The sequence below is a fragment of the Gadus morhua genome, chromosome 16 (assembly GCF_902167405.1).
Source record: "Gadus morhua chromosome 16, gadMor3.0, whole genome shotgun sequence".
Classification (NCBI taxonomy): Eukaryota; Metazoa; Chordata; class Actinopteri; order Gadiformes; family Gadidae; genus Gadus; species Gadus morhua.
The window spans coordinates 4,861,789-4,933,877 of record NC_044063.1 but is presented as its reverse complement, the minus strand read 5'-3'; the positions used below and the strand labels follow the sequence as shown (position 1 = coordinate 4,933,877).

At 47.4% G+C, this 72,089-nt stretch overlaps 2 protein-coding genes across 9 annotated transcripts in view; both read left to right on the top strand.

Annotated features, from left to right (window-relative positions):
- The first annotated feature begins 15,189 nt into the window (after positions 1-15,189).
- LOC115561067 (protocadherin-16) lies at positions 15,190-44,667 on the top strand. Its single transcript, XM_030380862.1, has 20 exons — positions 15,190-15,210; positions 15,539-15,727; positions 17,610-17,841; positions 18,262-18,498; positions 19,776-20,834; positions 22,866-23,053; positions 23,429-23,525; positions 24,634-24,791; positions 26,957-27,800; positions 31,463-31,702; positions 33,052-33,177; positions 33,386-33,595; positions 34,546-35,412; positions 35,789-35,902; positions 36,272-36,483; positions 36,904-37,055; positions 37,370-37,500; positions 37,990-38,276; positions 39,266-39,407; positions 39,961-44,667. Exons 1-20 carry the CDS (start codon positions 15,190-15,192, stop codon positions 42,555-42,557), a joined length of 8,103 nt encoding a protein of 2,700 aa, XP_030236722.1. The 3' UTR covers positions 42,558-44,667.
- A 22,841-nt stretch (positions 44,668-67,508) lies between these two features.
- LOC115561668 (arfaptin-2) overlaps positions 67,509-72,089 on the top strand; it is a 9,860-nt gene continuing 5,279 nt past the window's right edge. The window contains exons 1-6 of one of the 8 annotated variants that reach the window (XM_030381843.1): positions 67,509-67,960; positions 68,228-68,260; positions 68,928-69,036; positions 69,428-69,490; positions 70,907-70,993; positions 71,576-71,688. In XM_030381843.1, the coding sequence (XP_030237703.1) occupies positions 67,862-67,960; positions 68,228-68,260; positions 68,928-69,036; positions 69,428-69,490; positions 70,907-70,993; positions 71,576-71,688 (504 nt within the window). In that variant the 5' untranslated portion in view covers positions 67,509-67,861. Of the gene's footprint in view, positions 67,961-68,227; positions 68,261-68,927; positions 69,037-69,427; positions 69,497-70,906; positions 70,994-71,575; positions 71,689-72,089 lie in introns of all 8 variants that reach the window. The other 7 variants (XM_030381842.1, XM_030381846.1, XM_030381845.1 and 4 more) reach the window with 7 other exon arrangements.

The window sequence follows — 72,089 nt, the reverse complement described above, 5'->3', positions numbered from 1 at the left end:
GTGTGAGGGGAATTTAAGGTGTGCGTAAATATACTGTGACCATACAAGTCATCCTTAGTGAATCCAAGATGAGGTGGAGTTTGTGCGTCTGTGTGTGCGTGTCGCTCTGAGAGGCTCTCGTCTTTCAGATAGATGAGGCGTGTTTGATTTGGGGCCCGTCGGGTCTCTGTCTCGAGAGCTTGCATGCTGTAGTTGTGTTGAAGTTGTGTTTACGGTGGAAGTTCCCCTTTACTCCATTTTTTTTGTGTGTTTTAAACACAAACGGGCCGACATACACAGCGACTACCTTATGTATACTCCCGAAGGATTGTTTGAAATGAATCACGTGGAGGAGGGCACCGGACATGTATACAAAATAAAATATAATTATCCCGTCACCTAAATATTTTGCTGAGAGCTAAATAAACACTCTGCTTCGGAAATGAAAGCCACCTTTCTTTGTGAGCCTGTTTTCAGAGTCTCTTCATGAAAAACAAAGCTGACTTCAATTCAGATTCATCTGATCCCACTTCATATTCGCCTGATGTCAATTCAGATACATCTGATTTTGAATCTGATTCAATTAATCTCAATTCCGATTGGACAGATTTCACTGAAATTACATCCATCTAATTTCTAGTCAGAATCGGCTGATCGTAATCCAGAAGCGAATTATCTCAAATCACATTCAGCTGATCTCAAATTAGATTCAGCTAATCTCAAGCACATGCAGATATGAGCCACAGACCTGCTGGGGTTTTGAGGCCAGAAGAACCGTGCTGGAACCTTCATTTGTTCTCCTTGTTTATGAACATGTGACTGGCTGTGTTTACATGTGGGACGCCAGGAGATCTTCACAGCACACTCTTTCCTCTCTCTTTCCTTCAAGCTGTCTCTTTCGGTCTTTCTCTTGCTCACTGTCTCACTGTCTTGCTCTCCATCCAGCTGCCTCTATCACTAATTTTCTCTCTCTTTATCTCCCTCTCTCTCCATCTCTCTTTTCCTATGTACCCCATCCCTGGTCTATCGCTCTCCCTCCGTCCCCATCTGCCCTTAACCCCATCCAAGGAAGTGACATCAGAGACCTCTGATTAAGCTCCGCCCCGCCCAGAGATGTTCTGTACCCCCCGTCCTGCTGCGGCCTCGTCTGTTCCGTTGGGGGCTTTAATCATCGCACACCTCCTCATCCCGAGGAGTGTTTATAGAGACTGTAGCCATGTTGGCCCACGACCAGATGCACACACAACTCACTCCCTACACAAATATGGAACAACAGAGCGCTGCAGCAGTGGTATAAATAATTGTAATGTGATCTAACGTAATCAAATCGAGGGTTAATATGATCCTATCTAAAAAATGATGTAATATCAAACCAATCCAATGTGATCTAAGTTCATCTTGACTAATGTGATCTAATGAAATTCATTCGCCTTCAATCTCATTGAATCAAATCCAACCAAACCAATCTAATCAAATGCGTCGTAGTGACACAGCCGGCACGTCGTCAACACCGCAGTGCAGCGTCTGTTGGAAGAGCGTTGGACAGCGAGCGGTAATCAAAGCGTATGCTCATCTCCACCTGATCCACGACTGATGCGTATGTTTATGCCAAGAAGTCTTCCACTGCTTGCCATTGTTTAAGCTATGGGTTAAGCCTGATGACGTACATATATATACATACACATAAAACATGATCTAATGTAGTCTCCATGTACTGTATATGGTCGGCCACCGTCCTGACAGAATTTGGCGTTGAAGCAAAACACTGAAGCAGATCCTTGTGTTATTTGTTGATGTAGTCAAGCAGGTCAGCTGTGCAGAAGCCATGGAAGCCGAGGTGAAACGAAGCACGAACAAACATACAAATGACTATTTTCTGTTTTTCTTTCTGCTATCATCACAAATACCACTGTAAGCAGCAATGCTTGCGTTGCAAGATGGAGAAGCAGACGCCACTAAAATAAACAAACAAGTTTAATGAGCAACTTGCAATTAAACGCATCGCTTAGCTTTTTTTCCCGCTGTTGCTTTTCTGAGGCCTTGTTTTTGTCCGGTGAGGTTTGTAGTAAATTTCTCTGCGGCCGTATTTTGAGGTTCAGATACCAACAAACAAAAATAGCGAGTCATGAATCACTGACACAACAATAGTACCTTCCCCGCTCCTCTCAGACGTTTAATTATGGTTTTCTTCTAAGCCGAAAACACCCGGCAAACCTGGTGGTCCGCTCACACACGGTTCAACATTCTGGTCCTTATCTATTGGAAGCCACCTTGTCTGCAAGAGCTTTCAATTTCCTGCTGCCTAGACCTGGGAATTGTAGTTTGGTAAAGTTAGTGTGGTAAAGAGGAGGAGGCAGATAAAGAGCTGGCACCATGGATTCTGTTGGTCCCCACTGAAACCAGCCCCCACAAGGGCCTCCTTTGAGGTCGCTTTAAAGGAACTCGAAGAACGGTTAGTGTATTCGCCCCGATGCCGATCTGTGCTGCTAACTGGATGTTCAGTCTGCCGGCGCGGTCGTAATCTTTTTATCATCATGCTCGCGGAGGAAAGTCCTCCGCGGGGCGAATATGAACTTTACTTGAGGGGAAGTTGATTACGTGTATTACCTCCTTTTTCTCCATTGATGCATACAGAGAACAGGACATTATTAAAGGGGGAGAGATCCAAGTGTAGCACGACGTACTTGAACACCACTAAACTTTCTTCCTAGTTGTTGTTTCTTTTTCTCTCACATCTTGTTTACCACAGCTATCCAAAAGGAATTAGCTTATGACCAGCCCCCCCTGTGGCGCGCAGCTATGTTAGCTTAGACACAGACGATGACTCACACAGACACACAAAGACAATGAAACCCCTGGGTTCGCCGTAGCATTGTTGCGTGTGGCGTCGTGTGCCCCCTGTAGCTCTTTAGGTTCACTCAACCCCCCCCAACTCATCAAACAGCTTTTATGGGTCTCTCCGCGAGGCAGCTCTCCATCTGCAGTGTGTTTGTGCATGCCACGCTCAGCGGGCACTGGCAGCCAGCTCCACGCAGATGTGGCGCTAGCGGTGTGGTGCTAGGTAAGCCTGGTCTCGCGCCTCTGCACCCCACATGTGCTGGATGTGTGCGAGCATGTGTGTGTGTGTGTGTGTGGTTGGCACCGCAACATTACTTTCACTCCCACCCAAGCACGCACACCTAGAGCTCAGGTGGGATACGCACAGCAGCTGAGGTCAGTCTGGAGGACCAGATCGTGGGAGTAGGACGGTGGTTTGGGGGCCTGACTCCCAGATGAAAGGATCCCAATGTCTACAGTCTACCCGTCGGCTTCTTAGAGCAGGCTGCCCTCACCTCTACCTGCTCCTTCAAGACATGCATCTGAAGCCTAATAGAAGCCACTTTGGAATATATATTATCTATACACGATTATATATATATATTTATATATATATATATATATATATATATATATATATATATATATATCTATATATATATATATATATATAATCGTGTGCTAATTAACTGAATAGTAAGTAACTCAGGGGCCCCCAGGAGATGCACTGGGGTTATGTCTGGAGGTAGACTGAAAGCAGCAGAAGCTAGCTAGCTCTCTTGGCTCTTGGGCCCAGGGTCCAGGGTACGACCCCCTCCCCCCCCCCCCCCGGACCCGAGTGCATGTCGTTCCCTTGGTGGTCCAGATCTCTGACGGAGGCGGAGGTTGGTTAGTTTCAGAGGTCAGCCGTAATAAGTAGCGGTCTGAGATGATCGGGGAGCATCACGTCAGCCTTCTGGAAGAGGTTCTGCTCACATGGTTCTGTCTGAACAGGTTAGCCTGAGGACTGTGACGGAGCCAGAGACCTTACTGTCGTGATCGCGTGGTGGAGGATCTGGGATGGGACTGGGTGGTTCTGCTCATTACTGCTGCTGGTATTATTAGGATGTCTATTCATTCCGCAGTGGGGCTCCTTTCTTTTTAAAGCAAGGCTGTCAAGTCTTGGGGAAGATAAGTCGAAGTGAGATGAGATGAGACACGATTTGAGAGTTAAGCACGGGTGTTGAGCTGAGATGATTGAGATAAAATAAGAATAGTTCAGATAAGGTAACGTAAGATAAGATAATGGCTAACAAAATGCAGGGGATCATTGACTGGAACTCTGTGTTGACCATCAACCCTCTCATCAACCGCTATTCCTCTTCATGGCGATTGGATGATTAAAAGACACAAAAACATCTGAGGGAAATCCAGTAAAAGATTCCCACATGTCTAACCATCACGTCCTTCAGGAGATACACTTGAGGCCTGCTCATTTAAAGCACATGTCGTTCCCTGCAGGCTACATTACAGCTATAACAGTCTTCAAAACAAGGTCCTCTATGCCTCTTGAGTCCTACCTTCACATCTCATTGGCTGTTGTTTTATTATTTCATTCGAAATAACTGGTATCTAACCCACCCACCTCACAACTTATTTTCTCTTTTGTCATTTTTTAATTGGCTGCACCAGCAGGGGAACGGTGCACTACATGAACTGCTAGGTAGCCCGCTCCCTCCCATTTGACCTCTGAAAAAACCAACAGGGTAATGCCGTAAGCCCCGGTCTTTCAGATAAGCCCCCGGGGCTGCCTCTGTCGCGACAGAAGGCCGTGGAGGTTAAGCTCACACACACCAGTCCACTTTCGCTTTCTAAATTAATGTTTTGGACTTGTGTTTATTTTTCTTACACTGAAGTTAAACCTTGCTTCAAAGTGCTCCGTGTGATCCGAGGACAAGCCCTTTCTGGTGTGGTGAGGTGCTTCACACGTCTCACAACCCTTTCAGGAATGAAACCCTCCATCAGGGTCAGGGGGGGGGCTTCACTGGAATGCCAAACGCTTACCGCGGACCCCCTATCGGCGTCTACACTCCGGTGCCCTTTTTCTGAAAATTAATTTTTTGGGGGGAAAATATTTCATCATCCATAACGACATTTTGATCACTGCGACTCAGCCAGTGTCGTGTTACCTCTGGGGTTTTCAGTCATAGAGCGCCACTTCGTGAAGGTTATCCCTCACCGGAGCGCTGCTAAAAACGTCCCCATTTATATTATTTATTTTCAGAGTGCTGCCGCCACAGCACCACTTAGCCAAAGAGCAGTGCAGCATCGCACATTCAATCGGTTACCCTTGTCGGTGTGAAGATTTAGTTTCATTCATGTTCAACTCAAGTATTTTTTTCCCCCATTACTGTTAAACAATAACCGGTGCTTCACCGCCACACCAATAGCTGCTGCTGAACGTGGCGCTACATCATGAGGTACAGACCACAGAAGACCAATAGTAACAAGGCCACGCCATGCCTCCACACCACACAGATTAGCTACCCCCTCAAACACAAAGTGTCTCTCTTTTCATTGCACCTTGTCTGGGCCTTCAGTAGTTTGATACGTAACCACTTCCAGACGCCCCGTCCAGATGAAAGACAGACGCTCCTGTTGAACCCAAACTCCAGAGAACCTACGGCTAGTATCAACCGAACAATGTGTTGGATCAAAAACAGAAGGTCCCCACAAATGACCTAGGAATTGAACACACATATATAAAGCCTATATACTTAGGCATATATATTGTTTAATATGACGCATTTTTTATAAGTGGAGGTTTTGCAAGCCATAACAAAAATACAACAGCTGAATGTCGTACCACATCAGTGGCCATAATAGCATTATTGAGAAGCTGTCCTATAGACTAGCTTTCTATCTCCAGTTTGAACCAGCCAATAATTGTTTCAAAATCGTCCCTAACAATGAGGTCTGTCCGAAGTAATCAGATATCATATTGTAAAAGCATGTAGAGCCCTCTACGTCAACAATTTATGTTGCAAAACCTCTGCCTCAAATCAGCAAATCCTATGACTCACAGGAAGATAAAGGAGACATATTATACCACCAGCCGTTTCGAAAATCTGCCCCATATGACATCACTAGTGGGCGTGTCCACCTAGATCTGTGCTGGATAGATGAGCAACGTTTACTTCAGTCCACTGGGTAGGCTGGTAGACTGATCTATCCAACACATATCTAGGTGGACATGCCCACTAGTGATGTCAAATGGGGCAGATTTTCACACTTGGTGGTATAATATGTCTCCTTTAACTTTTCACCAGAAAATTAAAAAAGCAATATGGAAGACGGAAGTGTGTGCGTCTGCTTGTGCATGCATCTTTATGTCAACCTAGCCCTGCATCGATGTGTGTGTGTGTGTGTGTGTGTGTGTGTGTGTGTGTGTGTGTGTGTGTGTGTGTGTGTGTGTGTGTGTGTGTGTGTTTGTGTGCGTGTTCGTGTGTGTGTGTACATGTACTTTGACTCGTGGTGCAATGTTATCCCAGCCCATAATACTGCTCTCCCCGCTGTGTTCCCATGGCGATATGGGCCTGTATACGGCCTGGCTCATATCACCGTGTGATCGCTTACAGAGGCAGGAAGCTGCAAAGTTCCAGTTAATGAAACTCTGTTGATTTAGTGCAGTGTTTTATTGTATTTAATGACAGTGTGAAGCAACATCCAGACCGTGTTTCTTTCTCACATGGTGTTTTGTATGTCCAAGTTAAACAAGATATTAGGTTGGGACACAACGTGATTTGATCATTTAGAATCTGATTGGTGGAAGTAGAGCAGGGCTCAACTGCGCTATGATTGGTTAAAATGTAACACCAGCCGAACCAGACTTGGTTTATTCCGGAACACAAACTCAAAGGTGATTTGACTTGTGTTATTGTCGATATAAGTTATCAAAACTTCTAAACTATATTTGATGGCGTCCTTTGTTTGGTGGTGAGCGCATGGTATGGTAAAATGTCCTTCCGATGTCAAAATGTTGTGAAACAGTCCATTTAGATGTTGAAGTTTTGATGTGAGGTTTAATTCCCTTTTCTGCGTGTTTGAGAGGTTTGAGTCATCGACAGTACTGGCACACGGCCTCGCAACTCAGAGCAGCGGAGAATGCATAATTGTCCCAGAACGGGTCACAGAGCAAACGGTTCAGATGATTATCCTCAGATTTTCCTTGAATATCATCTATTATCGCTTCTCTTCCACGGAAGATTGTGGATCAGAGCTTTGGGTTACCATTCAAGTCCATTTACAGTTCAGATCTGGTCGCGTGCCCGGATGGGCGAGGACAATTATAAAATAAATCATTCTGATAAGAAAGTACGATGTGTTTTGGCCGGCGTGGCTGAACATTATACTCTTAAGCGAAGGTAAGGCGAGGTCGCGCTGGGGTCACGGCCAGGCAGCAGTGAACAGACACTCACTGATCCTGACATGTATACAGCACTTGGCAGCGATGCGTTCCCTACACCGGCCGTGTGTTTAATGGACATCTGGACACACCGTCGACTTCACAGAGCTGGAATGGATGGTTCTGGTGGTTCCAATAAGAGGTTCTACTGAAGCATGCGTTTCTTAGGTCGTTTGATTAGAAATGATGGTTATTCTTCTCCCAGTGGTATTACCTGTGTCTTCTTTAATCATCTGAGACTGTGGAAGCTGAACGTGGTGTTACCTGGTTTTGGTTTGAAAAGTAATGCAATATGTTGTTTTTTGAAGATTGAATTTGAAGATTATCTGGGTCAAATAAGGGGAAACTATTATTTCTCTATCGACTTGATGCCCCTTTGTTATAACCCTCCCTAAAAACAACGTCACCACCATCACTATCATCGCCATCACCACCTCAACCACCCTCACCTCCATCACTATCATCACCACACCACCTCAACCACCCTCACCTCCATCACTATCATCACCACACCACCTCAACCACCCTCACCACCATCACTATCATCACCACACCACCTCAACCACCATCACCACCATCACTATCATCGCCATCACCTCAACAACTATATTCACCTCCAATGTCACCTCCACCACCCTATCCTCTGTTTGCATTTACTCCATAACTTTACAGTATATCCTTAATGTATATATCCTTAACGGCGAAGTTTCTCCATCCTCTCTCCCCCTGCACATCCATTTTTAATTTATTTTAAGTTGAGTTATCAAAATGTATCTTCACACTTCTCGCACGAGCCTGGCAGACGGCACAGGGATCATCAACGTATTTTTGCATCTCCTTAGTAACGACCGCAATCTTCCACACATGCATGGCCTGACTCCAGACCGCTCTGATGCTGTGAGATGCTGGTTAGTGTTTTGATGTTCCTCCGTGCTGCGTGGGGTTGCTTCCTCCACCTCCGTCTTGGTAGTGCTGGTGGTGTTGGGCTCTGGTCAGGCTTTGTTGTGGTGTAGAGGGGTAGATCTTACATCCCAAAGCCTGAGAAGCTGCTGGCTCCGTCGTGAGAAGAGATGGGGGAGCCCTCTACTCAGTTCGCCGTTCTTCTCTCTCAGAAGACGTTCCAGGTCTTAAAGGGGGGGGGGGGGCTGTAGGGGGATTTGAGGGGCCTGCAAGCTCCAGGACCAAAAGGGAAAACTTTTCTTCAGTCTCATCTCACCAGTGTTGAGATTCCCTTTGCGTCTCCTGTTACTATTAAAACCTGTATTGTCCAATTTGCAACCATCTCTTTTGCTACCGAAATGTGTTTTTTCTCAGCTTATTCTCCTCAGATTGCTGTGGAGGGAAGCAATCCCAGGGGTTAATTGGCCTATGGGAGGACAGTTGTTATTCCTCAGACACGTCTTTTCGAGAAAAAAAAAATGCAGACAGGCGCCGCAGATAAAAGTACCAGGTTGAGGAGGTGGGCGTGGGCCGCAGTGGAAAGATGTTGAACAAGCAAGAGTCGAGTCGCATTAAATGGGATTAGAATCCCCGGGTCTCACGCCCGGCTCCCCCTCACACAGGGTAGACAGAGGCTGCCCGGTATCACATCCTGTTCTGCAGTCTCGGGTAGGTCTATCGGCCCATGTTGTTATTTCTCCCTGGGGGTCAACATAATCTCCTCTTTCTCTTTATCTCATTGCTTCGGTACTGAGTACACGCTGTTAGGACCTGTCTAACGTTGGAGGCGTTCACAAAAACCAACCAGTCTCCCACTCAATTCAACACTGATAAAAGAGGCAGTTCTGTGTTACGGCAAATCGGATATCAGATTGTTGATCTCAGGATTCTCTTGTCTGACATCTGTCTGGTTGCGTTGTCTGATTTCATTGTCTGGTTGCGTTGCTGGTTCCGTTGTCTGATTTCATTGTCTGGTTGTGTTGTCTGGTTGTGTTGTCTGGTCGCGTGGTCGGCTTGCGTGGTCGGCTTGCGTTGACGGCTTGCGCGGTCGGCTTGCGTTGTCTGGGGCTGCGTCACATTGTTGGTTGCCGGGTTGATGTTCTGCGCTGTCGACTACAAACAGAATTTCCTCCGTGATCTCAAACACATCTCTCACCCTTTTTTTTTCGTTTGCTCCACTTGGATCGCCAACGTCTGTGATGTGTAATTCATTATTTCCACAACGTTTCATTGAGTTTTTGTACAAGAGAGAGAGACATGTGCGTGTGTGCGCGTGTGTGTGTGTGTGCGTGTGTTTGTGTGAGAGAGCGCCTGTGTGAAAGTGTGTGTGTGTGTGTGTGTGTGTGTGTGTGTGTGTGTGTGTGTGAGAGGGAGAGCGGTTTGTGTGTGTGTTTGCATGTTAAAGTGAGAGATCCCCTGTGTGTATGTGTGTGTGCGAGAGAGAGCAAGTTTGAGTGTGTTAGCTACGCCTGTGCCTCTGTGTGTGTGAGTGTGCGCAGGCTTGTGCCTGTGTGTGTGAGTGTGCGTAGGCTTGTGTCTGTGTAAACATCCATGCCACGGTAGAAGCATGCGCGAGTGGACTGATGTGGTCGATGGTATCCGTTGCATGCTGGCCTATCCAGGCGCACTCAGCCGTTTGCTCCCTATTTAGATTGGCTCTTGATTGGCTGTTTAAACTCCAGATTTGTTTGACGGTACGTCCTACTATACCAGGAGCTTGATTCAAATGCACATTGACTGCTCTTGTTCTCCGCCTCCGCTTTCCCGGCTCCGATGGTTTCTGACCAACCAGATCCAATTTTTGCCTCCTGCTGCGTCCAACTTAGTGGCCAGACTGGAAGCAAAGGGCGAATAGGGTCACTCCTTCATACATGCGTTGGCCTTGCCCTCAAAAATGTAGAAACAAGATGGAGGAAACCATAACGGTCAATCACGTCCAAGGGCTTAATCTGGCCTTTTGGGAAATTCTTTGTCTAAAAATAGAAAAGCCACCGGGAACCCAGCCCAGCTTTTTCTCCCTGCGGCTGGCATTTGCCCAGACCTCACAGAACCAGGACCTGAACCAGAGAACCGGTCCCTAGACCTCACAGGACCAGCACCTGAACCGGAGAACCAGGTCCCAGCCAGACCTCAAAGAACTGAACTGAACTCTGGCGCACCCGAAATCATCGAATTTAGAACACAACAATGCGCAATGAGTAAAAGGAAAAACATATCCTAACGTCCGGCACTCGTTCACTTTTCTTCCTTTATACCGTTAAGTGAATCTGAGATGGACAGACGTGTCCTGGTCTGGCAGGCTCCAGGGAATATGACCAGGGGGAACCACGAGGCAGTTATCTTTGGATTCTCCCAGCTTGTTTTTACTAAGGAGCTGGCTCCAGCATTCCCTTCTCCCATCGCCATCGATAAGAGAGCTCCCATCATGCCTCACTCACAAGTAGTGAGTGTAGAGAGAGCACTGCTGGCTGCTGCATGCCATCTCCCTTTGAACCCCAGTGCAACCGTACCGAGTGCCAGCATAGCAGCTAATAGAAATCGAGAATTATGAATAAATAAGAAAAGCAAGCTGCTCAACGTTCTGGGTCATCACAGGCAGTTTGGTTGAGATCTTCTCTCATTATTATTTGAACACGCTTGGCTGAGAACCGAAATATTTGGAAAAATAAATTGATTCGGAGTTACGGAATCAAACAAATGGGCCCATCTGTGTTGGCCAGCTCTACCCCATTGCTGAGTAATATGATTTTGACATATTACAGGCACAAGAAAGGTGACTTTGATATATTGCAGATATTTTAATTTGGGACCATGATTGCCCGTGCCGGGAGATGGGTTTTGTAGAATTGAGGGGGAAATAGAAACGAAAGATCAATCAAATTGTATTCATAATGGAGAGAATTGCCCTCCAACATGATTCCACAGGGTAGCTAGTCGTCTAGCCAGGGAAGTCTGGTCCCATTCAGAGAGATTTAAAGCCTCTTCTCCACCCTTCTTGCTCGCCTTTGATTTTTATCCTTCCCATTGGCTTCTATATACAGATATTAAACGTAGCGATGCCAGGGGTTTTAGTTTTTAGTTGCAAGGTGAACCAGTGGCTGAAGGTTTGAGGTTTGGCTAGTTTCCCCGGCCTCATTGAAAGCCCCATCAGTTTTGTGCGGGGTGGGTCTCCCCTCGTACGGTATGACATCGATACGGGCCCATTACGCACCAAATGGAAATGGAGCAGTAATGGCAACCCCTGGCGATTTTCAAAATAGAATGATTGTTTCAATGGCGATGCTATTTATAGCGGTAGGTCGATTTATGCAAATGTGATTATAGCGGCAGGTTTTCCTACGTTCGGCCGAATCAGTGTTGCACTTAACTTATACAACCTTATCCCTGCCATGCTCGACGTATAGTTCCAGAAATAAGCTGTGTGCTATATTCCTGGCGCTGGTTGGCAGGCTGCATAATTGTAGACAATTGTAGCATATCCACTCTGCTGAGCTCCATCGCGGCAGAGTGAACCACACTGGCCAGAACTACCCACTCGGCAGAAGGCTTTCGAAATACATTTAAATAATGAATGAATTAACATATTCGTCAATGGGAATATTGTGTTTGAAACTGGCCTGCATTATGTATGCGATTTTACCATTCTATATGCGGTACGATAAAGTGAGTGCGTACATTCTTAGCATGGGTGGGCCCGTTGGGAGTCGAACCTCTAACCCCAGCAGTGTTAATGACTAATTGAGCTGGACAGGGCCATGGGGCATTGAAGCAAGGTCTTACAGGAGGGGTGAACTTCAACTGAACCTTTTCACAAAACGCCTTTTTCTTCGAACCTCCCGGGGAGAATCATCAAGGTCCCCGGTTCGATCCCCAATTTAGGTAATTTCTTCAGCAAGTTATCCGTAACCCCTACCTGCTCCACAATGACACGTTCTGTCTCTAAAACAAAACAAGATAATCTGTTTAAATCGCTTTGTCTGCAAAGTAGTAAATAATAGTAAAGACATAGTAAATAATAGTCATCTATCAGAACAATGTGTTCCTTTTCTACTCAGTTGAACCGTTCTCCCCCTACCTCCCTCCCCCCCTCCCCCCTCCTCCCTCCCCCAACCCATCCCCCTTCACCACGAATGAAATAAAACTCTAGACTCTCTTAACTTTGGCCTCACTTTTCGTTTCTACCACACTTTTTTTCAAACAGCACCAAAGTTAGACAAATACTGGTTTGTCGAAAACCACCATAACCGATTTTTCTTCTAAGTATCGAACCTGACAAGAAATATGTTTATTTTTTCCTTTAACTTATTTTACTTCCTGTGTCCCCTGGAAGAAATATTATTTTCATGTCCTTTAAAAAAAAAAAAGAACCACGCTGCTTTTCATGTGGATGTCTGTACTTTTGACAAAAACAAAGATAAATTGCTGAAATATTCAACGGCTCTCGTGAAGGATTCCCGCCACCAGAGAGGAAATACCCCACTTATTGATCTGCGGGGAATTGAAAAACCGTTGAGCGCTTTCGGAGACACTCTTCTCTCTCTGCTGTTATTTTATAACAAGCAGCCGCAGGAGCTCACAAAACAACCCTCCCCCTCCGCTACCCCCACACCTGTGTAGACACTGCATCGCTCTCCCCTCTCCCCGACACCAGAGGACATACAGTCAGCACATTCCCACCACCAACTGTAGCTCAAACCAACAGCAGAAAAAAGACAAAGAAGAAAAAAAAGAGAAGAATGAAAACGTCATTGTAGAAAAAAAGCAGTATCCAGCAGATCCGTGCTTATTAATAACTTGTCCCCCTCGTGGCGAAGGGGGTAAAAATAAGTCTCAAACCCTAACGGGGGCATCGCGCCGTGGGGACGGCATGCGTTGCTCCCGGTTGTCCCCACGGTGCTTGTGTGGTTTATTATTTTTCTCGTCTCGACGCGTGTATCTGCCAGCTCCCTGCCTCCCTCCCCCATGACTCCCACATGCTACTTCTCTCCCAGCTTCTTTAAAAGGGTGGTGGGGAGAAACCTGCCCCCCCCCCCCCCCCCGCCCCACCAGCCGAACCTCTCCCCCTCCCGTCAAGCATCTGCTCTCCGCCCCGTGAGGACGTGAAGGGCCCCCAAGACGTGAGGGTCCAGAGTCGGCAGCCAAATCCACGTCACCTCCCAATGAATGATTTCCATATACACACACGCTCACAGCGATGCCCTCTTTAAAAATAGCCTGCCTTTGATAAGCCTGGTTTGGTGTGTTGTTCTTGGCCCGGCTCCTGATGACTTACTCTGCTGTTTATGCTGTAGGGGGGGGGGGGGGGGTCCTCCTGTGAGAACCTAGAGAGAGGAGCAGCTCTTCTTTCCAACCCCCCTCCCCCCCCCCCTCACAAAAAAAATAAAATATAGTTCCCCTGCAAAGGGACTCTGTGCGTACGTCGGACAGTGCTGCTAATCAACCGGTGATGCCTTTACCATGTGCAACCGCCTGGCGATACGTGAACTGCAGCCAACAACTGCAGCTAACAATTATCCCTGCGTGGTACCCAGGGGCCCGTTCTGATTGGCCTGTTTGCTCTGGTGGCGTCCTGGGACCTCCCCCGGTGATTGAGTCTTCCGCTGCCAGCGCTGGCTCGCCTCGGCATGGTGAGGCCTGACGCCGGAGGAGCCTGTGGTACGTGTGTGTGCAGCCCCTAATGGAGGCGGACCACCCGCGCCGAGACGGGGAGTCCGTGCGGCCAGGGTGTGCTGCCCCTGAGTCGTACCGCGTGGCGTTACCGCCAGCGTGTGATAGGACGATATAATACCAGTGGGGTGGTAGGAAGTCTTTGGTCGAAACTCTTCTGGTTCTTTTTTCCCACGACACACTGCTTTCCCATGAGATCCTTTCCGCTGAGATTTTGCCGCAAGGAAACCTTTGCCGGAGCGTAGCCATCTCTGTACTGCGAGCTTCACATGGCCACCCTCAACTGTATTTCAAGACTTAACCGTCCCGATAGGATACCGTAAGAATCATCCTTAATTTTGGAGCAATTTAGCACCTACGCCGAACCATTCGTGTTGCGTCAGGGGATGAGGGGAAATCTGGTTGTAGGGCTAGTTAGCGCCGCGGCTAGTTAGCGCCGTGATGAAACTCTTTCCTGATGAGGTTTTGAGTTCACCGCGAGTACACTGCTCGTCTGTGGAAGGCACGCATCCACATCCATAGCTGCTCCCTGTTTTCAACACGCTGTGAGCACCTTGTGTTTGGTCGTCACCCCCCCCCTGCCTCCCTCTCTCCCTTCCTCTCTCACCGTCTGCTTTTCCCGCTACCCAAGCCTAGCGGCTCTCACTGCCAAAGGGCCCGTTTGGCTCCTCGCTCCCCTTCATATAAACATCAACGAATGTTTCCAAAGATGCTTTTAGTGAGCACCTGGTGCCTTGTTCTGACCTAGAAGCCCTCTCCTCTCAGATGTCCCTTCTAACCCAGTTCAGATTTTATCTCCCCGTCTTGCAGAAAATCTCCCCCATAATTTCCCCTGGTCTCTAAAAGCTCTGCCCCCGGATTGTTTTTACTTCCTGCTTTTAGCCTAAATCATGCCCAAATGATCGGTTTGCATCATTCAATACCATTTCACCATGGCAACCAGGGATAAATATACACAAATTCAGATGGAGGATTTGGGGGAAATTGATCGCGTTGAATAAAGCGCTTGCTCGTGAAATTGTGGTTTCACGACTTTACCCTCCTCTCAATCTCTTGATGGCCACAAAGAAAGTGGAATAGGCAGCACAAATAAATGCTTTATAGGGAAGTGAATGCGGCAGTTTGTAGGATGATCGGAGGGATGTCTTATTTAAGCGTGGAACGTTTTAGACGGAGCAAGGAAATCTCTGAACTACACCGGTTGGAGTTCAAATTCATTGATTTCTGTTTTATTCATGAGTTTCTAAGGAGTAACGAGAAACTGCATTGAGGCCAGAGATGACGAAGGTTTTCAATGGGAGTTCAATAAGGTGGCATCTCATGAGACCTTGTATGTGTCAATCATGAACACCTTCTACGTCGATGTCTCACCATAGATAGTACAGTTGCTTCAGTATCGCGATACTTTAGACTACAGAGCAGTTACGCATAAGCCGAAGAGATCCAGAATTATGTTGGTATCTGGTTATCGGTCCAAATAGATAACTTAATGGATGGGCAATGTATACAATCAGTTGTATCAAACAATTTCAAACCATCAGATTAAATGATTGCACACATGAACATTTGCATTTATGTTAGCATATGCTTCTATACTTTGCTCATTGCTCAACGAGGAGATGATCATTCTGGATTACCGAGAATCTTGTGTACGTCCCGGTTTAACCAATCGCCTTTCTCTCCCTCCCGCAGGTGACGGCGTCGGACGCCGACGGAGGTTCCTTCGGCTCCATCAGCTACTCCCTGGGCTCCGGCCTCAACAGCTCACCCCCCTCACAGTTCTCCGTCAACAAGGAGACGGGGGAGATCTGCACCTCCCTGGCCCTGGACCGGGAGCACGGGCAGAGCAGCTACGACTTCACCGTCAACGCCGTGGACGGGGTAAGGCGCGGGGACATGGCCGCCATAAAGCATCCGCCTCATAACAATTGTCAGTTTTAAGAGTATAATAATAATAATAATAATACAATATATTCGATTTATATTGCGCCTTTCAAGACTGAAGGATGCTTTACAATTTGGACAGGAACATAGAACCTTACCTTATTGAACCTTATTGAATGGTTCAGCAGGATCCTACTCGGTCGTCAACTTCTCTCGAAGGCCACCCGGCTGGTTTAACCAGTTAACAATGGAGTTGTGATTTGATGTCCTGTAGCCAGTTGTGGGGGGCTGATCGGGTATTCTGCCCATGAATTCGCCCAGGTGCACTTTGAGTGTATCAAGGTTATCCTGGGTGTTGACATCTTTCGGTAGTGCGTTCGTAGTGCGTAGTTTTCTAGAAAACAAATAAATAAAAAACATGGAGACGAGCAGTCAAACAAGAAGGGGTTGTCACAGGCAGTAGTCAAGTTTGAAGAGATGTGTTTTTTGCGGAGAGTTTTGAAGGTTGCCAGAGATGAGGTCTCTTCATCAAGGTTTTTTTTATGCATTCAGTTTTGCAGTCTTGGTACAACCAAATTATTTTCGATCTTATTTCCATTGAAAATTCGTTATTCGTTCCTTGATCAAAGGTAAGATCAAATGATATTTACTGCGGTTCGGTTGAGCATCCCACCATTGGTTTCCCGAGGTGTTTTGCTATGCCGGTGATTCTTTGTGGCTCTGTGTCATTGATGCTGAATGTTCTGACAGAAGTGATCAATTATCCGTGACATAATTCAGGACATGAAAATTACCCATCCCCTCAGGCCATTCCTCTAGCGGAAAAGTGAGCATGATGATGATGATATATGACACCCTACTACTATTTCCACACCGCCATCATAAATAGACCGGGAAACAGAGTAGGAAGGACGTAAACCGTTAGAACTTGACTCCCTTGGTTCAAACTACAATGTCCGCAGCCTAACCTGTAGGCATCCCAGGGCAAGCTGCGCTAAACCCTTAAGGCCCCCACATTGTGGAAAAGCGTCTGCTAAATGATTAAATATATTAAAAAAGTCAATATAAGTGCAGTGGAGTCTCCGGGGGAGCCTTTAACCGCGGCGAAGTGGCGGCCAGCAGCGTGACAAGGCTTTGATTCGAGCCGCCAAATTAAAAAAGAGGGTTGAACGATTCCTGATGGCGAGTACTACTTCCTGTATAGAAGCATCCCGCGCCTTCCTGGCCAAATCATACAACACACTATAGAGAAAAAAGAGGGGATTACAGCGGCCATGTTAAAGTCATCAGATTTAGAAAAATGCCTCGCCGGTCAAGCCGTAATATTTAACAAGTTGGGCTTTCGCCTCCCCCTCGCTTTTGTAACACCTGGAGCAAATAAAACGCCTGCTCTGTATTTTCTCTTCAAGTTAAAGAGTCTGTGAAACCGACCATGCTGGAGGGGGTTTGTGTGTGTGTGTGTGTGTGTGTGAGTTTGTGTATGTGTGTGTGTGTGTGTGTGTGTGTGTGAGTTTGTGTATGTGTTTGTGTGTTTGTGTGTGTGTGTGTCTGAGTGTGGTTATGTGTGTGTGTGTGTGTGTGTGTGTGTGTGTGTGTCCATGACAGGCCTTCTCACCCCTTCTCATCCCCTGACATAGTGCCGTTACTTAAGGGAAACTATTAATCTGTATCCTTTCCCCTAAACCTGCTGGGACTGTATTTTTAGAGGCCCCCGTCATAGGCCCTGCGTTAACAGGGTCACCGCTGGTTTATATGTGCGCCCGTTAATGTCCTCAGAGCGGCGCTTTCAGGTGCGTTTCTGGCCTCTCGGGCTGTGATTTAGTGCGCCGGTTAAAAAACATAACAAAAGAGCTTTGTGTTTTGTATTTCCCCTCCCCAGGGGGGCTTGAGCTCGGTGGTGTACGTGAAAGTGGATCTGGTGGACATCAACGACAACCGGCCCACCTTCTACCCTTTGAGCTACGCCGTCAGCTTGAGTACCCAGAGTGCACCTGGGACCTCGGTGGTCAGGGTGATGGCCTACGACCCCGACACCGGAGAGAACGGTCGAGTGACGTACCGAACAGCACCGGGAGGGGCCTCGCCTTACTTCACCCTCAACAAGGACACCGGTTGGTTCAACCATATGTTTTTTCCTCCCGTTTTTTCTTTTTCAAAGCATCAAATCAATAGTCTAGGATCATTGCACCTTGATTACAACTACATACAATGTGGTAAGGATTGGTTGCAAAAGGCATTGGGTTGCAAAGACAATGGATGTCTCCAAACTCAAACCCAAACTCAAAGTCCCTCCTTGGGCATTGCACCAGTCAGCATGTATCTTTGTTATGTTGCATCAACTACAGCACTTATCTACTGACATTAATCATGGCCACTGGCATGCCTACTGACCCATTATTAACTAAATGATGATAACGCCCCTGGGTGATAAAGGCCTCTGTCATAAAGGCCTATTATGTCCAAGTTATTAAACAGTGTTTGACTATTACGTTTTAGATAAAGTCCATTAACCTCTGCTGTTGATATCGCAGGCGTGATCTCCCTGTCCCGATCGCTCCACGGCAAGGCCAACTCCGTCATCACCATGGCGATCTCGGCGCAAGATGGCGGCGGACTGGTGGCCCCCGTCAACGCGCGGGTTAACATCAGTGTGGTGGCAGGCGTGGTCGCGCCCCCTGTCTTCCAGCAGAGTCAGTACCACTTCACCGTGTCCGAAGACTCGATGCGCGGCGTGCTGGTGGGCGTCGTTCAGGCCAGCGTCAAAATAGGTGGGTGGACTTTGATTTACACACACACTGACCCACACACACACACATGGGTACGTGCACAAACACACGCACACGCCCACACACAAAGTTATGCAAAACATTACTGGTCGCACACTTATACTTACAGCAACTGTGTCGGAGTGATGAAGTGTTGCAGTGATTTAGCAGTCCATGGCGACTCACTGACCTGCTCACCCAGACGTTTGAAAATGCAGAATAGCCCACGCTGACTATAGTCAACTATCAGAAATTTGCCTCTTGTGCTGTTTAGCTCAGCTAATGGCAAAAAGCTAACGCCGACCGACTGCGGTTCATTTTTAGGATGCAAACCTACGGTTTCTGGGAGGACATAATTTATGAACCATCACAGAATCAGTTAATGTTTTGGTGAAGGATGTTCTCTTTGCTGCCATCACAGCTGGACAAACATTTTTTTCCTAGATCAAAATGATGTTCTTGAGTCACTGATCTGTACCATGTATATAGTTATGTATATACTATATAGTGAACTCTGAATGATTTACTCCAGACAGCTTTTGGATGCAAAAAACATAAATTCCATCAGTTGTGAGGAGAGTCAGTAGCTTCTAGGGGTGTGCCATATTAGCATGTTCATAGATCCTGGCATCCAAAAGAAGGGCAAGGATGAGGAGTTACATATAAGCCTTTAAGGAATACTTCACTAGTAATTTAATTGAACAGAGATTATATTTAAGGATTTCAACCAATTAACCAGACTTTATCATACTAACATAAAACCCTTTTCTCACTCATACTTACATAATACTAACTTACATTCATACCTTGCAATTGAAGCACACACATATTTACATACTTAATATGCAAACATGTGCACCCTTACAGTAGCGACTTGTGTGTTCAACAAACCATTTCATGTTAAGTTGAAGCGCAGCTCTAAACTTCTAACCCTTCATCATACTCAAAGTACAAAGCGACTTTGCCAACCTACTCATACAGCATCACCGTGATGCTGGGAGTGATCTGATTATGGATTCTATCAGTAACCCGATCACATATTCTACACCAAGAGCATGTCAGCCCGGCACCTCGCAGTTGGCTGCTACTTAGATCTGCAGAACCACATCAATCCTCCAGTCCGTGTTCAAGTGGTATACGGCAATCATTTACAGATTTATCTACTTGGAAAAACTCCAAATCAGCTTCAAAGGGGTGAAAAGGACGTTAAAATAGAGTTGGCATTTGCTTTAGTACCTAGCGGGCTGTCTCAAACCCCCCCTGTGGTTTCCGTCTCTCAGCAGGTTCCCCGAAAGACATCCTGTACACCATTAGTTCCGGGGACCCCACCGGTTACTTTTCCGTGGACCCCGACACGGGGGCTCTCCGGACCAGCCTGCCGCTGGACCACGAAGCCCAGCCCGTCCTGGACCTGGAGCTCCAGGCCTGCAGCGGCAACCCTCCCGCCTACGGCCAGACCCGCGTCCGGGTCACCGTGGCCGACGTCAATGACAACGCCCCTCTCTTCCTGCCCTCCTCCTCCGAGTCGGTCCTGCTCCCGGAGCAGACGGAGATGGGCGCGGTGGTGTACCGCGTCCAGGCCGACGACGCCGACTCCGGCGTCAACGGGCAGCTGACCTTTGACCTCGACCTGTCCGCCCCCGGCGGCGGCGGCGGCGGCGTCCAGAGGATGTTCAGCGTCGACCGCGGCAGCGGCGAGGTGCGGCTGGCGGGGAGCCTCTCGTACGAGAGCGCGCCCCGCTTCGACCTGCGGGTCACGGCCCGCGACGGCGGCGTGCCCCAGCGGAGCTCCGTGCTCACGCTGGTGGTGCACGTGCAGGCGGAGAACGCCCAGGGCCCCGTGTTCGACACCGTCAGCTACCGCGTGGAGCTGAAGGAGGGCACGCCGCTCAACACGCGCTTCCTGCAGGTGCGCGCCCTCGACCGGGAGACCCCCGCCCACGCCGGCCCGACCCCGGCCGGCGCCCCGGTCTACCACCTCCGGCCGGACGGCGACGCGGCAGGCTTCGGCGTGGCGCCGGACAGCGGCTGGCTGTTTGTGCGGAGCTCCCTGGACCGCGAGGCCAAGGACATGTACCTCCTGACGGTGCTCGCCAGCGCCGGGCACGGGCAGCTGAAGAAGACGGGCAGTGCCACCGTGCGCGTGGCGGTCACGGACGAGAACGACAACGCGCCGCGGCTGACGCAGGAGCGCGTGTTCCTGGCGGTGAAGGAGAACCTACCGGCGGGCACGGGCTTCGGGCGCGTGGCCGCCACCGACCAGGACAGCGGCCAAAACGCGCGGCTCACCTACCGCTTCCTGCAAGCCGACCGCCACTTCCAGATCAACCCCCAGACAGGTGAGCGCGTGGCGGGCCGGGCGGGCAGCTTGCTTGCGGGGGTCCCGTAGGGGAGGACAAGGTCGAAGGGGTTCAATTAAGCCGCTTAAGCTGATGATTGGCTAAGCCCAGGTGGGGATGTTCACTTATTTTTGTGTGACGGCGCAATTACCCGGAGGGTAGAGTAGAGAGCTCTTTATTATCCCCACAGCCGCAATAGCCTGCACGGATTGCAACAGGCAGCACAAAAATAAGCAAATATTTAGAAATAGATAAACACGCACAAAGTTATAACCGAGTAACGGAATAACTGAATAATGTCAAGGAAATTGAGAATGAGACCATGTGATATCGGCTCATTCGCTCATTCCGAAATATATTTCTGACATTTGCAGCGATTACGAGGAACACATCTGACCCTGAATTAACGTACTTAAAATGTACTGTAGGCACTCGACCAAACTGGGTGTTGACAAGGCAGCATAATTCAACTTGAGGTGCAACGACCTATCTCGCACTTCAAATTAAAAGTGTTTTTTTTGCTAGCATTCCATTAGCCTCTCCAAGCCATTATTTAGTGAGCACACTAAATCAAATTCACGAAGGAAAAAAATGTCCTAGAGGATTTAATGTGTTGGGATTGGGTGGATTGTTAAGTGCTCCGGCAGAGGCAGGTGAGGCCGGTTTTCGGAAAGCTCTCAGGTGTGACGTAGATATGACATGATAAGATGTGAGTGAGTCCACGTCAGTCCCTCTACCGTTAACCTGTCCAAGTCTCCTAGAGCCCATTCAAACGGATTCGCTTATAAGACGAAGAACAGAAGAACCTTGAGGTGCCACAGTGCTTATATTGTGCTGATGTCCGGGTTCAAGGAGAGCCGTTGCATAGAGCCGTTGCACTGCTCAATGTTGATAAATCCTACGCTGAGCTGCATCCCCATGCGACGAGGTCCCCTCATGTTGCCATAGTAACACGCGCAGCCACATGAGTGTCTGAGTTGTCTGTGACCTCTTTGTTCAGCCACAAACCGTTTGTTTCCGTTTCCCAGTCCTGGTCACAAAAGGCCCATTAGCTAATCAGTAATCAGGACATGCATTCAGGGTAGTGAATGATGCCCTCTTCCATTGTGAATGAGATGATGGAGGAGATGTGAGCCGGGCTGGGATTGGTTGGCTGTCACACAGACACAGGCACTGGTGCATAATCAGCTGTCAAAACCACCCAGTGTGTATTTGCATGCATGTGAATTTGTGTGTGTGTGTGTGTGTGTGTGTGTGTGTGTGTGTGTGCGTGTGCGTGTGTGTGTGGGTTTGTGTATGTGTGAGAATGATCAAAGCTTTCTGAGTCTTTAATCTCTCATTAATATTCAGGTGCTTTTGAGACTTCCTGTGGGGCCTCCTCATCCTCAGATCCTCTTCCTCATCGTGTCCCTACTCTTCTTCTTCTTACCCCAACATCTTCCTCTTCCGCTTCTTCAAACCAATTACCCTCCTACTTTTCATCTCCCCAATCACCACCACCACATCCTCCTCCTCCCCCTCCTCTCCTCCTCTTCCTCCTCCTCCTCCTCCCCCTCCTCTCATCCTCTTCCTCCTCCTTTTCCTCCTCCTCTTAAACCTCTTCCTCCTCCACCTCCTTCTCACCCTCCTCTTCCTCCTCCTCATCCCCCTTCCTCCCCCTCCTCTCCTCCTCTTCCTCCTCCTTTTCCTCCTCCTCTTCCTCATCCACCTCCTCTACCTCCTCCTCCTCCTCCTCCTCCTCCTCCTCCTCCTCACCCTCCTCACCCTCCTCACCCTCCTCCTCCTCTTCCTCACCCTCCTCCTCCTCCTCCTCCTCCTCCTCACCCTCCTCACCCTCCTCACCCTCCTCCTCCTCCTCCTCACCCTCCTCCTCCTCCTCCTCCTCACCCTCCTCCTCCTCCTCCTCACCCTCCTCCTCCTCCTCCTCCCCCTCCTCCTCTTCCTCACCCTCCTCCTCCTCCTCCTCCTCCTCCTCCTCCTCACCCTCCTCACACCCTCCTCTGACTCCCCTCTCCTCCCCCCCCCCTCCAGGGGAGATCAGCACCAGGGAGGCCCTGGACCGCGAGCACCAGTCCAGCCACCAGCTGCTGCTGTCGGTGCAGGACGGCGGATCCCCCCCCAGGAGCTCCACCGGCACGGCCTTCATCACCGTCCAGGACGACAACGACAACGCCCCCGCCTTCAGCCCCCACACGCCCGGGAAGATCCTCGCCATGCAGGTCAGGACGAACCCGACACCAAACCCCGTCGCTCGCGGCGGCGGCGGCGGCGGCGGTCACGACGCTGTGGCGGTAGCAGCCTACGGTCGTTTATGTCAGCGGTGGAGTGTAGAATCAAACTTTCCACCGTTTCTTAAACCGTCAGATTAAAGGGGAAACAAAGTTTGGTGTGATTATACGCCTGGAGCAGTGGCGACGCAGCAACGGGCAGTCGCCATAACAAAACACCACACGGGCTACTAAAGTTATCCAGATTACCCCTGTCAGGGTACCTGGTTTACAGTGGTTACCAAGGTGACGTAGGTTAACACCGCTTATCCCCCCCCCCGCCCGGTGTGGTGTGGTCACGGTGTTCTCTCCTCTCTCCCCCTGCAGGTCATGGAGGGACAGGCCCCGGGGTTCCTGATCGGAACGGTCCACGCCAAGGACCCCGACGAGGGGGAGAACGGCTCCGTCACCTACGCCCTCTCAGGTAGACGCAACTCTGTGGTGCGCTGCGCTACGCTGCAGGCAAACGCCGCACCCGACGCGTCACGCAACGCTACCCCCAACATCGGAGCTAGAGAGGAGTGTGGTCGTATGTGTGAGGGAGAGAGGTGTGTGTGGTTATATGGTGTGAGAGAGAGAGAGAGAGAGAGAGAGAGAGAGAGAGAGAGAGAGAGAGAGAGAGAGAGAGAGAGAGAGAGAGAGAGAGAGAGAGAGAGAGAGAGAGAGAGAGAGAGAGAGAGAGAGAGAGAGAGAGAGAGAGAGAGAGAGGTGGTTATATGGTGTGTGAGAGAGAGAGAGAGAGAGGTGTGTGGTTATATGGTGTGAGGGAGAGAGAGAGAGGTGTGTGGTTATATGGTTTTAGTGAGAGGAGTGTGGTCATATGGTGTGAGGGAGAGAGGAGTGTACATAAACACACGGCCTGTGTGTATCTTTTGTGCTGCGGTGGCTTTTCAAAAACGCTCCACATTAAAAATTTAAATCAAAGACCGTTTTCCCCTTGGGGGTTTCACTCACACTGAAACCAAGCAGCTGTTTCCATCCAAACGCACGTACACGTGAGGCTGAGCCCACCAAAACATGCAAAAACCGGAAGAGCTGCAAAAAGTTAAAAGGCCGATCTAGTTTAAAAAAACAACAACTGGACAGATTGCCGAGTAGCCATAACAATCAGAACCACGTTTAGTCATTAATTCAGCATTTCTGTAACGGCCACAGTAGATATCTGACAATTCATAGTGCTCCCTAAATACCACAACAGTATTACAGCAAAACAACGTTGTTTGAATTGAATCTACCGGTACTTGTGCCCATATAGTGCTCTTTTTAATACCCATAATGCACTTCACACAATACATAGTGGTCTTCATTGTCGTCTGATTCATTTTATAGAGGCAATCACTGGTTATTTATGCAAATGAGCTGGCCCAGGGAGAAGGCCAACACGTGTCAACTAGCCTATGCAACCAATAAACATCAAGACAGTGGATTTACGGATCATAGTTAGTGTACGATATAGGGGCTATACAGGGACTGAGGGAACAATTGAGTGATTTCTAGATGACCCCTTCACCTCTGACCTTTTGACCCCCCAGGGCCCAGGGCCGAGCGCTTCACCTTGGACCCCAGCACCGGCGACCTGCGCTCCTCCTCTCCTCTCAGCCAATCAGAGAGGGGGGAGTACAGCCTGGTGGTGACGGCGACCGATAGAGGCCTCCCCCCAAGGAGCTCCTCCTGCTCCCTCCAGATACAGGTGACCACCACAACCTCTCCCGCAGCACTCGGACCCTAAGGAGTTCTCCTGCACCTACTCGCTTCCACTGTCCTCCACAGCTCCCACAAATACATCTTTCATTACAAGCTATCTCCTCCTCCTCCTCCTCCTCCTCCTCCTCCTCTCCTCCTCCCCCTCCTCCGCCTCCCCTCCTCCTCCTTCTCCTCCTCCTCCTCCTCCTCCTCCCCCTCCCCTCCCCTCCTTCTCCTCCTCCTCCTCCCCCCCTCCCCCTCCTCCTCATCCTCCTCCCCCTCCTCCTCCTCCTCCTCCTTCTCGGCCCACCCCCAACACATGCGTCTCATCCCTCGACAAGCTCGTCCTTCATCAGCCCTTGCGTCTAGTCATCACGTGTCCCTCCCCCCCCTCCTCCCCCTCCCCCACCCCTCCTGGGACATGCGAGCGGAGGCACGGGGGCGAACCAAGCGCTCCCGGTCGGCTCCTGACGAGGTCCAGCTGTACGCTGGCTGATCAAGAGTCGGCCGCCAGGAGACTTCAATGCTTCCTAACACAGTAGCCCCCCCCCCCTACCCCCTTACCCCCCCCTTTTCCAATAAGATGTCGGGGTTGTGTGGCTCAAACACAGCATTGAAGTTAATATTTAATATAAGAGGGGGGGGAGGTTGGCCAGCTGCCAGCAAGGCAGAGCTCAGTCGTAAACAACGGACATAAATTCCACTCCATCGTAGCACGTTTTCCCTCAGTTTTCCCACTCCCTCGTTCTGGTCAGGTAGACGCTGACGATTGTAGATATTAATTAGTAAATTAATGAACTGCCTAAACGCCAACGTCAGCCAGATCAAAACTGTTCCAGTGTTCATCATTTTATCCTAATCCGTGTCCATACAGCGAAGGGCTGAGGCTAATATACTGTGGAACCCCGCGTCCCCCATCATGTGTGACGTGGGATGTCATTTAAAGTTCAGTTTTTCTTTTGACATGAATAATGACTTATTTTGAAATGTGGGCCAACTGTTTATGTTATATAATCTTGTAAGGATGAAGGAAGTAAGCTCAGATAATTATTAGTCTCTAAGGCTGCTGAAAATTAAGTCAACACTCATTCCCTCCCTCTGTCACTCACTCTCACAGGTGTTTAAACTCTCTCAGTCTCTCTTTCTCTCCCCCTCTCTCTCTCTCTCTCTCCCCCTCTCTCTCTCTCTCTCTCTCTCTCTCTCTCTCTCTCTCTCTCCCCCTCTCTCTCTTTCACTCTCTCTCTCCCTCTTTTACTTTACAGCGCTCTTAAGCTCCTCTCTCTCTGTGTCTCTCTTGTCTAACTTCAAGTCGGGCCTTTGATTTTGTCTCTGAGGCGACGGTTCTATTAGAAGAACGTGTCGCCCGTGTAACTCATAGACTTCCTGTCTGGTACACCAGAGCGGGAGAGTTGAAGCCGGGCGCGTTTGAAGTCGCATGTCGGGGTCATCAAGTGCATCGTGTGCAGCGTCGGATATTTAATGACCTCTCTGCTTCCCGTTCTGATTAATAGTACTTTTACCAAGTTGTTATCGCGTAACTTGAGTCTAACAAAAACTTTTTACGAATGACTTTTTGTTCTCCGGGGCCTGTGAGGGTTGTGCTCAGCCTGTTTCCGCTTTGCTGATTTCCATTGGATTGTTTTTTTATTTATTGCTTTGGAAATTCAAAACCGAATTCACCCCCGGGCGCTATGTGCCTGATGTCATCATATATCAGGTTCATGTAATCAACAGATATGCCATTTTGTTTGCGTCCGTTTTTTCTTCTTTGCGGAGAGTGATCGAGGCGGCCGCGAGTATCAATACGTTGTTGTTTGTTGATTCTCCATGGCGACCGGCCCTGTCCCTGCTCTTAGTTGTTGTGTGAAGACAACAAGACACAGCCCTCTGCGGATCACTGGCCCCCATTCAGATGCACATATTGATCACATCAGCTGCTGTTCCCCAATCGATTAAAGAATACTACGGTGTCCACGTAGTCCGTCTGATGCTTTGTTGCCTTTTATCTTTTATTCTCATCCTTGTCATTCATTGATTTATTAATTTCTTATTGAGATTCGTATTAAGTATTTTGTTCTTATTAAGTACATTCCAGTTAATTCTGTTTCATACTTCATTGTATTGCCTTGCTGCCCGCCCTGACGCACACACACGCCTCTTTATTCTCTCCAGGTGCTCAGTCTGACCCGACCCTCCTCCCCCACCGACTCCGTCTCCCTGACCTTCAACTCGGTGGAGGGGGCCACCCCGGGCTCGGTCCTGGGGTCCGTGCGGCTCCAGGGGGGCGACCCGCCCCGCCAGCTGACCTACACCGTGGTGGGGGGCTCCGACCCGGACGGGACCTTCGCCGTGGACCGCCACACGGGCGACGTCTACCTGGCGCGGCCGCTGGACTACGAGCGCGACGCGCGCTACACGCTGCAGATCGAGGTGGACGACCCCGACCCCGCGGGGGCCGGCGGCCGGACCCTGGTGCGGCTGGACGTCGACGTCGCCGACGGCAACGACCACTCGCCCGAGTTCCCCGAGGACCCGGTCACCGTGGTGGTCTCGGAGGGCGCGGCCGCCGGCTCCTCCCTCTTCACCTTCCAGGCGTCGGACGGCGACGGCGGCGGGCCCAACAGCGAGCTGAGCTACTCCGTCCTGCGGCAGTGGCCCGACGTCCCGGGGCTGCTCCTCCTCGACCCCGTCACGGGCGTGCTCTCCCTGGGCCGGGCGCTGGACCGCGAGGCCACCGCCTCCCTCATCCTGGTCGTCCAGGCGACCGACTCGGCGCCGGACGCGGGCCAGCGGCGGCGGGGCTCGGTGACGGCGAGGCTCTTCGTGACGGACGAGAACGACAACGCGCCGGCGTTCAGCTCGCCGGCGGCGGTCAGCGTGATGGAGGACCAGCCCGTGGGCTTCGTGGCGCTGTACGTGGTGGCGAGGGACACGGACCAGGGGGAGAACGGACGCGTCAGCTACAGCATCGAGTCGGGCAACGCCGGGGGCGCCTTCTCCCTCAACCCCAACACAGGTAACTACCGGTTACCGCTGCCGAGCTCGTTCACACCACCATCGTATGTCTGTGATGCATCAGTCGACCTCCCGACCCTCCCTCGGAGGGAGGGATCCCTGCTCTGGGGTCCTTCTCAGGGTTGCTTCCCTCTGGATTTGAGGAGTTTGAAGTACTTCACAAGGCTCAGGGTTAGGGGCTGTTGTAATGAAGCCGTTTGAGACTGGAACTGTGATTTAGGGCTGTGCTAATAAAAAGGACTTGACTAGTAGTGGGGAGGGAGGGGGCATGTGGAGAGCTATTAATGCAAGTGTACGTGGAGAGCTGTGAGTGCATGAAGGATATAAAGGATGCTAACCAATAGACCTTGTTCCACTTGATTAAAAACATAAGCCCCTGCTACGACACACACACACACACACACACACACACACACACACACACACACACACACACACACACACACACACACACACACACACCCCTAATGCACACACACACAGTGCTGTAACACTAGTCCTATTTTTGAGGTCGACTCTTGCTTCACCTTTCATGACTTATTTCTCACAGTTGAAGTCCAAACAGGCACAGGGGAATAAAAACCTGCATTTACACACACACACACACACACACACACACACACACACACACACACACACACACACACACACACACACACACACACACACACCCCTAACCCATCATAATGTGTTAGTGTGGGTCTATTCCCATGAAAGACCAAAGAACCTTTCAAGCTTCTGGTAACCATTAGTGGAAGGATCAGTTACGCATGTGTGTGTGTGTGTATACACACAAATGTGTAGGTGTGTGTAAGCGACCAATGTGTCTTGATCTGTATGAATGTGTGTATGTATATTCCCAAATGTACCTTGTGGTTCTATATGTACACGTGTGTGTGTGTGTGTGTGTGTGTGTGTGTGTGTGTGTGTGTGTGTGTGTGTGTGTGTGTGTGTGTGTGTGTGTGTGTGTGTGTGTGTGTGTGTGTGTGTGTGTGTGTGTGCGCGTGTGTATGGGTGTTTATATGGAAGCACGGGTCACTTAGGGTTGAACTCTGACCCTGTGGTCCTGGGAGCTTTTATTGTGGTGTCAAGACACGTGTCGACTCTGGATATACTCCCCCGCCCCCCCCCCCCCCACACACTCCTCACCCCTCTTTCCACCCTCCTGCTACCCCTCCACCTCCTGCCCTCCCCCCTCCTCCCCCCTCCTCTCCCCCCTTCATCCTAGCCCATCCTCCAACCTGCCCATGCCACCATAAACACTGCGTCCACCCCCCTTCCCATTCCCTCCCATCCTTCCCAAACTCACCCCCCTATCCTCAAGGGACAGGTCAGAGTCCCTCATGGGTGTCACTTGTCTCTCCCCCCTCCCCTCTTGGTGCACCTGCTCTGAGGAACTCACTATGGGCTCACGGATATTTCACTATCTCCTCATTAGCTTAGCATCAAAGCATGTTCACCAAAAAATAGAAGGGTAAGCAGCTACCCTTAGCATCTAACATAAGCTGCCACCGTTAGCAGCTAGAAGCATCTGCCGTTAGCATATTTTGTCAGTGGCTAACGTTGGTGGCTACCAATAGTATTTAGCGTTAGTGGCTAGTGTTAGAAAATAAATAATAAGAGATAAATAGCAGCTAGCTTTAAATGGGAAGGTTTTGGGTGAAACGTTTGGATTCTAGTCTTCGGCTTGTTGGTGACATCACTCTGCTTCTATTATCTTCTAATCCGTAATTATGCGGCCGTGCTCTGCGTTAAATGGAGAAAGAGGTGTAATTACATTTTCCAATCAAAGTTCAAAGATCATATCACATCCCTGATGTGACGCCTTAATATCCTGTTTTACATGGAACTTAAAAGTACGTTACAGAAGCAATGAACACACTCTGAAAAAAGAGATATGAATAAATGCCGACTTTGAACTTACTGGGTAGTCCAAACTATGAACTTCCACTATTCAATGTCAGATTTTTTTTATGAATATTTAATTGTGGGGGCAGGGGGTGAATCATTTAAAAAAAACTAGGATGGCAAACTTCAAGTGTAGTCTTTAAAGTCGATAAAACATCAAGCGTCTGCCCGTACGACGGAGGTCGGGTGGGGAGCCCATCGTCACAGCTCTGAGCTCTGCTGCGTTCACCTCAGTTAAACCCTGGGATCCACAGCCAGGCACAAAGACCAAGGAATTGGAAACATCCAGAATAAGAGCCCCTCTCTCCCCTCTCTCCACAATAAGAGCGCCCTACCTTCCCCACCCCCCGGCCCCACCGCCACCCCCTTTTATCGCCATGTGTCTCTCTACTCCTCTCCACATGTTATCAGAGACCTGGGCTTTAAGGCCGGCTCACGGAGGAGTCCAACTTCAGGGGGAGAAATATTCCGTCCCGTAACATGAAACAGATTAAAGGCTTAGAGCAGAGTTATCTCAGAGATACAAGCGAAGACACGAGATCGGTGAAACGAAAACAAAATACAGCCACAGTGCCCCCCTCTCCCTCTCTTTCACTCTCGCTACCACCCTCTCACCACCTCTCTCACTTAATCACTACCTCTCTCCCTCCCTCTCTCTCTCTTTCCTCTACCGCTCCGTCTCTCTCTTGGATCCTCGTGAGTTGCAACTCATTCTAGGCCGGGCATGAAATTGAAATTGAATCAATGCAAGTTCTAAACCTCATAGGACAGCTTAATGAAAAATGGAGGGTGCCCCTAATTTCTCCCGGGCACGGGAGGCCCGGCGTTTGCGTGTCTCCAATGTGTGTTTACTGTTTTCCCTTCATGGCTGGGGCGCGCTCTCCAATGGAAAAACTCATAAAGTGCGGCCAGGCCGGTTTGTGCGCTTTTACTGCGGAGGTGGTAGCACAACGCAGGTACGTCGGGGCTTTTACTGCGGAGGTGGTAGCACAACGCAGGTACGTCGGGGCTTTTACTGCAGTGGCGGCGGCGGTGGTTCACGCAGGTGGGCGGGACCGGCTGGTTAGCGTTGATTCAGCCTTCACACGACACATTTTCACACTGAGGATTAAATGCACGCAGTGTCTGGGTCTGGTAAGTGCCTCGGATAAGTGCTTCCATCGTTTTCTCTGTATTTTCCAAAATCAATACTGAAAGACAATGCACAAAGACAATGCCTCCTCAGGGGGGGAGTAGATAGTGACATGGTGTTGACGGTTGACACCCAGCCTCTCAAAGGAACTGGGTTTGATGCCCAATTTATGCAACCTACCCTCAGAGATGCAAATCCCTAACCTGAATCCCTAGTCTGAAATCAATGTACAATTACAATTACAATTAGGGCATTTAGCAGACGCTTTTATCCAAAGCGACTTACATCGGTTAATGCACACATTGACACACCGACGGCAGAGTCAACCATGCAAGGCGACAGCCAGCTCGCCAGGAGCAGTTAGGGTTAAGTGTCTTGCTCAGGGACACATCAACAATCAGCTAGGAGATTCGACTAAACAACAAACTATTTTCTTTTTTTCGACCTTTAACAACCAGTTGAAGTAGAGTAGAGATTCCTTTACGAAAGGCCCCATACAACACGGTCACAACAAAATCCAAACAGGGGCAAGGAATCATAAACACATGACGTAAGCGCTTCCAATCCGCTGAATAAGTACACACTGAAGAGACTAAACAACCCAACGCTGGTGTCTCCTGCAGGCTCCTTGTCCATCTTCAAGCCTCTGGACCGCGAGGAGGAGGAAACCTTCAACCTCACGGTGGTCGCTAAGGATCACGGGACGCCTCAGCGCACGTCCAGCCAGCTGCTCTGCGTGCACGTGATCGACGTCAACGACGAGGTCCCCCAGTTCGAGGAGGTCCAGTATGAGGCTGAGATCCCTGAGAACCGCCCCCAGGGGTTCAGCGTCCTGGAGGTCTCCGCCGTAGACCTAGACCAAGGTGAGTCCGGTCCCAGGCCTGAGTCGTCCTGATGATCATCACTTAATTCACCCATACTTTACCTTTGACTGTTAATGACGGTTCAGAGTGTCGATTAATAAACCTCCGCCAGGAGAGGAGGGCAGGAGGAGAGGAGCGGGAGAGAGGATAGGAAGAGGGGATGAGGGGAGATGAGAGGAGGCGAGAGAGAGGAGGAGACTAGAGGGGGAGGAGTGGATGGGGAGAAATGAGAGGAGGAGAGAGAGAAGGAGGTGAAAGAGGAGATGAGAGAAGGATAGTAAGGGCTAACAGTTGGCTAATGCCATTGCTGTTTGACAACCCCATAGAAAGTATCGACATTCATTGTACCAGTAATAGAAAAACGGATTTGTGATAGAAATGTACTAAATCCCAAATTAGTGATTCAGATTCAGTCTCGCAGAATGCTAGCAGAATGGGATATTCCTTTCTGCAATAAAATATTGAGTTGTAAATATGTCCAAGATGTGTATCTATTTTAACGTTATGAGAAAAAATTCTCACGGATAGATTTTTTGGTTTGTTCGCTTTTGATGTTGCAAACAGCAGATGAGAGCATATAAGCAATGTGGTGGTCCGTATCTGCTGGTCTCTGCAACTTTATTGACCAAACTTTATTGATCTTCAAAGTCTGACTCGAGTCTGAGTCACACTCTCCACCCACCCCCCCCCCCCCCCCCCCCCCACCCCCAAACCCCACACCAAACCCCTCCTCCCTTACCACCCAAGAGAGCCCGAGCCCTTAGCGCTCTGTCGATACCACCTACGTCACATGTGCTGAAGGCCTGTACACATGGCTCGTGTTAGCGCTTTTAATTGAACAGTACAGAGGAATCGGTGGTGGTAGTGGTGGAGGACAGGGTGGTGAGGGGGGGGTGGGGGGACGACATTCTCCTGGCCTTAGTCAAGCCACGTATAAAGTCTCTCTCCAAGCATAATTAGCCAAACAAACAGGTGAGCTTGCCAAGTGGAGCTCTGTATTAGCACGCAAGCTGGAAGCCAGACACCTGATTGAGCCCAGCGACTGCTGACGCGGCTAAACAACACGCACAACAAAACCAGGAACAAAAAACTGTTTGGAGGAAAGGAAATGTAAATACTCTATTCACACACGCACAGTTCCAGAGCCCCAGTGGGTGTGTTATTTTATAACCCTGTTAATTATGTTAATTATTAAGACATATTTGCGCAAATATGTCTAAAGAAATGTTAATTTCTAGCATGCCCCAATTTTTTAAAGACAGTTATTTAAATGCCCATGCTCACACAGTTTTAATAGCCAGCGATCCAAACCCTCTTAATGAACCCTAACGTTGCGATCATCCTCACAGGGACCAATGGTCACGTGACCTATGGCAGGATTTCGGGAGAGGGCTTCAACATTGACCCGGTAACTGGTGTCATAACGACAGCCAAGGCGCTGGACAGAGAGACCCAGGAGTACTACACGCTGACAGGTATGACCCTCACACACCTCACTGCCTCTTCAAACACCTTAGGGGGGGCAGGGTGTTTGAGTCCAAGCCAAAGGGTACATAGTTTGAACACCTGTAAGCTACTTTGGATAAAAGCTGCGAAATGACCAAATGTTAAACATTACTTTGCTGCGCTACATCAGTGATGAAGATATTAAGCTTGCTATCTGCTGTCGTTCCCGTCTTACAGTGTACGCCAAAGACGGAGGCCTTCCGCCCAACGTTGCCAAGGCGACAGTCAAGATCCGAGTGACCGACGAAAACGACAACGCTCCGGTGTTCGGGCGGCTGTACTACAGCATCGAGGTTCCAGAAAATGCTGAGCCGTCTGATCTCTTCACACTAAGGGCAACGGACCAAGACACAGGGGAGAGAGGGGAGATCAACTACAAACTAACAGGTGAGAGAGGGGAGATGAACTACAAACTAACAGGTGAGAGAGGGGAGATCAACTAACAACTAACTGGTGAGAGAGGGGAGATAAACTACAAACTAACAGGTGAGAGAGGGGAAATAAACTACAAACTAACAGGTGAGAGAGGGGAGATAAACTACAAACTAACAGGTGAGAGAGGGGAGATAAACTACAAACTAACAGGTGAGAGAGGGGAGATAAACTACAAAACTAACAGGTGAGAGAGGGGAGATAAACTACAAACTAACAGGTGAGAGAGGGGAGATGAACTACAAACTAACAGGTGAGAGAGGGGAGATAAACTACAAAACTAACAGGTGAGAGAGGGGAGATAAACTACAAACTAACAGGTGAGAGAGGGGAGATGAACTACAAACTAACAGGTGAGAGAGGGGAGATAAACTACAAAACTAACAGGTGAGAGAGGGGAGATAAACTACAAACTAACAGGTGAGAGAGGGGAGATTAACTAAAAACTAACAGGGGAGAGAGGCGAGATGAACTAAAAACTAACAGGTGAGAGAGGGGAGATAAACTACAAACTAACAGGTGAGAGAGGGGAGATGAACTACAAACTAACAGGTGAGAGAGGGGAGATAAACTACAAACTAACAGGTGAGAGAGGGGAGATGAACTAAAAACTAACAGGTGAGAGAGGCGAGATAAACTACAAACTAACAGGGGAGAGAGGCGAGATAAACTACAAACTAACAGGTGAGGGATAGGAAGGTGATAAACGACAAAATAGCAGGAGAGGGAGGGGAGCAAATCAAAGTGGTTCTATCCTATTTATCATCCCCAATATAATACCACTGCAGTGAGCTTTGTTTGTCGACATATGAACAAGCTTAGTTTATTTATATGTATTTATTGATTATAAAACAATCGATAAATGTATTGACTAATGGATGATTTCTCTCCCACCTCTTTTGCAGTGGGCGACACATCGTCCGACTTCCGTCTGGACAGGCGCTCGGGGAAGCTGTCCACCTCCAGGCCCCTGGACCGGGAGAGGAAGGCCCGCTACAGCCTGACGGTGGTGGCCCAGGACCAGGGCCGCCCCTCCCTCAGCGGCACCGTCACCGTGGAGGTGAGCGTCCTGGACGTCAACGACCACGCCCCGCGCTTCCAGAGCGCCAGCTACACCGCCGACGTGTCGGAGGACGTCCAGGTGGGCTCCTTCGTACTGGAGGTGAAGGCCGGCGACCTGGACACGGGCGCCAACGGCCAGGTGGTGTACTTCCTGAGCGGCGGCTCCCAGGGCATGTTCATCGTCGACCAGAACACCGGACGAGTCATCACGGCGGCGCCGCTCGACCGCGAGAAGACGGGCGCGTACAACTTCGACGTGCACGCCGCCGACTCCTCGCCGTCCAACCCGCTCAACGCCAGCGCCCACGTCACCGTCTACATCCAGGACGTCAACGACAACGCCCCCTTCTTCGTCCAGGACCCCCTGGTGATCAACGTGTCGGCCACGGCCGGGACCAGCCACCGCGTGCTGGCCACCATGCGGGCGGAGGACAAGGACTTCGGGGCCAACGGCTCGGTGTTCTACCGCTTCGCCAGCCCCGTGCGCGGCTTCAGCATCAACTCCCTGACGGGGGACATCCAGGCCACGGAGAGGCTGCAGGCCCTCACCCAGAGCCAGCGGACCCTCATCGTGGAGGCCATGGACCAGGGCTCCCCGTCCCAGTCCTCCCTTGGGGTGGTCATCGTCTACATCCGCGAGCAGAGCTATCGGGGTATCCGCTTCCCGCGCAACGCGCGGGACGTCAGCGTGCAGGAGAACGCCGTCAAAGGTTTGTGGTCGTGTGACTTTGGCGGTGCACGTACGTCTCGTCGTGTAGCAGACCCTTTTGTTTTAAAGCGATGCACAAGTGAGGCTGGGGACAGTCAAAGCATGCAGTCATGATTGAGGTAGCTAATTGCTAGTATTGCACAGCCTGGTTTAAAAAAGACAACCGGACAGAGCGGTCATAGGAAATACGGAAACACAAGGTTACTAATTTTCTTTATTTATCTTTGTGGTTGTGTGTGGTTTTGCAAACAGTTATAGTAGTACTATACAATACACATGTTTTTGTGTAATGAGGGGGGGGTATTGGCTAAAGATGTGAGTTAGTGAGTATAGACGTTGAAATTGAATGTCTGTGTTTGTATATCTTACTACTTTAGGTACAGCTATAATACAAACACAGGCGCAGTACCCAGACGGCTCGCGTATGGGGATAACCTACAGCCTCTTCAGCGGTAACAAGATGCAGTTTTTTGGCATCAACCCCACCTCTGGTAAGCAGAAATACCTTACCATCAAAACACAGTCTAATCCCTACCTGCGCCTTAATGACCTGGCTCTGTACTCCCCTAATTTCTCCTTAATGACCTGTCTCTGTACTCTCTAGCCCCTACCTGCTCCTTAATGACCTGGCTCTGTATTCACTGCCTAACCCCTACCTGCTCATTAATGACCTGCTTCTGTAACCACTATCTTATCTCTATCTGCTCCTTACTGACCTGTCTCTGTATTCACCATAGGTTACCGTGTTTCAGCCAAAAACACAATAATAGTATTCCAGGATGGTGTAGTTGTTCTGAACTCGGGTCTCTTTGCATCAAAATAGTCTGCTAAAAGGTCTAAAAATTAATATTTTTCATCAGGCGAAATCTGGGTCCAGAACTCAGAGGTGCTGGACTTTGAGGAGACCCCGAGACTCCGCCTCGTGGTGAAGGCCGAGACGGCGTCGTCCAGCTCCTACATGGCGGTCAACCTGATCATACAGGACGTGAACGACAACCTGCCGCGCTTCCAGCTCCAGAACTACGTTGCTTACATCCGCGAGGCGCAGGGCTACGACTTCCCCATCATCCAGGTGAAGCCGGCAACGCAGTCTCCCGCAGGGGACAATTACCGCTTCTCTGTGGGACCCAGCCAACCGCGCAACGTTCAGTGAGCACAGAGAACTCTGAGCGCATTGAAATTGGAATTGGATAAAGGCGTCTGTTAAATGACTGAATAGAAAAGGAGAAGCCTGGATAACGCTTGGGCGCTGTCAGAAGTGTGAAATTGTGGAATAAAACTCCAGAAAGCTGGATAGCCTCAGCGTCTCTTGGACCCGCTCCATGTTTACTCTTATCCTCCTCTGTCTGAATGTGTTCAGCTTCAGTCACGCCAGGGTTGATTTAGTCCTGTTTAAAAAGTCCTCTCTCCGATGTCGCTCTCGGCCTCTGCTTCGTGTTCCGTTTTTCTTCCCCTGCGTGTTGTTTCTAACACGGAGCGGTGACTTCCTCAGGTGTTTGCGAACGACCTGGACCAGGGTCAGAACGGCCAGGTGAGCTATTCCCTCCGCTCGTCCTCCATGAGCAGCCTGTTTAAGATCGACCCGGCGACGGGAAGCGTCTCCACGGCGGCCATCATGGATCGAGAGATCTGGACGCACACAAAGTGAGACTCCTGTGGTTTGTGTCTGTCTGGGGTGTGTGGGGTGGCTGAGTGAATACGGGAGTGTCTGGCTCACATTTTTGTCCAGCCATACACTCCTGAAACATTCCTGTTTCAGTGTGAAAGGGTAGGATTGAGCTGTTTTGTGCTGGGAAATAATGTGTCAGTCTTGATGTCGTCTGACGTGAACAAAAAAAATCTGAGCGGGGAGGGGTGAAACGTGATCAAAGACGTTGCATCGCGGGGTGATTAAAAAAAAACGAAAAACAAAACAAAGGCTGCACAGACACTAACACCGACGACGTGTGTGGCTCCAGGCTGGTCGTCATGGCAACAGACAGGGGATCCCCGCGGCTGGCCGGCTCCGCCACCCTCACGGTCATCATCGTCGACCTCAACGACAACAGTCCCACCATACCGCTGCCCAGGGAGGTGCGAGTGGCCGAGGGTAGGTCACACAACACCACAGGCCCCAGAACCCTCTGAAGGTCCCCGCCTGGGTCTTTATCTTCTTGGCAGCAGAACAGCAAAAACAAAGTCTCCCATACATGGAAACACTTTATTTATTTGGGGCCGAAGGAAACAAAAATCGAATATGTTTTGGAAAAACCACTGTGTGGCCCTGTCGAGGGAAAATGACTGTTGATCGAGGTACGATATGCACTATTTGGATATCGCTTGCTCTAGTCAAACTTTTTAAAAACCAAAAACCGCCTCCCTCTCCCAACTCTCGCCATGCTGCTGCAGAGTCGGAGCAATTAACCCAACTCCTGTCGCCTTAAAGATAGCGTCTACATGACAGAATGGGTTTCAGAGCGCACTTCAAACAAAACTCATTTGAATGCGTACCTTTTATGTTCCAACCGAGATACCAGAAAAAATCGAATCTTCTTCTTTCGGGCCACTCACCTGCCTCTTCCTCCCCCGCTGTTCACAGACACACTGGTTGGCACGGTGATCACCCAGGTTACGGGGAACGACGTGGACTCAGGGCCGGCCCTGTCCTACACGCTGCTGCTGGCGGCCGACTGCCAGGGCGCCTTCGGGATCCGCCGCTACAGTGGGGGCGTGTCACTCACCGCCCCCCTGGACTACGAGGAGAGGAGCTGGTTCACCCTGACGGTCCGCACCTCAGACTCCAGGCACCAGAGTGAGGCCAACCTCACCGTGCTGGTGGAAGACGTCAACGACAACGCACCCTTGTTCACCCAGGACCTGTACCAGGTAAAAAACAGTGTTGTGTATTTGGTCTATTGCTAGCATTTCGTTGCTTAATGCAGGCAGAGGGAATTCAAGATTTCGTGACCCAATTGAATTATTGATATTAAGCTCACAGACGCTTTTATCATGAGGCTGAGAACAATCAAAGAATACACACACAGTGGGAGTAGCAACAGGGGGCCTCAATGGTAGCACAACTATTAAACAAATGTGAGCGCCTCCGTCTACTGCTTGTATGACTTGATAGCTTGAAAGGCACATTTACACATCAACACATACATTTGCAAATCGCCACAAGCATTTGCAGATATCTGCCACAGCAGAAGTGTAGCAAAAGTCATATGTTAAAAGACTTAAGACCAAAGACTTACGAGACCAATTAAGAGGCCCACTTAAGATTAACTGATAACCTGTCTGTATTTCCAGCGTTGGAGCAAAATACTTTTCAGTCATTAAATCTATGTAGGCATTTACTTATTTGTAAAAAAAAGTGTACACATCTATGTTGTACACACTTTCAAATCTGATTATGCACACACAGATTCTGAGTAAACATTTGCAGCTCCCTGTACACATTCACAAATTAAACCTCAGTACGCATTTAAAGATTATCTTACACATTTACAAATCTGATTACGCACACGATTGAGACACAGTTACACGACTCTCAACTCGCATTTGTAAATAGTTCTGCTACAATAATGGCCCTAAATAGCAGCAACATTAATGCAAGAGCTGCGCAACCTAGTTCCTAAAGAAACAGCTGAACAGAGTGCAGTGTTGCCACATGAATCAGAATAGCATATGGCTTACTTGGTATTCTTTAGGGTAGTGCATAATAGTTAGACTTTCTTAGCAGACGTAATTGCATTCTCTTTGCGGGGAGATCTTATCTAGTCCTGATATCAGGTCATAATGGTGAGGTGTTCAGGTGAAGGGGGTCTGCTAACAACAATGTTATTGATGTTTGTCACGTTTGTCCGTGCGTCAAGGTGACCGTGTCCGAACACCACCCTGCCGGCAGCAGCGTCGTCACGGTGACGGCCACCGATCGCGACTCTGCAGACAACGGCAAGGTCATCTATAGAGTGATGTCATCAACCAGGGACATTTTCTACATCGACTCAAATAATGGTAGGGACAGTACACTGTCAATATATAATGCTGTCTCTCACTGACTGAATTCCTCGACTTCTAAACCGTTTAAAGTGGTTTAGTATCCCCAGACTCATAGTCAAGTAGTTAAGCCCCAAGGCACTTCCAACTGGCCATTTAGTAGCGCTATCGGAGTTTATTCCAGACATTGTGAAACATAAAATAATTGAGTGCCATTAACGTTAATAAAATGCAGCTTGCGTCAGATGTTTGGCTAAAGTTGCCATCAGGAGATGATGGGAGGAGTACTTTAGCTCCTCTTTCCGTGTCTCCTGAGCAAAGATCTCAAATACTGTAATTTTCTAACACATAATTACCACCGCCTCACAGCTAAAAAAAGAATGACTGCATGATTCCAAGGCACAATTTACTATCATTTACCTAATGGCAGACCAAACCTAATCTATTATATGAATGATTCATTAAATCCATTAGAGATGGATTTAGGATAGTTTGTACTAGACTTGGAGAAGAGCCTTCAAGATCCAATTTAACCTCTTTTAAAAGCCTACTTTCAACTCTCTCCTGCCAGGCACCCTTTTCATCAGTCAGAAGGCCGAGTTTGACGTGGAGAACCCTTCCATCCTGGTGGTGATCGAGGCTCGCGATCTTGGAACGCCGTCACTCTCCTCGTTTGCCACCGTCCAGGTGCAGGTGTCGGACACAAACGACAACGCCCCCGTCTTCCACCAGTCTGAGTACCGAGCCAGCATACCGGAGGACGGGCCCCCGGGGTCAACCATCCTGACCCTTGAAGCCGTGGACGCCGACCTGTCACGGGACAACTGCGCCTTCGACTTTGCCATCGCCAGCGGCAACACGGGCAACGCCTTCCAGATCGAGAGCAGCGTGCGCTTCCTGGAGGGGCGGGGCTTCCAGACGGTCGGTAACCTGATCCTGGCCGAGGGGCTGGACTTTGAGGCGGTGGCGAGCTACAACCTGAGCGTGGTGGTGTCGGACCGCGGCGTCCCCCAGCGTAGCTCCAGCGTGCCCGTTCTCATCGGGGTCCTGGACGCCAACGACAACCCGCCCACCCTCAGCCGGTCCGAGTACAGCGTGGTGCTGAGCGAGGGGACTGCCGCAGGGGCGGAGATCCTCCACCTCTCGGCCACCGACCCGGACTCTGCACCCAACGGAGAGGTCCAGTACTCCATCAGCTCCGGGGATGAGACGGGCTTGTTCCAGGTTGACCGCTGGACCGGGGCGCTGAGGCTGCAGAAAACCCTGGACAGGGAGAGGCGATCTGTTCACGTGGTAGTCGTTCAAGCCAGTGACAGTCAGGGGCACTATGCCCTGGCGCCCGTCACTGTGGAGGTGAAGGACGTCAACGACAACCTCCCTTATTTCCCCCTCAAGCTTTTGAGCGCCAGCGTCCGGGAGAACCAGCCCCAGAACGCCTTGGTCACCGTGCTGCACGCCATCGACCAGGACAGGGGTGTGTTCGGGCAGCTGAGATACTACATGCTGGACGACCCTAAAGAACAAGCTTTCCTCATTAACCAGACCTCAGGCGAGGTGCGAACTCGCACCACCTTCGACTACGAAAAAGTGAACTCTTTCCAGTTTTTGGCAGTGGCCATGGACACGGGCAACTACTCTGCCACGGTGACGGTACAGGTGTACGTGACCGGAGAGGACGAATACGACCCGGCCTTCACCTCCTCCGAGTTCTCCTTCCTGGTGCCTGAGGGAGCGAGGAAGGGCCAGAGCATTGGCCAGGTGCAGGCCCTGGACGAGGACGAAGGCGTGGACGGCGTGGTGCTCTACTCCCTCGCCGACAGCTCCCAGCCGTACTTTGAGGTCAACAAGACGACTGGCGTCATCGCCCTGAAGATGGACAGCTACGGCCGTCACTCGGGACGCTCCAAGAGGGAGGTGCGCACGATGACCCTGGACGTGGTCGCCCACAGCCCTTTGGAGAGGTCTCGCGTCGCCACCACGCACGTCGTCATCGACGTCACCCACACGGCCTTCGGCCTCCCCTCCAACATGAACGTGCTGCTGATCAGCGTTATCGCAGTCTCCCTGGGCACCATCGTCATCCTGATCGTCGTCGCCGTGGCGCTGTTCTTCATCAAGCTGAGGCGACGGAAGAAGGAGCATCGCCCGTACTGCCTCCCCCCGCCAACCGCCACGGTGCTCCACAAGCTGGAGGAGAGCAAGCTGGCCGGCAATGAGATGATCTACCACCAGGCGCTGCCCGGCTACGGCCCTGTTCAGGACGGGACCGGCGGGGGTCCCTACGCCCGCGGCGGCTCCCTGGACCCCTCCCACTCCAGCGGTCGGGGTTCGGCGGAGGCGGAGGCGGCGGACGACGACGAGATCCGCATGATCAACGAGTACCCTCGCGTCTCCAGCATCTCCTCCTCCATGCAGGAGCGCATCTCGGCCCGGGGTCCCGACTCGGGGATCCAGCAGGACGCCGACCAGCTCTCGGACATCTCCGGTGAGCCCTCCATGGACGCCAGCCAGTGGTACAAGGCCAAGAAACTGGGCAGCCTGACCAGCACCCTGCTGGCCGGACAGGGGCCCGTTTACAGGGACGAGGGTGGCGGGTACCTGGGCGTGGGCCGGGGGCTGAACATCTCTCACCCCAAAGACTACGCTTTCCCGGACGACGGGAAGCCGCCGGTGGACGGCTCCCTGACGGCCATCGTAGCCAGTGATGAGGAGCTCAGGGGCAGCTACAACTGGGACTACCTCTTGAACTGGTGTCCCCAGTTCCAGCCCCTGGCCAACGTGTTCACAGAGATCGCTCGCCTCAAGGACGAGACGGCTCCGCCGAACCCCCGCCGGCCGTTCCCCCACAAGGCAAAGGCCGAGCCCAGGATCGATCCCCCGCCACTGATCACCTCCGTGGCCCATCCGGGGGCCAAGACTGTTCCCCCCAAGCCCGCCGTAGGGAGGTCCTTCCCCCACCTGGCCTCCCTGCGGAGGTCCCCCCTCAGCAGCGACGGCTCCATCTCCTCGGCCGCCATGTCCCCCAGCTTCTCCCCGTCCCTGTCGCCGCTGGCAGCCCGCTCGCCCGCCGTCACGCCCTTCAACGTCTCGCAGGGACCCTCGGCGTCCATGATCAGCGCCACGGAGCACCACCTCGAGCACAGCGAGGAGGCAGAGATCAGGATCTGAACCCACAGCCCGGGCCCCCTGCTGAAGGCCGGTCAGAGGGGAGTCCCTTGCTGTTCCAGGGACACTAGATAACAACCTACGGACTCTGTCTCTGAAAGGACAATTCGCTAATATGCTTTTTTCCTCGGACCAACGGACCAGGACGGACTAGGTCCTAACGGTCTAGAGGAAAGTAAGGAAGGAAACAAACCCGTGAACCATATGAAGGAACTGGGCAGAAAATGGACACAAAAGCCTAGTTTGGACCTGGTTTGTCAGATTGATCAGTGTTCATTTGCACATTCAAGTCGTGGTGATGGGGGGAGGGGGCGGAATTCATACATGATGTCACTATTTTGTAAAAAGCATTGTTTATATTTTTTATACTTAATGTATGGTTTTTTTGACAAGAAACGACATTGCTGTGTCAAAGGGTTGCTATAACCTCGGAATATAGTTATATATTTGTATATTTGTAGCTTGTACTGTACTGTATACTTGTTTGTACTGTAAGCTGGTTCTATCTTATGTGATTAATAACTTGTGTGTTTTTCTTTGATTGATTATTGATGCACTTCATTCATGTTTGTTGATTTGGGGATTTTGCTACAGACTTGTAAATATCTAGAACAGATAAAGGATCATCCTTGCTGCAACAAATGAACCACCGGTGGGAATACCAATATTTTCTTGCGTAACAATAATTCACCAAACAGCGTGAACCGTGACCATGAAATGTTTGGGGGTTCTCCCTCTCCTCCATGCCTCTGGTGTGGTTCCCTGGAGAACCTAATGGAACTAGACGCTGAATGATAACCCCTTCTTGCAGGGTAACCTGTCTTTAATCTCTTCACAATAAGCCTTTTAACCTTCTCGTGCCACTCCATATCCCTACTCAATGTAATTCCCACCAGGAGCTGAAAGCTAACTTAGATTCATGTGTTGAACCTACTTATGTAAAAAAAAAACATGTTTACTGCAGCCATCGTGTTCAAACTTTTCTTTTTAACTTTTCCATTGCAGCTATTACTTTTGTTCATAACTGTTTTAACGACTTTGCGTCTACATAATGAAATTCCCATGCCCAGAGCTCAACCAACACAGAAATGAATCTCTTTCTAAATCAATTTGGTCTCCGGAGACAATCTCATATTGGGAAAAAGTGACTGCTGCTTTGAGAAAGTGACTTCGTTCCAGTTTAAATTGATGTCAGAATCAATGGATTTTAAAATTCCCGAGGGATCTGCTAATTGCTCAGGTTATTCAATAACTAGCCAGCAGTAAGTGTCTCTTCTCTCAGTTGAATGTACAACTCATCCTCACATTTCAAGAGTTTCGACAGTTGTTTTCTGTGAATGTTTTTTCAACAGTATAGTATGGGTGTAAGGGCTATGAACCCATGTCCCTCTTGGTTCACAATAACAGTAGGCTCTGTTTCAGTGCAAGCACAATATATAATACTTCAGAGACTGATGTCGCAAGCCCTCAAGGAAAACATTATACAAATATCGGCTGATGTTTGAACACAATCCGGGAGGGATTTTTGATTTAATCTTCATACGAATTATGGTTTAAGTTATAAGTAGACAATACAGAGCCGTGACACAGAGAGCCAACTAGAAACAGACTTCACAGCCTTTGCATTCTCATCATCCTGTTTGGCTATTACAACTTCCCAGAGTCCTGCCTTAGCCTAGATGTAGAAAAACTTCAATTTATTTTCATTGTTTGTTCCTCTGCAGTTCTAAAGCTTTGAACATGTTTTAATTGTTAGAATACAATATATAACTGCTAACTGCTACTCAAGGTACTTACTAATTATTATATCGAACCAAGTTACCTTGTGTCTCTGAAACCGAGACACAAGGTTTATGATTCACTCTGTTGACATAACATTGACCAAAAAAGGATGAAAACCACCTATTTCCTGGGATAAAAGTACATCTATGTTCGTAATTTTTTCTCCTGAACTGTTCCGCCCATATTGCACGTGAAAGAGAACATTTTCTGCTCCTCCACTACAGTGTCACAGTGAAGGTGGCGTCACTGAAATCATGTCTGCTTCATTCTTAAGATGTATCTGGTGAGAAGTGCCTGAATAAAATGCATTAAAACATAACAAGGGTTTTCACCACGTCTCTCTTGATTCCTCCTGTCATCCAGCAGAACGTCTGAATAAAAATGTCTTTATGCTAAAAAAAAACGTCTCATAACTGCATATTGGGTGATTGGTGAATCTGTGTCTAATCTTAAAATTCGCGGCATTCACTATTCATATTCCCTTCAGCAAGCATTCAAGTGAATCTGTCGCTCTTTCATTTACAGCTTCTTAAGTAGCTCAGTCCGTCAACGTACATCTCAGCATTACCATTAGACCCGTCGCTTGTGAATCATATGGGAAATGAATAGAAAAGGCAAACACATAGACTCAGACACACACACACACACACACACTCAGATACACACACACACACACACACACACACACACACACACACACACACATACACACACACACACACACACACACACACACACACACACACACACACACACACACACACACACACACACAGCCTACTAAGCTACAACCGTTTTCCCCCTTAAATCACGTCAGGGGTTGTTTCCAACCTGATCATCACGGCTTCGCCAAGTCACATGACCAACTTTGTGTTTGAAGAATTTGTTTTCGGCAGCCAAATAAACAGCCCTTTGAAAAATGCTTCGCTCCATATCCAAACCTTTGTTAGACCGGGGAGCTCAGATCTGCAGATGATACGAGTTTGATTTGCACAACAGATCTGTTGTGAACTCATCGCCGCCCCGTTGGCCTTGCTCGCTCACTGGATCCCTGCGGAGCGGTCTGGCTCAAGACAGAAGAAACATCTCGGCTACCGTTGGCCCCTCTCGTCTCATACTGAGCGTCTTCACACTCAGTCCACATCATCACTGAGCATGTCAGTGAGTTTATACCCGAAGAAGCCATGTGAAGTAATCTCTCACTCTGTACAAATGTATTTATATATATATATATATATATATATATATATATATATATATATATATATATATATATATATATATATATATATAATATTCCCTGCTGCCGTGATCAAACACAATCTTTTCCCAGCCATCGACGGCACCGAATGTTTCCCATTAAAATATAAAATAAAGGTTTGAGGAGGGCTCGACAAGATTATATAAAATGTGACTTACAGACTTGGACGAGAAAAGAAGATCGTCTAAAGTTTCTCTCCTTGGCTGTCGACGTTTGTTCCGATAATTGTTTTTAAACTACAGACATGTACTCTACTCTACTCTGGAGTCACATCTGAAACTGCTGTCAAGATATATATTCTATTGAATCAATGTGAATATGTTTTGTATGTATAATGCATTAAGATTATATAGCGTTCACTGCCATCATATATTTGATCTATTAATCAACTTTTTTTATTCTTTGAAGATAGATCTATACAATGACTATTGAGGGATTAGAAACCCCCAAATCTAAATCAGTTTGACTATTAACATTATTTGGAAAATCCTTTCCACATTTGCAGCACAGATCTTGGGAAAAACTGTCTAGCCCCTGTTTTATATCTACTGTGAAATCTACAATAGCATGATGAAATCCATGCAAGATTTCTGCCATGGCACTATTATCTGTTGTGAACACTCTTCTATGTTTGGGAATATCAATCATCCTCCCAATAATTATCACTAGATCTAACAATAACAACTCCCAAAAAACATGGGAGAACACAATTTCAACCCAAAGATTATTGAGATTACAATAAAAGTAATTACAGATAATATCAACATGATAATAGGCCTGTGGTCAAATAAAGATCATTTTTAAATGACAATATGACAAATTACAGATAATATTCCCAGTATCCCATGTTAAAATCCCAGCATGACTACGGACATGTGCAGCACAAATTGATTATGAAACACAGATAACTTCAACACACACACACACACCAAGTTTGTATACGTTCCCTAACCATACACCAAAACTATTATGAACTTGATTTAAATTATCTAAATATTTTACGTCACATATTAACCTTCATACATGTTAAATAATCTGTTAAGGAGTTAAACGTGTTACTCTGGATGTCCTGGGGTTAAACAGTCTTAAACAGTCCACAGGCCATCGTTGATACTCTCTGGTGAAGCTGAAACCAGACCAGGTCCATACTCTTCCAACCTAACCGCAGCCTCACACAGCTAGCAAAATCTCACTCACGCATGCACACACACACACACACACACACACACACACACACACACACACACACACACACACACACACACACACACACACACACACACACACACACACAGACACAGACACACACACACACACACACACACACACACACACACACACACACACATTCACACATGCTTATATGCACACGTACAGACGCATGGATGCTTGCATGCACACACACACACACACACACACACAGACACACACATTTGGACACAAAAACACAAACACATGCAAACACACACGCAAACACACACACACACACTCACTCACTCAAACACACACTAACCCACACATGCATGCACACACTCACACACCCCGAGGGCTTTCTGAGTAATTACACAAACACACACTCATATGCATGCACGCCTGCATTCTCACACACACACACACACACACACACACACACACACACACACACACACACACACACACACACACACACACACACACACACACACACACACACACACACACACACACACACACACACTCACGTAGATTGATATATAATTTTCCTCTTGGACTGGGATCCCAGACTTTAGGGAATTGGAAAGCCATGTGCTCTCTCTCTCTCTCCCTCTCTCACCTTCTTTTTTATTTTCTTTCTCTCCTTTCGTCTCCCTGTCTATCTCTTCCCCCCAATCCTCTCCCTTTCTCTCCCTCCCTTCCTTTCACTCTCTCCCTTCCTCTCTATGTACACTCTCTCTGTCTTCCTCTTCCTCTCTCTCTCTCCCCCCTCTCCCCCCTCTCCCCCCTTTCCCAGCACACTCATCAGTGCTGTCATGAGCCGGCTACTCTCAGAGAGCGCAGGTTAGGAGTGCAGCGGTGGAACCAAAACACGGGGGCCTCAGATCGAGGGCCAGTGTACACACACAAGACAACACGCCGCCAATGAGCCCGGGGCCCGGGGCCAAGTCATTACACAGAGCTTAAATTAAAGGCTGGGCTTAAACCCGAGGGAGGGAGACCTGTCATTTGGACTTGAGACTTCAACACAGCAGCAGAGCTCTAAGCAGATTGCCCGTTCAGCGTCGTCGGCCGTCTGGAGTTGCAGATTCCCTGACCTTGCCCCCCCCCCCATCTGAGATGGCGCTTTCCTCGTCTCGGGCTAGCTCTGTTATCCTCCCGAGGCAAACTCTGCTTTTATTCGACTTGTGTTCAGCTGAACACAGCGCTACGTTGACATTGAGTGTATTTATTCATTCCGTAGCTCACTTTCACAATTGAGATGTTTTGATTTTTAGGGGACAAGTTGTTTTCGACAAGGTTGTACTCCAGCGGAGTGCTCGGACAATGAATTTAAAGGCAAATGTTTTGCTATGTCAAGAAGATAAAATGTTTTGATCTGTTCGGGTGACTATACAAACCACAAATAAAGTGGTACAATGGTTTGGAAAGGTTTTTTGTTGCGCAGCACTGTGAGATTCACCCTGTCCTTGGCAGAGAGAGAGACACTGTTAGTCTGAAGCAAAAGATATTTGCACTTTTCAGATGGATACTTGGTCCATCCCCTCAAATAAGTTCTGGTTGAACTCATGACTCATAACAGAGATGGTGTTCAAAGGGATGATGATCATTTGAATAATAAGGAGGAGTGTTGTTATATTTATATGGTAGACTATACTGTATTGCGAGCGCTATACATGTCTACATGTATATTGTACATCCTGGTATTTAAAAATAGTACTTAGCATTGTGTAGCATCTTATCCTAGCTATCTTTGTTGTATACAGGAAATGGTTAACCTAGCAATTATAAGTGCTTGGCACTGGCTCTATGAACATCCTTACTGTACTGCCAGCGAAATATTGTTCTTGCTTCTAAAAAATGTACCTACTGTAAGTCGCTTTGGATAAAAGGTTCTGCTAAATGCGTCTGCTAAATGACCTAAATATAAATGTACAGGTATACAATATGTTTTTTTGCAGTTCAATAAATGTTACCAATTGCAAAGTGCATTCAACAGATATTTTGGGTTTTACCTAACTATTTATTCAACTCCATCGTCCACGATAGCTGTCACCACAGAGAACACAAGCAACACAATCAAATAATCCTCACAAATGACAAGAATATTAATAAAGAAGTGAGCCTCCTCCAGAAGGCCTTGCTGTCTCGACACTTGTCCAAGTCCTTCTAAGTATTTCTACCTGTCATTAGAGAAACTGCTCGGATGCAGCCAGAACCTCTTGGTTGCACACTGGAGTCAGCACCTGGCAGGCAGCCATGGAGGGTAATGAGTGAACCACAGACAGACCCGGGACCCCCCGTCTCTGTCTCTCACCCTAACGTTCAAAGGGCCCTCCGTGAAACGAGTTCTCTCTGACAGTAAGCCAACCAGGGTGTGAGAACACTCTGTATGCCTTTCCTTCTGTATGTCTGCTTGTCTTTCTGCTCAGGTTTTCTTTCTGTCTGTCTGTCTGAATACTTGCCTGCAGGTGGTTCCGTCTTTCTTCCTGGCTGCCTGTGTCAGAATATCTGGCTGTCTGCCTGTCTATTCCATCTTTACCCAATAACAAATGATTGAAGGCGACGCTTACCTTTTTGTCTAACTTACAACCGAAATGTTATTATTTATGAGTGTCTTTGTGACAGGAGAAGGAGAGGGGAGATGGAGAGAGTGCTGAGCTAACCCCTTGGCAGCCTCCTCTCTGCCAAGGATTACTCTCTATCCTCTGCCCTCCTCCTCCCGACCCAAGGACCACCGCACGAATCCCCTGGAAATGAGACCACCGAACCCAAGGCCAGCTCCTCTCTCCTTTCTCCTCTCCTCTCCAGCCCCGGATTAGCCATAAACCCACTCATACCTGCAGCGTGCACGGAAGTCTGTGCTGCTGGATTCCCCCAGGAGGTGAACCACTAGGCCCAACCGACCATCTCTCCTCATCCTCCTTCAGAACCCCCCCCCCCCCCCTCTCCCCCACCACTCTGGCTGGGTCTGGTTTTCCCCTGCACTGCGCAGGGTCCTGCCAGCATGCTTGCGTGACTAGAGGGAGTGAAAGAAAGCCACTGGCACGCGAGCCTTGCATCTATTTTTGGGAGAGTGCTTGGTCTTATTATTTTTTTTTACCGTCTTTGAAAAACAAAAAAAGGCCACAGGGCGATCCGGGCGGTAGTAGGGTGAAGGGGTCTGGTTCTCATTTAGCCTCCCCCCTCCCTCCTCCCCCCCTCCCTCCCTCCCTCCCTCCCCGCCTCCCTGCCCACGTCACGACCACAGCACCGCGGGAGAGAGGGGGAGAGAGCTCGGAGCGGGGCGGAGAGGAACAGAAACAGAAGGAGAGAGGGAGAAGATGTTTTTTTCTTTCTGTTAAAAACCACGGCCCCAAAACTTCGGACCCGTCATCTTTGCCCCCGTCACTTAGCAACCGGCGCGGCCTGTGTCGTGTTACACAGCCAGCTGCCCATATTCCTGCCTCCACTTTTGTTTTGATTCTCCAGACTTTAAAAACGAACTTTTCCTTGATTTTTCACGATGATGAAATGACTGGTGTTACCCTAACTCAACTGCTGTTCACTCCTTTCCGGCGTGATGAAACGCCGGAGGCTTCGCGCCAACACGCTAGGTCGCTGATTTGTTGTTCTTATTGTGTACGTTGGGAAATCAACAGTCTGGGAGAGGCCTCAAATTAGGGAGGATGAACTGACACTTGACAAATGTAAATTCCTCTTTAAATGTCTAAGCATGTGTTTTCTGTTGGGATCCAAGTGAGATTTAGGACATAGCGTTTGTATTGTAGGCTACGGTCGCGCTGTAGCGCTGCAGCGACGCAGTGTTTTGTTTACGCAACCAGAACATAACTTCTATTGTTTCATTTTTCGCTCAAGCTACCCGCTACAGGGAAGAGTTTCTGAAAAAAGACATTCCGAATAATACACAAGTGTCATAAGATATTATTTTCGGCGGTTACGGAAAAATGTCTGTTTATCCCTCTGGTGACAACGTCTTTCATTTTTTTTTTTTACATCTAATACGACACTGGCCAGAAAAACAAGAGGAGATAAAACAACAACAATGCATTAAAAAAAGTATTTCATTCTGAGAGATCCATTCAATCTGACAACTAATCTGCGCTGCGATGACGCCCACGGTAATTATGCCAAGTCAGGCAGGAGACGTGGCCCGGCGCCAGATGGATGGGCCAAAACATTAAGGCATGAATGAAAAAGGGGAGAGTGTTGCGGTAGAGGCGCGTAATGATTACCAGCCGCGCGCTGCTGCCGCGGTGACAGAGAGGGTTTTTTCCCCCTCGTGTGAGAACGCCGCCGCTCATTCTGTGATGGGGGGAAAACTTCCCGTCTTGTGGAAAACTGTGGAAAATCACTGGGCTCGAACTGTTTTCGAGCTGATATCTTATTCAGGGGAGAGAAACACACACTGATAGTCTCGTGTCGGTCTAACAGTAGGGTGTTATTAGGCAATGGATTTGTTAAATGCAAATGGAGATGTAGTGTGTGTGTGTGTGTGTGTGTGTGTGTGTGTGTGTGTGTGTGTGTGTGTGTGTGTGTGTGTGTGTGTGTGTGTGTGTGTGTGTGTGTGTGTGTGTGTGTGTGTGCGTGTGTGTGCGTGCACAAACCCTTTTGTGTGTGTGCGTGTGTCTGTGTGTGCGTGTGTGTGTGTGTGTGTGTGTGTGTGCGCGTGAGTGTGTGTGTGTGTGCATGCATGCGTGCTTTTGGGGAGATTGAATCAAGGTTTTGAAAAGGTGTTTTGTATTATCTCTTTGCAGCTGAAAATAGATTGTAGCCTATAGTTTATATTTGAGTGAAAAAGTTGAGCAACTAAAAACTAATATGCAAACCAGATATCCTGAAGCCAGAGACTCAATTCCTTCCTTTCGTTTTAACCCTTTCAGCCGTCCACAAAATCACATTTAAACCTCAGCCATCATGGCCGAAGGTTTACATCGAGTTCACTGGTGGTTAAACCAAGGTACTGCAACAACGCAAGAACAAGTGATGTGTGTGGGAAAATGTGTACCCACTGAACTGTTAATTACTATAATTAAGACAAGGTGGCCTGTAATAACAAGAGCTTGTATGATATCAGCACAAATAATTAGCTTTACTCTGCAGTTGCTCAATCACGTTTACGTAGGAGCTGATGCTAATTGTGCAGTAATTGGGATAGAGTTACACGGCCTGTTTCCTCGCGTGCAAAGGGAACCCTGTGATTTGGTGGAACGGATTCAAGACACAAAGTTGGATCCAATGTCGAAGGGGTGAATTCTGTCTTCGTTTCATGTAACAATAACAGGAAAACAGTGTTTCGCGTGTATATTTGGGGGTGCAGCCTTCCATATTCACCGCTATAGAAGTAGCAGCCTGGACTTTGGGAAGCTTGTCCTGTCTAGCTGGGACCGGGGGTGCTTCCTGAAACACACTGAATGGTGGCGAGGAGGGGGGATTGGTTGTTTTGGCCGCTGTTGAGTGCCATGCCAGGCCAGTCGAAGGTTGTGTAAATCTCGTTCAAACGGGGTTTGAACTCGGTCAAGGCTGCAACGTTGTCTCTCGGCTTTCACCGAACAACAAACTGCCCTCCCAAACAAAAATGGCGACGGGGAGGTGGATGTTGTCCGTGAAAGCTCCAAATGAGAAGTCTTTCTTTCTCACCTCAAGTCAACTATATGCTTTTGGACCTTGGGCATACATCTAAATCTCATTAAGCCTGGATGACATCTTGTGAGAAACTCGAAACGGAAGAGCAGCCAAAACTCAGAGGTGGAACATCCAGGCTCAGGAAGTCATAGTCCTTCCGTTATTCTGAGCCAACCTCCAGAATAGAACATCCTGACAGAGGTGTCTCGGCAGGGCCAAGCCCAGGCCTAGCCCGCCTCGCTAATGATGGTTCTGGTCCATTTAGGTGTGCCAGTGCACCAATATAGAGAAAGGTAGCACATATGAACCACCATCACACTCTGACACATGCAACTATTATTATTTCATTATTGCACTCATGTCCTTACAATGTTATATATGTAAGATATACTGTGTATATAGATATAGATATAAATAGATATATAAATATATATATATATATAAATAAATATCTATTTGAATATGTTTGTATATATTATATTGTGTACATATTACATTGTAAATATATAGTTTACTTGTATATTTGATATTTATTTTATTTAATGTGTTATTCTATCGGATTTTACCTACCTTTTTATGCAGATTTCTTACTTTATTTTATAACTTGAGCTTCTGTTACTGAATTTTAATGTCCCTTCAGGGATGAATTAAGTACCCATCTGTCTATCCATTATTAATTAAGCAATACAATCCATGAACCCTGCCAGGACACTTGGTTTTATATAAGAGGCTGCTCTGTGTTATTCTGATTAGAATGTGTTGACTGGTGGAAACAGTGCCTCCTGCAGAACGTGACAACAACCAACAGTGGGCTCTTAAGGAGCCACCAATCAAGATCAATGAGGCACAGCTTGTGAACACAAACTGTGGATTATTCCTCTGCATTAACCCTGTCGCTCAGCTCAATGCTCCCAAACACAAGACTCCATTGTTCAAGGCTTATTGAAAAAATTTGTAATTACTTATTGGTTTATTATTCATTATTATGTCTTTAATAATATCTTTTTTATAGGTCCACTATTTTACCACCAGGTGTGATGGTGTCTAGGGTTAGGGTTAGGGTTACATTAGCAATACTCTAGAATTGTGTTTAATCATGTTACAGTATACTAACTAATTGGAATGTTGTTTGATTGCAGGTGTTATGAGCCAACTGGTTTCCGATCCATCTGGTTCCCTACGCGTGCATGTGACATGCGTGATCGTGCATACCTAAATCCACCAAATGTACCGGTGCTCAATTCAACCCATTCGTCGCAATTCCAGAAACGTTCAATCGGTATTTTTTACATTATTCTTGTTATAAATAGGCATGCCTTGCAGAGTACCACATTAAAGTGACATACCTTAGTTTCCACTAAAATTACATTTCTCACTTTGATACCGCTGCAATGATATTTCTCAACGACAAGTGGAAAACGAGATAGCTAGCTAAGTAAAAAATATAGTATTATTTTTAAACCTGTCACAAAGTTACCATGGGCCACTACAACAGGGATAACATCTCAATGTCAATGAAACCCCTCCCCCCTCCTCAAAAGTCATGTAACCACCGGTGTTAAGTTGAATAGCCATATACAAGGCAATATACCCATTTGTGACATCACAAGCGTCCATCCAAACTTGATAGGAAAATTGAGGCCCTTTGACCCATTGACAGAAAAACTTTAATTAGATATTAAACAGAAACGTTATCAGACAGCATCTCGTTAACTTCAAGTCGTGCATGAATGCCCTTTCCTCCACTCCTCAAAAGAACATGATGGATGTATTAGCCATAAGGTCCCCGTGGGTTGTGTTACAGAGATTAATATCTCGTGATTTAATTCTGAAACTCCTCATTAACACCTCACATATTTAATTACAGCCACTGATTCAATTCACATTCATAACCCAAACATTATCAGCAGTCATGGAAGAATAATATGAATATGAAATACTAATTTATTATTATAAATGTAACAAAAATATGAGTTTGTAACCAGACATTCGTACTTGCAGGTCAGGTGTGTTGCCTTATAGGGACCTTTATTTCTAAAGTGATTTTCCTGCGTGGTGTTAATGGCGTAGAAAAGTGTGGACAGTGGGGTAAAGTGAGTGGTTTGGAAAGAAAAATCGGGAAGAAAAATGTGTATTTAATAAAAATTACGTGTTGCTGAGTAGACATTCTAACCGTAAGCTCGGGCTTTGTTGCCTTATAGGGCTTTATTTAGTGAGATTTGTGCGCTGCGTTTGTGTTCCGAATCTGAGCCTAGAAGCCCAGCAGGTGTCCTCCAGCACGGCACGATTCTCCCAAAGCTAGCCGCTTCAGTGATAGCATTTGCTGCACTATCCCTTATTTGCATACAACGCCCAGTTTGTGGGAAAAAGGTGCATTGCAAAAACAGACCTGCTGCCAAAAAAAGGACCCAATAATTTATGACGGGCCCCAGTGACATGTATATCAAACACGCACACATTCTGACGCTTTGAGGATTTCTTATGGCGCGCACACGATGAATTGCAAACACATGGCACGGGTTTTCCTGCCAGGAAGCTTTTTTTTTAAGGCTAGGTGACGGGCTAGGCTGCTAGCATGGCGCTAGCTGTATTGATTCAGAAATACTCACAGGAGAGATACGTGGGTTTCAATGAAGAGAGAAAAAATAGAATGATCAAAATCTGATTAGAGTTGGCATGGGATGAGACTTGGTAAAACGTGGGCACACGACGCACTTTAATCATCTTGTTGTGCTACGTTCCTCCACAGCCTAATAGTTCACACTGTCACAGGCAGGGCTTTCACAGTCCTCCGCAGTGCTCTTGTTCTCTTGCCAGCAAATTGAGCTGAAGTGGTTTCAGTGTTTAGCTAAATGGACCGTCTTTGATCAAGGAAGGGAGAAAAAAGTTGTTATCCAGCCCCCACCCCACATGTACACTGATGATTCTTAGCTGTGCTGAGCGCTCCATGAAGGAAAATCGTTGCTGTTGGAGTTTTTTCTCGGGAAAAAAATGAATAGATAACAGATAAAGGAAGACACTTCTATGTATTGTGCATAGAAAGTAGCTAGTGGGTCTTGTGTTTTCTTTAAGGTGTGTCCTTAACTAAACTTGACAAAGTGAGAGTAGAAGGCCATGGATCTGTGAGTAGGCGCCACAAAAGGCCTGCCCGCTCTCAAAGTTCCCCTTTCTGTTGCTGCTCCGTCAATTTTATACCTTTGTTGGAATTTTGAACTGTTTACCAGATGGGGCGAAGAATGTATTTCAGGCGGATCCGAATGTTCACACGGATTTGAGGTGCTGACACCCTGTCCGTCAAATAGAGACTACCGTGTTGTGCGGGTTCACAGGACGGCTGCGCTGTTTATAACATAACAGAACCGTTTGGTTTAACCTCCATCGGATATTTTGACAGCATTTGGCTATCCGAAACTTGGCTGTCCCCAATCCTTCCACGTTTGGGACTTTGGGAAACAAATGGGGAAATGTGAAATTTGATTTCAGGGCAAAGTTAACTCATAACAAACAAATACATATAGGTGTGTTTGGCAGCTGCCCTCTTGGTCAAAATTATTCCTCAGTGCAAAATCCAGTTTTCTCAATTTGTCATTAAAAATACATGATGGTTTCCTCAAACCAAACGCTGCTTGATGACTTTCTCTGCTTTCCTGGTTTATCGAGCCATGAATTTAAGAGAGTGGTTGAATCTCGCTGCACCTGCACACAACCGTTTTACTTCTACGGGGTCTAAATCTTTACAGTCTATAGTGTAAAAACATTATTTACTGCCACTGGGTCTAAATCTTTACAGTCTATAGTGTAAAAACATTATTTACTGCCACTGGGTCTAAATCTTTACAGTCTATGGTGTAAATGCACAATTTCTTAAAGATAACCATAATACTCATCTTAGGTAGCGACAAAGTTAATTGAAATAACTTCCTGATTGGCTAACCCAAACCCTTGGCTAACCCAGCTGATATGACTAACTGTACAGATGCTGACCAATCAGATCTCTTCGTGTTGGTTCTGACAAAACTGCTAGATTGTAATTTACTAAATAGTTGGACCTTGGACCACAGACTTAAGGAAGTATAGGCTTATAAGGACTTATGGACTATAAGGATTAATTGTAAAAATATAGCCGCATAGTAAATTACCTCTAAATCAACACTGCTTGCCTGAATTTCTGATTTCAGGTCAACGGTCAGATGCTTTCCATAAAGTACAAAAGTTCATGTTGGTTCACTCTGGTTGAAGCTAAATCTCTGCTTATCACTGGTAAGTGGAGAAGGTTGTTGATTGTGTCTGTGTGTGTGAGTGTAGAGTAAGGGTTGTTTGTGTGTTTTTGTTTGTGCGTGTGTGGAACGTGTATAGGTGTGTACTTGTGTGTGTGGAATGTCGAGAGTTTGATGTGTGTTTGTGTGTGTGTGTGTGTGTGTTGTGTGTGTGTGTGTGTGTGTGTGTGTGTGTGTGTGTGTGTGTGTGTGTGTGTGTGTGTGTGTGTGTGTGTGTGTGTGTGATTTTGTGTACCATGAAAAGTGTTGTCATGGTAATCACAAAGTGTCAGAGTGCACCATGGGTAATACCAGAGTAGGATCCTCTGGATCTCTCTCTCTCTCTCTCTCTCTCTCTCTCTCTCTCTCTCTCTCTCTCTCTCTCTCTCTCTCTCTCTCTCTCTCTCTCTCTCTCTCTCTCTCTCTCTCTCTCTCTCTCTCTCTCTCTCTCTCTCTCTCTCTCTTACCCTTCCCCTTTCTCTGCACGTCCTATCCAAACAAAGAAACTTTTATTTTGGCAGGAGTTGGGATGTGATATTTAATGAGAGTGGTGTCAAGCCACCTTTGGAATGATACAGACAGACTTTAACAAAAATTTGCTCTAAGTTGGGTTTGTGTTCTGCTTGAACGCCAGGCTCAGACAAGGACATGAATTTGGCGTTAGGCCATATGGTGGATTATACATCGCACATAGCGGAATACATAATTCTCTGCTTCAATTATTTATAGTGTTGGTGTTGAATTGTGAAAAAAGTGTGATGTGTGCATCTAGGGGCCTTCAGCTTGCGCTTTTATTTTGAAACACGATCTAAGGCACTCTAAATGCGCTATGTTAAAAACACAGCATTCAGTGTATTCGTTAAAAACATATCATCGATTTTTCCCTATAGGTTCATTCCTTTATTATTAGTTAAAATGATGTTCACTCAACTCAACTGTTTAGTTAATCAGTTGAAGCAGTGCATGTACATACAGCAAGTATAGGTCAGGGCATCCAGCTCAGGAATGCCCAAAGGTAGACTGCCTACATCAGGGTTCGATCCCACAACCTCTCGGCTGCTCTTCATCTTTCCCCCTCTGGTCTATATCTAGTCTCAAGTCAAACGTTTGCGTAAAGGTTCAAGTCTCTCGTTGGCTCCGTCTGAAACCATATCTCCCCTTGACCAGGGGTCTGGTTGTCATGGTGGAACCCACCCAGCTACCGAGGGCCGTGACACTTCATACGGAAAATATTCAGTCCCTCACCTCCATCTGCTTCCACTACACAGCCCATTCCCAATCCCTAAATAGATGTGTGTCTGCAGGGTGGGTGTAGTCCTCGCTGGACCCCACCGTCCAACAAGGCTCTCCAACACATGACACATAAAACTCACTACTGACTTGAGTTGTTTGTTTTCAGGGGATGATTTGCACGGGATAGAGGGGATCAGTTTTTTCCTCGTCTGGAAAGTATGACAGTAATGAATCGCTGAATGTGTGTGTGCGAGTTCCAGGAGGGTTTAAATGCAAAACACTCTGAGTGGTTGTAGCATCTAAAAAGGTGCTACCTACGGTAAATGCAGTCTATTAATAACATCAATGTATTTATACTGCACCAAGCGGCGAGAGCCATTAAAGGGAATCATTTGCAATTTGGAAAAATACATTAAAAAAAGTGAGTTTTTTCGTCTGAAATCAGTCCAGCAGGAAATGGAACTGCCGATTGGGAATTAATAGCTGAGCTCTGTTTAATCTCCAATGAGAAACTGCAAAAAATAATCAGTTTACAGGTATGGCTTCCATCCACTGGGCGAGACTGGTCCTTAAGGAGATCCACTGGGTTTCAATCATCATCTCTGTGGTTTGAGAACCTTGGGGAAGGTTTAATTAATATATATATTTACAGTATATATATATCAGGAAAGCACCTGGTTGGTCAAGGCATACTGGAGAAATGTCTCTTGTCATTTCACAGATACATGAACACCTTGGAAAATGCTTCTGGTGTGACTAGTTTCAGTCTTGAGGTCTACATACATTCTGGGGAAGAAAATGTATTATTTATGGAGAAAAACAACATTTAGGCTACGTTTACATGATGACGGTCTGAACAGAAGACGCTAAAGTGGCGACGCGTCTTCACTTTTTATTCCGTGTTTAGATTAGCGTTTTCGTTAGGAAACCTGCGTGCATACGGTGACGCAAAAGTGTGGGGATTCGATTGGGTATGCATGTCAGGCGGCTAGGTGGTGCTGTGATACACTATCACACAACACCACCATGTCTGAGGGCATGCGTAGAATCTTCCTTCATCTCTTACCTGCGCCGCGAAAACCAAAACATAATTATAGATACTTCTCGGTTCAGTAATACGATCTGTACATATCCTGTACATTTCGTGGAAAGACGCTGCCAGAGCAGCTTGACAGTCCGACGCATGGAAATAATCCAACATGTTTGTTCATTTCCCTGTACTGGGGCATGTATGTGACGTAAAGACGCACGCGACGTGAGCAGAGTTTTGCGTCTTGGCAGTGTAGACAGAAACGCTACGGCCCAGCGTATTCAAGTTTTCCACTCTGGACGGTGGTTTCAGATTTTTTGCGTTTTTAAGAACCAAAAACGCTGTCGACGTCAAAACGAAAGGCACTTCCGATAACATATTTTGTAGTTTTTACCCGCAAGTGTCCTCGTGTAAACGGGGCCTTAGATTAGATGCTGGTAGAAAAATGAAATCCATGCGGGCAATCCATGTTTGGCCTCCAGCTCTGCAACCAACTAGCTAATGAGGCTCTTTATTTGGACTTCTGCCTTGGAAAAATGTGTGAATCCCAATGGTTGACCCAAAACCCTGGGAAGGAATTTCTTTGTAATCTTTGAGGGGAGTCAGTTCAGAATGTCTTTTTTTTCGCTGGCTTTTCCCCGGAAAAAAAACAAATCGCAGGGATCACTCTGATCACCTCGGGCTACGAAGTAAGCGGCCCAGAAAATGTGAGTGAAAGTATTCCCTGGAATCCCCTCTTCTGCTGCTCCCCAAGTAGCCTAACACCTCATTATGAAGCACCCAATACTTCTACAGCTTTCAACCGACGCTCTGCGGTATATGAACTCGAAGGGGGGGAGGAGAAAAAATGCAATAATACTTGGAATGATCAGAGTAGGCGCATAGTTTTACGACAAGCTGTTGTGAAATTTATAGATATCGTATGACACGAGGAACATAAAGACGGCGAAAAGTGATGAATGATATATTTTTCGGAGTAAATTCTAAAATCTCACTATAAACTTCCAGACGCATTCACTTCCATCGATCTTCTAGTGTTAAATGGACTCAGTCTGTCTTGTTACCTTTTTATAACTTACATGCTTACCTCAAAGCACCAATGGCGAGCGGTTCCAAAGGTAGCCTCTCTTTATAAGAGTTCACTCTGTGCATCTGGAAAGAGTGCAGATCTGGAGTCTGCTGCCTGAGAGATTGTTTTTGATTAGCGGTGTGATGTCCAACTGGCACGCTGAGAAAGGAGACTAATGTGTTAACCCTGCTAGCAGCCTCTAGCTGCTAATGGTGCAGTTTAACATCTAAGAACAGCGAAACAGGGCCAAAATATCACGGGGGCCTCCAAGACTCACGCACCACACACGAAAACATTTCACTGCTGACGCAAAAACTCCAAGACCTGAAGGCCTGTGGGCTCAGATAGTTGTTGCGTGTAAAGCTGCTGAAAGTTAAAAGTCCTTCTGTTACTCTCTCATCATGGCTTGGTCTCTCTGTTTGTCCCTCCTTCTGTACCCCTACATCTCTCACCTGTCTCAACTCCTATAGGGGACTCCTGGTGGTATGATGCAGAAAGAATGGTCACCATTCTAAGTCAGTGGGAGATTTGGGATTCAATACTCTTCATCCCATTATTTTCTCTGTTTCGTTGTGTATTTCATTCAAAAGTTATTAAGGGTGAATATCAATGAGTTTTGGCCATTGACTTCTGCAAAGCGGCCATCCTGCCCAAGAATTTGCCAAATACGGATAATTTGGGCTGCTGGCTGCCAAAAAACTTGGCACTCATAACACAAAATCGACATCTTTGTGACGAGCGTCTGTAAATCAATGGGTGAATCTAAGCCTTACAACTAAATTAAGGCATGAGATATAAGACTATACTGATACAGGCCCTCAAGGATCACATGATCTCAAATGTTGTGAGCTGCTGTACACTGCTGAGAGTGAGACACACACAGAAACACAAACAATGACGATGGTTTCTGACTATACAGGTCCACCACTGATTGAGTATTTGTCTGTTGGTTTATAATCATAATGGTTTGTAAGACAGGTAGGTCAAATACTTGATAGAAATATGTGAAGTCCCTGTTATTGACATTAGCAGTAGAGATGCAAAAAACCCTGAATTGTTATTCTAATTTCTTGAGATCCTTTTTCCAGCAGTGTTTTCCTGTCTTTATCTCAGGCTATTTATCTTTCCAGAGTCACTTCATCGATATAAGTGTAAAGCATTATCTACCTGCAGTCCAATTGTGTGAAACCCACAGCAACAACAACGCTGTAATTCACCTTAAATGCTTGTTTAGATACAACCTCCAAAATAAGAGCTTACGGAAAAAAACAACAATATCTTGTTTTTCAAAAGAAAGCCACAAAAAAGAAAATATGTTTATTGTAAACTTCCTGCCCAAGCTCACCTAAAAAAAGCTCACCCGTCAAGATAGCCTCAGGAAATCTAAACCTAAAACCTGCCTTTATAGCAACTTTCGGCTTGAACTCAAGACTTCCGAGAAGAATAATAATAGTGTGAACGAAAAAAAAATACTTCTTCTTCTGGTGAATTCCATTAGAGACAACCATGTGATGTTTGCATGCTTGTTTGTTTCAGCAATGCGCAGTTCGTATTTTACAACATGTAATAAAGGGAGAAGGCTAAAGAGAGAAAGAGGGCAATAAAGGGACAGAGAATGATAGAGAGACTGAGAGTAAGGGAGAGACAGAGAGAGCGAGAGAGAGCGAGAGAGAGAGAGGAAGGAAGGGCCAGGGAAGAGTCCAACAAAGATGAAGGCAAACAGGAGGAGAAAGATAGCGAGAGATCAAGAGAGAGAGGGAGAAACGCAGAGAGAGAGAGAGAGAGAGTACTTTTTATTTTAAATGATATAGTTGTTGGCATCTCTTGTTGCTGAGAGCGGCTTGGGCTAAAGAGTCTTGACAAAGTGCGCTGAGCTGCATGCGATGATCAAGCCGGGGAAGGCGAGGCGAATCCAAGAGGTACGCTCGTGCTCTCATCCCTCTTATCACGGTCGCCCCCCTTGTCTCCGCTCAGTACATGGCTCCCATGCATGCATGCGGCTCCTCTCCACGGAGCCTGGGCTACCGTACATCAGACTCCACTCCTCTGCTGGGGCGCCGCAGCTAATAACGCTGTGGATCCCCCGTCCTTTGTTGTCAAACTGTTTTGTGAAATAGAAGCCGTCTTCAAATGGCCCCGCCGGTGTTACGAAACATCTTTGAAGCGTGCGTTTGATTTAGACGCCAGCTGAGCATTAAAGCGAGGTCGTTCCCCGCATTAAAAATCAAAAAGCGCATTAAAAACACAAAACATAACCCCGATGTTATATCCTGCGTGCAGTTTCGGAAGTTAATTTCTGTGTTTGGATCTGTAACATGGACCAGTCTTCAGGACTGGTTTTTGGGTTTGTCAGGGGGTGTACCCTGATGATGAGGTTCCAGAGCGATGTCCTCAGCTTACCTAGGAGCATCCTTGAGCTATGTGCGTAGCTCCTCAGTCCCCGTCTACCCCGGAGGGCCTTACTCTATGGGTCGGGACTCAAATGGTGTTGTGTAACAGCCTGACAATGCACAGGCAACTGTTCAAGGAGCTGAAATTCTCTTTAACGTACCGGAAAAAGTGCCGAAAACCCCTACCTGGTCTTTCTATACATTCACTTTGAGCCCCTCCTGCTCCTTAATGAGCAGTGTCTGTATTGTCCAACCCCTAGCTGCTCCTTAAGGACTTGTCTCTGCATTCACTGTCTAACCCAAACCGCCTCTTTAATGACAGGTATCTGTATCACTGTCTAACCCCTACCCGCTCCTTATGGCGCTTTCCACTGACGGGTACGCCTCGGATCCAGCACGCCTCAGCCCCGTAGTGAGGGCGCGGTATAGCCCAGCTCAGTTACGGCTCGCGTTTCCACGGCCGACAGTACCCTTATCGTAGGGTAGGGTTTAAGCCGTATGGCGATAGCCGCGGGAGCTACGTAAGCATAGTGATTTCATAACAGCCTGACACAGTGTAGCCTGCTACTAAATCCAAGGAAAAAGAAGAAGCGCACAATGAACAAAGAGCAACAATGTAGGCTGTCCAACGACGGCAAACTTTTGCGCAACATTTTCTTCAATAAACGAAGCTTTTGCCGTTGTCCTGAAATACCTTGCGGGTAATAGGTTTGTTTGTTATTATCCCCCTATCGCAAGGAAGTGCGATTCTGTCGACCAATCAACGGACGGCTCGAAGTTGCTGGCACCCTTTCAGGCGTCTCAGTACCCCAACGGAGGAGTACTGCGAGACGAGTACGGCTCAATATGGCTCATTCCGGGTCACGTCCACTTTTGGCAGTGGAAACCTGATCCGTGCCGCATCTTTTCAAACTGAACCGATCCGCACCCCCTGGTGGAAATGTGCCATTAATGACCTGTTTGTGGGGGGGGGGGGGAGATAGGTGGCACTGTTAGTTTGTTGGCTTTGTTGCTGCAGGTGAGAAAGTGAAGTGGGAGGGGCATGCAAGCAATAGTCCCAGCTGGGTTAGATAATGAATCACTCACCCGCTGCAATCTCGCTTACTCACCCCGCCGCCGTGATTTAGAGAGAATACCTCCCGCAGGTGGTGTTCTACTTAGCGAGGGAGACAGAGAAAGAGAGACAGGGGGAAAGGGGGTAATGAGAGAGATGATTAAAAGAGAGCATAGGGAGGGGAAGGAAGAGAGAGTGAGGGATAAAGAGAAATAACGAGAGGGAGAGAGACAGAGGACAGATAGGGGGGGCGCAATTGAGACAGTAGAGAGAGAGAGAGAGAGAGAGAGAGAGAGAAAGCGAGAGAAATGGAGCGGGTAAGAGTGAGTGGCAGCACTTGGTCATATGGTTTATCTAAAATGAAAGATCAAATCCTGAGATGTACTCGTGCAGCGTGTTTCTGTATCTAACCATTTAAATCAAGAGAACTGTAGGGTACGATCAATTATCATGATTCATGTCGTCTCAAAAATCCTTCTGCAGGTGAACGTCTAAAGCCTGATGCCAGACTAGCTCAAAGCATGGTGAACAGGGCGTTTCATTTTCTTTCTCTTCCACTTTGACCACCATGTTGCCGGGGCCGGGATCTGTAGCGAACGTCTTGCCAGGCTCGGTATTCCTTCTTGGCAAACAGACACGTCCTGAGACAAATGCTCTTTAAAGGTTTGAATGAACTTCAGAAATACATTTGTTCAAATTGTGCTATTATTTAGAAATACATTTGTTGAAAATCGTGTTTCTGTAGTGTGTATATAGGCCATGATGGCCTGCACACGTGTGCATGTTGTGTGTGCGTGCGTGTGTGCACACACATGTGCATGTTGTGTGTGTGTGTGTGTGTGTGTGTGTGTGTGTGTGCGTGTGAGTGAGTGTGTGTGTATACAGTGTTCTGGAGGTGAACTCTGTCGTAAAGTACTTCACCAAATAAAATCAAGGACCGTATTTAGTCACCAGGATATCCCCAAGAAAACCAACCCAGTGGTCTGGCAAATGGGGGTGGATGTTGCTGTGTTTCCCTCACGCCACCAACTGACTGGCTTCAGCCTAAATGCAGTGTTTAGAAAAAGTACAATAATTTAAATAGAACGGAAGCAAGTATACAGAGTCGTTGACCAAGACCTGTGACAACTATGGAATGATAACATGATGGCCAGCCGGATCTAAAAACTCAAAATAACCATATCATATCACGGAGGAATGTTTCCACCTTACAGCTACTGGATATCTTTCTCAGGTAAATGGCAAAAATATATCTTTATGTAGGCCCTGTATCTTAAATGCAGCTCATAAACTAAGTCGACTTGGAAACATAGTATGGGTGTGGTCTGAATCCCTGGCCCTCCCCACTGTGTTGCGTAGTTCAAAGGCCAGAATGCTGTCAATAGGCACGTCCCCGTAATGTGAGTGGCCTGGCCTGGCCATGTGAGAGTAGTACGGTAATTGCTTTCCCGCTTGGCTACGCAGACAACCGGGGAAATAAGACTCCACTCATTCAACTGGCAGGACAGAATAGATAGAAATTGAATGCGGAAATTGATGACTTGAGATTGGATTGGCTATGAATTTGGCAGGGATCATTTTCAGATGCTCGAGCACACTTTGATTAACCCAATAACATAATATGAAGTCAATCACGGATTTCCATCCATTTAAACTGTGATTAATGACCTATAGACACAAATAAACAACGACCAAGCTAAACGCGCACAACCAGTTTGTGTGCCCGACCACAGGTAGCGTGCAGGACAAACACAAAGATCAACAACGGCTTTAACACTCCAGTGAAAATGCCAATGACCCTGTGTGGGATTTACAGCCCTTGAAATTGCCCCCTCCATTTATTTGTGGCCTGCGACTGCTGCTCGTCTCTTCGACTAGGCAGTTGGACGTAATTGGAAACATGGCGACCGCGGACTGGTTGGTTTGTTTACGAGCTCCGGCTGCTCTCACGCCATGGCCGGGGTCAGCTCTACCTCTCTCTCTCTCTCTCTCTGGAAGGTAAAGACGAGGAAGTCTTTAGCTGTGGAAAGATTTTTCATGTAAGATAGCAAATGGCAGACATTGTCTTAAATAATAGACACATTCCCACACAAATGCATATATTAAAGGAGGCTGGGTTAACGCACGCTTTAAGTGCGTTTCGGTATTTAAATAATTATAAAATCGTTTATTCTTTGGTTAACTTTGGGTTGGATCAATAAATCGTAGCTCCAAGAATCCAACGGTGTGCTCCGTCTGAGATATCTTTGTTGGGGTTTCCAGCTCCAGTCCGGAGCTGTGTTTGTTATTGAAGAACAAACACAGCAGAGACTGTGTGCGCGGATAAACTCCCTCCCAACATCTGGAAGCGTGCTTAATGATCATTTAAAAACAAGATGAACGGTTCGGCGAAATGACAGGGGGGCGTGGCAGGCTTCCCTGCGGTTGGGGTCTCACGCTTCCCCTCACATGCACACGCGGGTGGCTCACTTCGTCGTTCGTGTGGTGACGCGCGCGCGCTCCCTGTTCAGGGAAGAAGGCGGGATGGGAAGAAAGAAATGGAGAGAGCGAGAGAGAGAGCAAGAGAAGAGAGCAAGAGAGAGAGCGAGAGAGAGAGAGAGAGAGAGAGAGAGAGAGAGAGAGAGAGAGAGAGAGAGAGAGAGAGAGAGAGAGAGAGAGAGAGAGAGAGAGAGAGAGAGAGAGAGAGAGAGAGAGAGAGAGAGAGAGAGAGAGAGAGAGAGAGAGAGAGAGAGAGAGAGAGAGAGAGAGAGAGAGAGAGAGAGAGAGAGAGAGAGAGAGAGAGAGAGAGAGAGAGAGAAAAAATCAGTTAGTCAGTCTTGTGCCCCGCTGTGATTCAAGAAAGAAATTCTCTCGCGTCCCGATGTGATTTATATACTGGTGAAATGGGGGGAGGGATTCGGGGGTTTGATATCAAAATAATATCCAAAGTTGTGTTTTCTCCAGCTTGCAGGGGAGCTGTGCTCGTGTTGATATTACATTAACGTTTCGGAACGAAGAAGGCTTTGTGTTTAAATCTCATAGGATCTTGCTTTTGCTTCGTATCTTCTTGGGGCCCGGCCCATTACTGCTGTGGAGAAATTTGTTTCATATTCAGAGCTGCTGTCCGACCAGCAAGTATAGCAGGGGGCCATTCCAATAGTATATTCATCCATCTTATTCCATCTCAAATATGTTATTGAATATAATACATGGTAAAAAGGGACGTCCATTCGTAATTACAATATGGGCACAGTTGGACCTAACCTCTCTGACGTTAGTATTCTGTCTTCACTTTGCTCTCACCCTCTTTCGTGTCTCGATCGTCTTTTATTCCCTCCCTCCCCATTAGTTTCCCCAACCCTCTCTCTCTCTCTCTCTCTCTCTCTCTCTCTCTCTCTCTCTCTCTCTCTCTCTCTCTCTCTCTCTCTCTCTCTCTCTCTCTCTCTCTCTCTCTCTTTCGTAGGCCTACTTGTTTTATTCTATTTTAAATCGTGTGAAGTCAATGTTAATGTTTTGTTTTGAATTGACCATTACATTTTGATATTTTTAACGTATGTATAAAGTTAAAGGTGGATAAACTGTATGGCAACTAAAAATATTTCGAGCTTAATCACAATCTAAAACATTCAGTCATCGAGCCAGTGCCTGATTAATTTAATTATTCAACGTGGATTTCAGATTGTTCATAATGCCCTTTCAAATCCTTCCAATGTAATAACCCTGATGAAAGTGTCACCGTAGGGGACCTCATTACATTCTGATCATGTCACACTAATTCAATTGTCGTTTTTCAGTTGGTTAACCTTTGATGACATCTTGTGGCGAACCAGGTTACTGCATCAATTGATAAACTAAAATGCGTTTCGTCAGCTTTGTTAACGTGGAAGAAGCGCAAGGGAAACATCAGCCTTCAAAGTAAAAGTCTCTACATTATAGGACCCCCACCAAACATTATTTAGCGGAGCCAATAGCAAGTATTAATCATAAATATGGACTTTGATATGTGTTTCATAGAATTTACATTCCATTTTATTTACTTTACATTCGTTGGCAAAAGTGTTTGCCGGCGAAATAGCTCTTACTTTGAAGGCGCACAGGAGGCGGTCAGAGCTTGGCTGGAGAGTGAGGGATTTCTAAAAGATTTATGCAGGAATGATTGCAAAAAAAATATAGAAAAGCATCATGCAAAGCCGTATGCATTTAGCCTCAAATGAACCACAAGCGACGGTGTGTGTTTCGTCCGACAGTATTAACCTTTTAACGATACTGCCACATCAGCAACGCTGCCATTAACCAACCAGATCATCGGTTACTCGTTTCAACACAAAACCCGGTAATATCCTACATTGAAAACCCGAATCAAAATAACCCTATTACATCTCATGAGGGCATTTCATCGTCTGTAGAGGATTCGTTATTTGAAAAGTGTTAGTGATGGCAGACAGCATCATGAGTAAAGCTGCCACGATGGAGATCCCTATTAACAGCAACGGGGATACGGGGAGTCTGGCAGGGGATGACAGCCTCGAGCAGGTAAGATCATTGACAGAATATCTGTTTAACGTTACAGGGTATAAATAAAATATGTGTTATTCTCCAGTTGAATGATATATCTTGAGTATTGAATCACTGGTTTGACATGGGACGTTTTGTCTGTTATCTAATCCTGCTCAGGCCTAATCCGCGTCATAACATCCGTGTTCAGAGGATAGTACCAAACATTCATATTCGTTTTTTTGGGAGATTTAATCACACATCATCACTGTGCTGCTATTTGTGTCGTGTCTCATTTCTACACAGGCTGCACAGATTCAATGGAGCTTAGATGAGAAGGTATGGGACTAGACAAGAATAAATGAATGACGCTAGACCTGCAAACATCATCATTATGGTTCTCTGTTTTTGACCTCATGCACATCAGATGGTTATGGAACGTTACCCCTAATAGTTCTGCATCATTATATTGACTCTGTAATGACCTCAAATGTCCCTCCTACATATCTATTCTCCTTTACATTGCAAGATTCGTTATTGATGTTTTGTTAGGCCTATTAAAAGTCTCAGGTAGTGTCTCATGTTTTAGTCTTTATTTAATGTCGCTTTTAACGAACAATGACCAAATGAAAACCGCTGTTAATATGACTACCTAAAAATATGGTCTTTAAGTTAGGTTACACAGGAACAGTATGTAAACACAAACAAACCGTGTGTTTGAAGATTATGGTTTGGGTTTATCAGAACTTGCAGTAGGTTATGGTCGGGCAACAAAGATAATGTGTTGGGTTTATCAGGTCAGTTGGTTCTAAAGATAATGTATTGGGTTTATCAGTGCATGATGTTGGTTATAATTTCAATGGTTTGGGTTTATCGGGTCATGTAGTTAAAAGGTTAATGGGTTGGGTTTATCAGGACTTGCAGCAGGTCAAGTGGTTATCAAGATAATCTGTTGGGTTTATCAGGTTATAGTGTGGTTATGAAGATTGTATGTTGGGTTCATCAGGACTTGCAGCAGGTCATGGTGTCCGGACCCAACCTGAACGAGACCAGTATTGTGTCCGGGGGCTATGGCGGCCCAGCTGGGGGGATCATCCCAACCAGCTCGATCAAAGGTAGCACGACTCTCCCCTGACCTCCTCATAACCTCCTCCCTAACCTCCTCATAACCTCCTCCCTAACCTCCTCATAACCTCCTCCCTATCCTCTTCCCAAGCCGGCGTGTATCTGAAGTTCACAACCTGGTTTTCATACACCTATGTCACAAATGTGTTTGTGTTACTCTCCAATAGAGAGATTGTATTATTTTGTGTATGTTCTCCAACTTATACATTGTCTAAAAATAATCTAGATCAATAGATAGATTGATAGGTAAAGTATGATTGATTGACATTTTAATGTTCTTATGTAAAATGATCCCGCTGTATTTCTACTACCATGCGACCTTGTTTGTCAGCCAGAGGTGATGGTTGAATGAACAGTGTGTACCGGCATATTCCTACGTAGGCCCAGCAGTTCGTTTCAACCCCGAATATTTGGCCCGAAGGAGAACTCCTGAGCAGAGAACAGGTGTCGGTGTGCAAAACCAGTCTTTCTGTTTATTTCAACGATTTGTCTGAACGCCTTGCTCTGTCGATCCGTATCGACTCTTACCCCTGTCCATCTGGGTTCGGCTTATTGCCTGGACAAAGGATGCCGATGACACTTGCAGCTCTGTAAAATGCTTCTTCAACATCAATAACAACCCGGCAGCATGCTTCTAAAAAAGAGCTCATGATATTCTGTAGGCTGTTCTGTTGAATGCTTTGTTTATGAACACTGGTCATAATTGGCTTCGTTGCTTGACAACCTTTGAAGGGCCACGAGAACGTCTAACCCTGCTTCTTATATCCACTTCAAGTTTGTTTGGTTCTGTATTTCCTGGCTATGCATGGTAAAACCGCACGTTTCATTGCACTCTTTAGAACCATTCCACTGCATCAACGTTTCAAATGTAATGTATTCTTGATCTTGTAGATATAAATCTTGTTATACAGTGGATATCAAATCGCTTTTTATTTTAATTCTTCAATCACTCATTCTTCCTCTCGTGTGTGGAAATATACATATTTTTATATTAATTAAATTTTAAGCCCCTTTCATTCAGTCTTACCCTGCCAAGTCCCTGAAAATTACATTGATAGGGTCATGTGGGAATAGCTACCGGAATCGATATAACTGGACATCTGGAATGGCAAGTTGCCTACTCTGCAACAGATCCATAGGTATTACAGTCACCCACTGGAGATAAAGGGTGAAAGACAGAAATCTTCCAGAAGATAGCTGCATGTGTTAATAGTGAAAATCACTATTGGTGCCTTAATAGTTATTTCAGTAATTGGGTTAGGGTTAGGGCTAGTACTGTGTAAAAACAGACTTTAGATACAATAACTCATAGTAATTATTATAAGACAATGTTTCCTAACATAATTAACATACCTTTGATATCCACACCTGTTTGCCTTGCTCCTGTCCGCCCCTAACCCTAACATCAACACCATTTTGTTCTCAGCTGTGTATGTGCTCTACCATCAGAACATTCTGTACATGACCTGACATTGAAGAGTCACTTAAGCACTCAAATCTGACCAAAGCAAGGGCATCACCTCTGGCCAAACATGTGCTACTGCAACCACTGTTCCTGATTTAGTTACTGCTTCTATAACTGTTTTCTTATTAGCTGTTATAAAATTCCGCCGAGTTGGAGCCAATCATAAGATAAGACAAATCTTTGTGGTGCGTTTGCTCCCACAATCAGCAAACATAAAAACATAAACCTAAAGACATACGAGACTGAGTAAATCTAAAATCCACGTTACATTAAACACATCAGACCCCGTGGTTTCAGTAGCGTGTTGCTGTGGTTAGATTTGAAGGCCGTAAGGCAACTCTTGAACCTCATCAGCATCTCCCTCCATCTTCCTCTCATCCGCACGCTCATTCCAGACATCCGCATGAAGGCCCGCGCCGCTAACGTCCAGCACAGCCCCCCGTCAGGTCATCCAATCACCAGCATGATTCAGCAGCACCCAGGTACTACCCAGACCACAACACCATCCCCACACACCACCGCCCCCAACCTCATCAACACCGCCGCCACACCAACACCCAGGTACCACCCCCCCCCCCCCCCCCCCCCCCCCCCCCTCCGCTACGTCTCAATCTATACTCAGGTATAGTCAATGATTCCCAACCTTTGAGCCGTGACCCCCTTTTGGGGGGGGGGGGGGGGAGGGACACTAAATAGTAGTATAGAATGTGTTGAGTTTTTGCACTATTGTACATTTATTGAGTATGATTAGTATGTGTATTAATTGATTGTGAATTTTTGTCTATTTATTGATGTGTGTATTTTTTCATGTTTCTATATTGTTTATTTATTGATTAGTGTGCGTGATTATTGATCAATAAGCATATTCATGGATTATCGATTATTGTGTGAGTATGCATTTATTATAGATCAGTGTGTGAATTGTTTACGGGTTTGTATTGATCAGTGTACATTGATTTGGTTGTGTTGTGTGTGTGTGTGTGTGTGTGTGTGTGTGTGTTATGGAGTACTGTGTGTGTTTGTTGATGATGGATGGCGTGTTTACCGACTGGCTTGATTGACAGGCTCCATGCACCACAGCCCTAGCGGCTCCGGGCTGGCGTCAGAGGAGGTGGCCCGCGGCGTCGCCGTGGAGAAGCTGGACAGCGTGAAGAAGTGGGGCATCAACACCTACAAGGTGGGGACGGGGGGATGCTCAGAGAGGGGCTAGCGGGGGTACGTCTCTGTGTCCGTCCAGGTGGGGTTGGACCTGCTGTTTGATCATTTTGACCCCCCCCCCCCCCTGACCCCCTGCCTTGTGCTCTGATCAAAGCGTCCTGTCAGAAATCTATTTTTACACCAATGTGCATGTGAATGGATGCATGTGTGTGTACCTTTCATAGGGCTTCGGTTATTGAACAAACGTTTTCAGTAACCCAATATAAATAGATTGGCATTATTTTATATATCATTTATTAAACTACTGTAAATACAAACACTGCACACGCAAACTGTAAGACCTATTGCACATATAATAAATATGTAATAACGTATTTCCCATATAGATGAATCACACAATAACACAGGTTGGCTATTCAT

Excerpts from the sequence above, each read along its gene's own strand:
- LOC115561067 (XM_030380862.1), top strand. The coding sequence starts at position 15,190 with ATGAACACCTTCTACGTCGAT. Across the intron at positions 23,054-23,428 it reads GGAAGATCCTCGCCATGCAG|GTCATGGAGGGACAGGCCCC; the intron begins GTCAGGACGAAC and ends CTCCCCCTGCAG. Across the intron at positions 33,178-33,385 it reads GGAGTACTACACGCTGACAG|TGTACGCCAAAGACGGAGGC; the intron begins GTATGACCCTCA and ends CCCGTCTTACAG.